The sequence below is a fragment of the Nicotiana tabacum genome, chromosome 11 (assembly GCF_000715075.1).
Source record: "Nicotiana tabacum cultivar K326 chromosome 11, ASM71507v2, whole genome shotgun sequence".
In the NCBI taxonomy this organism is placed as follows: Eukaryota; Viridiplantae; Streptophyta; class Magnoliopsida; order Solanales; family Solanaceae; genus Nicotiana; species Nicotiana tabacum.
The window spans coordinates 68816742-68888830 of NC_134090.1; the positions used below are offsets into that span (position 1 = coordinate 68816742).

The 72089-nt window shown below is 38.2% G+C and overlaps 1 protein-coding gene and 1 non-coding gene across 4 annotated transcripts; one reads left to right on the plus strand and one right to left on the minus strand.

Annotated features, from left to right (window-relative positions):
- Nucleotides 1-5690: 5690 nt before the first annotated feature.
- LOC107832518 (regulator of nonsense transcripts UPF2) lies at nucleotides 5691-35430 on the minus strand. Of its 3 annotated transcripts, none has more exons than XM_016660381.2 (18): nucleotides 35173-35430; nucleotides 26702-26796; nucleotides 26450-26537; nucleotides 25606-25808; nucleotides 23497-23841; nucleotides 22781-22885; nucleotides 22394-22521; nucleotides 17956-18132; nucleotides 17770-17851; nucleotides 16768-17064; nucleotides 16454-16651; nucleotides 16252-16353; nucleotides 15473-15724; nucleotides 15176-15394; nucleotides 12027-12197; nucleotides 11030-11215; nucleotides 6988-7452; nucleotides 5691-6685 (listed from the first exon to the last, which is right to left on the minus strand). In XM_016660381.2, exons 2-18 carry the CDS (start codon nucleotides 26762-26764, stop codon nucleotides 6191-6193), a joined length of 3576 nt encoding a protein of 1191 aa, XP_016515867.1. In that variant the 5' UTR covers nucleotides 26765-26796; nucleotides 35173-35430; the 3' UTR covers nucleotides 5691-6190. The 3 variants fall into 3 exon arrangements, with proteins under 3 accessions (XP_016515867.1, XP_016515866.1, XP_016515869.1); XM_016660380.2 differs by having other exon boundaries at nucleotides 26702-26816; nucleotides 35173-35421; XM_016660383.2 differs by having other exon boundaries at nucleotides 26702-26783; nucleotides 35173-35333.
- A 19808-nt stretch (nucleotides 35431-55238) lies between these two features.
- LOC142166621 (small nucleolar RNA R71) lies at nucleotides 55239-55350 on the plus strand. Its single transcript, XR_012697024.1, has one exon. It is a non-coding gene; the product is annotated as a small nucleolar RNA R71 (small nucleolar RNA).
- The last annotated feature ends 16739 nt before the right edge of the window (nucleotides 55351-72089 follow it).

Consider the following 72089-nt stretch of genomic DNA (forward strand, 5'->3'; position numbering starts at 1 on the left):
CCATTTATTTTATATTAGTGAGAATGTAGCAAGAGAGATTATTAATCATAAATCGCTTTGACAACCAAACATAATTCACGTCAACGAGGCAATTTTGTGAGGGTATATGTTGTTTATTTTTATGTCCCTTGTGTGTTTATATTAGTTTATTTTGATGATAACAACAAAAAGCTAAGGAATTGCTACCCTAATTGTTGTTCCTTTTGCTTTGTGCAATACAGGGGATATTAACTCCCACTCATCTTGCCATTGTTATGGAATATGCAGATGCAAGAAAACTGTTTGTGCACATATGCTATGCAGAAAAATTTGGTGAAATGAGGTAGATTTAAATATCTTTATTTTGTTAGTAGTCAATGTTCACATTGACTATCATTATGAACGATAATAAAATGGCAATGGAGGCCCTTTGTCATAATTCTATTATTTTAGAAGGCCAACTTTCTGTACTTTTAAAAGCATTGGTTCCCTATTAGCAATGCTTCTCTTATTTTGATTTTTTGTTGTTATCATTTCACACTAGAACCTTCTTCCAGCATTTTATTTTGGGAGTCCACTACTGTCACAACATGGTGAGAAACTTACATGAATCTACAAACAAACAAAAACAAATTGTGAATGTATGATTTTTTTTTTAGATATATCTTAGACATGGACTAATCTTTATAAATTTTATTCCAAATACCATCTTTTTAATTTAAGGGATCTTATTCTTCTTCAAACTTTAAGTGCATGTGCAGCAAAGATTTGAAATTGGACAATACACTTCTTGATGAAAGTGCACCTCCACACTTGAAGATATGTTATTTTGGACAATCAAAGGTTGATGATGTTATGCTTATTTGTATAGATTTATAGTAGCTTCTAATTTGATGATGTTATGCTTATTTGTATAGATTTATAGTAGCTTCTACTTTGTTATTGTAAACTATTGAGTATTGAAATTTTGATGATTAACAAAGTGTGAATAAATTCTCAAAGAATTGGGTCCTCGATGTAGTTGCTTAACTGTTGTGAAGATCAAGCTTCTCATGATTGATACTTGTACGCATGTACAAGACAATAACTTTATCTCAAAGTTATCCAGGTCTAAGTTTGGTGGAAGATGGCTGCTACAAGTGATAAGGGTCGTTGCTCAAGAAGATACAGATAATTCAGCCAGAGACAAAAGTCTAAAAACTTGTGGAATCCTTGGAACAGTAGGAGTCCTATCAAAGAGGAAGCTGACTATGAATAGGACTTCTAGAAGATCTCAAGTGGTGTTCTAACTAGGATCGATTTTCGACTTCTGAACTATCCTTTTACATATTAACTAAAGAGTCATAAGTTGTTTTACTTGTGGTGAGTGCTTGCTTTGTATTCTTTCTAAGTCAGTCTAGTGAATGTGTTTTAGGAAATTGAGTTGTAATTAAGTGTCAAAAATAATTAGTGAGTAGGAGTGATTATTTCGCTTTACAAGTTCAAGTAACTTGTGAATCAAATAGAAGTAGTAGGAGTACTAGAGAGTATTAAATTATACTCTTGTAATTGATACATTTTGTCTCGTTCTTCTAGTGGAGTTGGAGTTGAAAATCTTACGTGGTAGGTCATAATTTTTGTACCTTTTGAGCCAAGTGAATTTTCACGTAAAAATCGATGTATTCATTTTATTGTTGTTCACTTTATGCTTAAGGAACATGGTAAAGAACCAAGTTCTTTAGCAATCCATACGGGTACTCAAACTAACACATTGTATCAGAGCGGATTTTCTTATTTACATGGCCAACACCTAGAGAGATCTTGGAAGCAAGATGAGTTCTCCACCTGGAATTAATAGTGGACAATCAACTACCAGACCACCCCCGTTCAATGAAAAATATTATAGTTGTAGGAAAGCAATAACAGAATACTTCTTGACAGTTGAAGACTATGAACTATGGACCATAGTGAACCAAGGTCCTTTGATTCCTACTAAACAAAATGCACAGAGTGAAAAAGTTCCTAAGGACCCCTCCGAATTTGTGGCAGCAGATTTCAGAATGATGGAGAAGAATGCAAAGGCTAAGAAAATCATTATCTATGGACTTGGTCCTGATGAGTACAATAGAATTTATGTATGCTCTAATGCGAAGCAGATATGGAATGCACTCCAAACTTTTCATGAAGGAATAAATCAAGTAAAGAGATTAAGGATTGAACTACTCATGAGAAACTATGAGCTTTTTTCCATGAAGGATTCTGAGCCTATCCAGGATATGATGATTAGGTTCACTATAATAACCAATGAACTGAAATCACTTGGAAAGGTGTTTGCCTCAGTAGAGTTGGTTAGAAAAGTTTTAAGAATCCTTCTAGCTTCATGGGAATCAAAGTCACGGAAATACAGGAAGCCAAGGAATTGGATAAAATCTCACTTGATGAGTTGGTTGGAAACTTAAAAACTCATGAAATGAGAAAGATAGAACTGCACAAGGAAGAACCAAAGAAGGATAAGGCCTTGGTTCTTAAAGAGTCTGAGGATGATGAATCTGACTATGATGATCCTGATCTAGCAATGTTTGAAAAGTTCAAGAGGTTCATGAAGAATTACAAACTTGTGCTCTTATGGTCCATAAAATGTTGATTGTAAATGCAAGTTTCTTTTCGTGACGACTGCGCTCACACAAGCTTATATAGTCCATTTTGTTTATGCACTTTTACTTTTCAATTGCTTGAAGGTTCTACTAATCTTCTTTATTTTCCTTCCTTGAAAAGGTTTTTTCATATTTTGATATGTGGACTTCATGAATGTGTAGGAGTTTAATTTCATTCATCCACAAATTCATATTGTTTAGTATTCATTGGTAAATATTCTCTTACCTGAAAATATTGTGCAAGAGTTTGATCCTTCAGCAGCTTTAAATTCCTGAAAAATAGCACAAAGAAAGCCACAAGGATAGCTCATTAGAAGAAGATATTCAGAAGAATCTTAAAAGTTTCTGTGATGTTAACGTTGAAGGATCAGTACTTCACTACTTCAATCCTCTATATGATGCCTTTAACTTGATAATGCATCCTTCATGAATACTCAGTTTTCTCTTATGTAATGTACGTTTTTGCAGTTAATTGAGACAAAACATGTACCATTGAATGACTGTCATTAATGCTAATAGTTATTGTGAAGTAAACTAAAGTTTGCATCAAGAAGAGAGCATCCATAACTTTTAGTTATGAAATATGTGAAACTTCCATAAAAGAATGTTTTATTCTTCTGAGAATTTGGTTTTATCCATCGTGTAGAATATAAGCTAGAGACAACACCAAAAGATTGATGATGCGTGATTGTACACCTATTTACCTTGTGTAATTATATTGTATTTCACCTATTAGATGGTATTGCTAATTAAGTAGTTGCGTAATTTATGATGCAGCTAATTAAGATACTGCCTTCCACTAATTAAGTAGTTGTCTAATTTCAAATCCCTTGATTACAGAGATCTCATCGAGCAATCTTAAGTCTTATCAAACAATCTTAGGCAGACGCTATCTGTTGCCTATCTCAAATAGTGCTAATACATATGTCTTAGAATCTGAGTATGGCAAATAATCTAATGTTCTATTTTCTTCCTTAATATTTGTTTTGAATAATGAATAAGTGTGTTTTCTCATGATTTCAATTTATGAATATCTAGTGCATTTACATATTCAAAAAATAGTAGCATTTGCATGCTTCTTTGTATACAGTTTTTTTCTAATAATATTCTCTTGCAAAAATTTATATTTAATACTCTTAGTGAAACGCACGTATACAGATACTAGTATTATTAAAAGGAAGAAAATATAGCCTAGGATTATGACAAGTGGCGGCCTAGGAGAAAGACATGTGGTAGGTTAGGACAAAATTAGTTAGGTTAGTTAATAATTTATTTAATTACTTTTAAATTTAAATTCAAACTCAAATTCAGACTTTTAAATATCTATATTATTTTTAAGGAAATAATAATTTTTATATATTGGGATAAGTTAAAATATAAAATAAAATTTACTTTGATATTAAAATTTTGAAGACTTTATAAATTAAAAAAATTCAAGAGCAAAATAAGATCTTAAATAAAATACTTATATTATAGAGGCAATATGAGAGTATTTTAATAACTCTCAAAAATATTATTGATAAATTTAAATAATACCTAGATTTTTTAACAATAAAATCAAAGTGAATAAATAATTTTTTAGGAGTTGAAAAAATCTATATTATACATTTTTATATTTAATTTTTTAAGGAAGTAGTATTTGTATATATTGAAAATTACTTCTTATAAGTTTACTCACAAAAAAAAAACTAAAAACTTTTATTATAAAAATAGAGAGAAGATTTATTTGAATTTGAGATGAAAAGGTATCTTTTGAATTATGACGAGAAAACTCATACAATGGATTATATAACATACCTAAAATCATAATAGATAAAAATCAACATAAAAAATATAGAACACTGAAGAAGTGGCAAGCCGCTGGAGATACTGGCAAAGCTAAATGAGGTGGATGATTTTTCACTGGATGAAGAAATTTAACTTTTTGAGGTTAACTATTCTTCTCTAGGAATTAAATTATAGAGACAACTCGATAAAATTTATTTATTTATGGTTTATTTTTTTAAAAATGTGATCGCTAAATTTAGTATGCAATATACACATATTTTAATTAATTCTATCCGTTGTTTTTCATATTGAAATGATCCGCATACCGCGCAGGTATGTATACTAATTACGGTGAAAAAGAAAACTTTCTTGGGTGTGAAAAACTGCTAAGTCGGCAATATATCAACTACAAATTTGAATATTGGTACCATGACTTATTAAGTTATAACAAAAAAGACTATAATAGTATCAGGAGCTAACAAAGTTCAAAAAGTTGTGCAGGGGAACCAATAAGGGAGAGGTTATGCCAGCTATATAGATAGAAAAGATATCTAGCATTGAGGGAATGCTTTGGATTCTGGAGTTGATAAAAACCTTCAAAACATCATAATACAGTGATTTTGGACAAAAGAATTGTAAAATTTCGAGAAAAAAAGTGAATGAAAAAGAATTCAAGTGAAAATAATATTTGAAAATTAGAGTTATGTTTGGACATGAATACAAGTTGATGTTGTTTTTAAATTTGTGATTTGAAGTGAATTTTGAAAGAGTTTCAAATTTCCAAAAATTTCGAAATTCTTCTTATTTGAAATTTTCGTGGTCAAACACTGATCCCGAAAAAAAAGTAAAAACAATCGGGAAAAAAAATTATGGCCAAACGGACCCTAAATAAAAATTAAACTCCAAACTGGTAATGCACCAAATATACGAGTGCTTGATCTGACCAGACTATCTGCTTTATCTAAAAAAAATACTTACAGTGTTAAGAAAAAAAGATGAAATATAGCAACTTAAGCCGGACAAGGTTAAGGTGGGTCTATGCGGGATGGGGCGGGTTTATAACACAAAAAGTTGATATGCAGGATGGAACAGGGCGATTTAAATTCTTTGCCGGGTGACGCGTCACCTAACCTAACCCCCTACTAAAACTACAGATTCTTTGAAATCGAAATAACTTAGGTCAAATTACTAAAGGATTGAACCAGATATCTGTCACAAGCCAGCCAGCTATGAAGAAAGTGTAACTCATTCCCTTTCTTGAAAACCCAAAAAATGGGGGAGTGTAAAATGTTATTCCCCTAGACACAAGTATTCTGAGATGAACTTGCCATTAATCAATAAATAGAGGCCAGCCAAACTCCAAAATTAAGGCAACATTTCAAATGCCTAATCAGCAACAACTGTAAGGGCAGAGTCAGACATCATCTGCTTCAGAACAAGAGTCAGTGAAACTACGCAGGAAACATTCTTTCCTTCTGCCATAACATAAGATGATATTTCTTAATTACTCAAACAGTATATACACGTATAGCAAGTCATTTGCTAAGTTAGAATCTTGACACAGCGGAAGATGTAGCACCAACTCATATACGTACCATCCCCATACATAGATCTCTTTATAGGTACTGCAGTTCACAGGAGGCAATTTCCTGGACATGCTAATGCCAGCCCAAGATAAACCACCACCCTCAACTGGAAGTTCAGGTGGCATATGCAATAAACTGGAGCCACTTTTCCACTTCCAATAACAAATATGTACCAAACCAACTTGATAGAGCTAGCCATTACCATACTGTAACATGAGCTTGAATTCATCTTCTTCTGCCATAATAAAGCCCGCCACCTGAATGATACAGATAGCGATGACGTGACCCACTGCCCCTGCCAGGCGCATCCCATGTGTTGCCCCTATGAGCAACTCTGCTCCCACTGTTTTGTGTCCAGCTTGGTGGCTGATTCCCTAACCCATTAAGCTCTTCTTCCTCTCTATCATTGTACTCCAGAACCAGCCTCTTGATGTCTTGCTTTTCTTCAAGCTCAGCTGCTTCTTTCTGTTTTGTGCTCTGAATGAGTGAGCAATCACGAGGAATGAGCATTTTCTTTGTCTGCTGCTTACTACCTCGCTTCACAAGAACCTTCACTGGAACCTCCTTACTTCCTCCAGCTCCTTCATCCAACGTTTCATCACCACTCTCTCCTTCAACCCCGCGATGGTCCTTGGATGGCCCCTCAAAGACATTCATTGGTATCATCATGTTTAGTGTAGGCCTTCCCCGTAATTCCAATTTTCTTGAATCCAAACTTTCCTGCAAACTCATGTAACAATAACCGTTAGTAGTATTGGGACAAATTCTCATGTGTAACTTATAAAGAAAGGAGTTACTATATTCCAATTGAATCTCCTAAGCATATTATCTCTTCAATCAGCATTTAATTCTTTGATATTTTATCAGAAAGATTCCCCGCCTCGTAATTTCTATGGAGGGTGGGAGCAACTTCAGCTGCCATATATCTACTTGCTTTTCTTGGCGTTACAATAAATTGAAAAGTTCAGTCATAAAGCAAAAAGTAAGAGACAACAATAAGCAGACCAGAGTCCTATACTTGCCTGCATCAGAGCCCGAAGCTCTCTCTCAAATTCTGCCTCCTCCAGAGGATCAGCCCCTGCAACCTTTGACCTGACATGTACTTCATCCTCCTCATCCGAACCAGGTCCATCACCATCATCAGATTCATCCTCAGTGTCACCCCTCTCATCCCGATTCCCATCATCTGTCTCTTCATCATCATCGTGACCCACATGCTCAATGGTGCCATTCTCGGAATCACTTTCAGTCTCCATGATCTCTTCATGCAATCCATTTTCTTCAATGCCATTCGCAAGGCTTTTACCATTTACAGACATTCCAGAGGTTGTCCTGCTGGGAATTTTCTCGCTGTCAGAATGCTTCTCATTGTTGGCTTTTTCCACATTAACTATGCGCTCATGCTCCTCAAGGTCAACTAAAGCAGCATTGACTTCTTCAATTGATGCATATCTCATCATGTTAGGACGTAATTCGGCAAATAAGTCCTGGAAAAAATTGTGACCTCAATTCCACAAAGATGGCAATGAATAAGAATAGTCAATTGTTGTGGAACAGAACCCACAGAACGGCCATCAGAAATTTAAGCAAAGACAACTAACAAAATCACACTCCACTGTCTATAGTGAAAGAACCACATTGGTCTACAGTAACAACTGACAAGGAATTTGTAGGAAGAAACCATAAAACTTAAGCCAATAATGCAAGCATCTTTGAAGCCACTTTGTATAGCCTGTTCCATCTGAAGAACATGGCCTGGTACAACTTCAATACAAATGATACAGTACCTCAGAAAGAAATTTGTTAGAACTACAAAATCCAAATGCAAAGACTAATGATACTGGGGATGATGTTAGTTTCCACTCAATTTAATGGTTCAACATTTGGGTGATGGAGACTGGGTATGCTGATTGCCTTTGTTAATAGTGATAAATCTGAGACTAATGATACTGGTAATGGGGAGAATATGCGCTATAAGGGACTTTTCATGAGTCTATTCCAGTGGACATTTCCACTTCTGTTCAGGTGCCTTCTGCTAGTGGATCTTGCAGGTTAGTTAAGGCATGGGACCTAATATTTTGTTGCCAGAATGTCCTTTTTCTTCAATGAATCTTTATTACAAACAGGTTGAGGCACATATTGTAGATCAGTGGACTGTGAATACAGCACCAGAAACACAATCAGAACTATTCACGGAGTGTAACACACCACAAGATGAATGTAAACTATTTACAGGTATGGTGTTTATAGTGGATGGAATGAGATTACAGGAGCACTCTGTGTGTGTGTGTGTGGGGGGGGGGGGGGGGAGAGAGATATCCAGAATGTAGAGCCCTTGTGAAGCCTTGCCAATTTCCGATGGCTTTCTCAGAGAAGGGCCCGACAGAAAACATAAAGTATTTGTGAAATAGGCAGTACAGTTTAATTGAAGAATCAAGTTGTGTAAAGATAGGAGATTATATTGAAAAGATGGGACAAGTAAGATATCATGTAAGTAATCTGATTTTTAAGGTGAAAGAACCAGTAGAAGTGAGCTTAACCTTATATCCATGTAAGGTAAAAGAAGAGGATAAAGTTTTATCACTTCATATTCTATTCTAGAGATGTCCCATTTCATGAGCATATTTTCCTTATGATAAAACTTCATCCTCTTCACTTTCATATTTTCCTATTACTACTGATTTTCTTGATACTTTCACACCTTCAGCTTCCCCTTCTACTACCATTAATTACATTCCTTCTCATTCCACATCATCCTTATCTCCTGATTCTATATTTGTGTTCGCTCATTGTGCAGATGTTTCGGGAAAATTCAAGCGTGCAACTGATATTGATGATGATGAGGGTACAAAGATCAAGAAAAAGGACTGGGATAAGCTTCATGTGCATATTGCTTCTCAGAATAATATTCTTGATGCGTCGGGCTTGGATTCCTCATCTGCTAGTATTGCTTGCCTAGGTATGATTGACAATAACTTAACTTGTGTATTCAGGTCTTTGTGACTCCTGACATTACGACTGCATGCATTTGCATAATGCTTATGAAGTATAAGGTGATTTACACATGTTGGGAACTGACCCAACTATGTGATTTAGCTTATTTTATGTTGCCTTAGTTCTGAGATGAGTGCAACTAATTGTGTCTCACTTATGCAGTTTTTTTGCTTGCTACATTGATGAATGTGCAAGACGATCGGAAGCGGCTTTCTGTCATAGCTAGGTAACTAGAAGAATACCTATATCCCTCGTCATAGAAGAAGATTAAAATAAGATTAGGTTACACCAAAAATTACACTAATTGATCTGTAATTCGCACACAGGCAAGCTTTGGGAAATGCTTGCCGAAGCTTGCACGGCGGCTTTGTTAAACGGGAAATGGGGAAGGAGCCAGATGCCAGTAACAGCATTGTTGTCCGGCTGTTCGATGAGCAGCACTGGCAGGAGCTTGGATAATAGTTGTTGTGGTATGTAAAGTATTATGAGGCTCAAGAAAGAGCATTCCGCTTTTCTTTCCTGCATACTGTTTCTAAAACTGTAAGTGCTACATTCAGGTCAACTCACCGCAGAAGGAAACAAGTAGCGCTTCAGAAATGATCAGAACTGTCGAAACCAGCAAACTTATACATTACAGAGCAACGGTACTCCTTTTTACTCTGCATTTGGATTTTGTAGTTTTAACAAATTTCTAATACTATATCATTTGTATTGAATATTACAGGAAGTTGTACCAGGTAGGGCTGTGCATTTGGATCAGATATCCAAGAATCCAAACCGATTCTATTCGGATTTTTGGATTTCGGATATTCGGATATGGCTTAGGATTTTTAAAAGTTCGGATAATCGGATCGGATTCGGATTGGTAAAATTTTAATCCAATCTGATCTGAAATCCGAATTATATGAACATGTATAAATATTAGTGTTAAGTCTTCTCATTTCATTCGCCTCTCTTTAGACTCTTCTTTTCTTAGTTTAGATCGAAATCTCTCTCCCTGACCTCTCTTTAACGACGCCTCTCCCTTATTAAGCATTTGTTTGGAATTTCAGTTTATTTTATTTTGCTATGAAACTTTTGTTTTGTCTATTGCTATGAAAGACATTTGTTGTCTTTCAACTTAGTAGAATGGTAAATAGCAATAGCCTTAAAAAGTGCAGTAGCCGATTAGATTGTTAGTAGCCTTAAAAGGCGTACAACCCGATCCGAAATATTTATCCGATCCGAAAATCCAAAATATTTACCCGATCCAAACTTTAAAATCTGATCCGGACCAATTTAATTCGGATTGTATTTTATAAAATCCGAAATTACAATCTGCTAAATCCAATCCGATCGATGCACAGCCCTAGTACCAGGCCATGTTCTCTAACCTTTCTTTTTGTTTTCCTTTTCTTTTTTTTTGGGGGGGGGGGGGGGGGTTTCGGAATGTGTGCATGTTGCAACTTTCAGGTCCTCCTGGCTCCTTATCTGTCAGACAAAGTGACTGTATTGCTTCACCCTAGAGCCACCTACAGTAATAGTCTGGACTAACCTCATAGGTCCTGAGCAAGCACGGACTTTAACAGAGCATTACATTGCCACTAAGAGATAAATTGTTTGTGCAATTAATAATAATGAAAATAATTCTAACCACCAGTTAGCTCAGGCGATATAACCTGACGCTTTCAAGTAGGACACTATAGATTAAATCCCCTTAACCCTAGATCATACAATTGCAAGTAAAAATAATACTAAAAATTGTAGAAAAAATGAAAGAAATGATTGAAGCAAAGAGCATAAATATGCCATCTAACCTTTGTGCACACAACAACAATTTTGTACGCAACATAAGAAGGAAGTGTTCATATTTTCAGCCAGGAATGGATATCTTTGCTTATAGTTCTCAACACTATAAAACTACCTAAATACATCTTTGGCTCACTGTTATAGGGAATAGCTTCTAAGGTACTTTCTATGATGTTTGTAGGGCACAGAAGCAGGTTATGTTTCTTCATTTGTAATGATGACTTGATGATTTATTGGCGCTACAGGCATGTATAGAGAAGGACAGAATACAAAGGAACCAACCTGCAAATCAAACTCTATATCCAGGGGGAGTACACCTTTGTTCAATATGTACCTCTGGAAATGTATTAGGAAGCGATCAAGTTTTCGCTTCGATGAACCTCGATCAAAGTAGTGCCCACAGGTTTCAAGTAGTGTAACAACCATCCTGATACGGAAACAATCCTCGGGAGGATCCAGCACATCTTGCTGTGGGGAAAAAGACTTGCATCAGATATCAGTAAATGGTTCTCTAGAATAAGAAATTAAACTAGGAACGAAAGGATTTGAATTTCATTTAAAAAGTACAGAGCTAGATCTATGTCGTCAAAAAGGCCACCAGTAACCAAGCAATGACAAGATATTACTAACTTAAATCAAATAAAAGTGGCATGAGCCAAAGTCCTGAATATTGAAGTTCTAAAATATATTTTAGGACAATAGACCCTTGTGGTCCAGCCCTTCCCCGGACCCCGCACATAGCGGGAGCTTAGTGCACCGGGCTGCCCTTTTAAAATAATATTTTAAGAGCATGAAGCCTATTCATTAAGCACACATATTAATAACAATGTGAAAGCATAATATAATTATATGCATTATTGCCAGATTTCCTTTCATAATGATAGCCACAGTAATGCCCCTTCAGGAATAACTTGTCAACCATTGAGGTTAGTAAAACTAATTATAATGCCAATGAAATAAGCTTATTAAAACCACAGTCGGAGAAACTTTATTTTTTATATTCAACTTATTATATTAGTTTTCCATAGTTTATAACCAGTTAGGAAGAGTTCTGTCACAGCTATCTTTCTCATCTTCAAGTTATGTCATTATCTCAAGGATTCTTCCAAATGAGATCAAGCTCCAAAGCCGGTCTTGCAGTGCAGAGCTAACATATTCAAGGAAAACAGGTCTCATAGTGCCACATTCTCCTGAACCGGCCATGTTAACAAAACTGTTTTCCCTATAAATAATACATAACATCAATGTAACTGAAGATTGGTTAAAAGCAGATCCATACCTCAGATGTTTCATGGCCAAAAACGAGAATCAAATAGAGCGTGTCAAATATAACAGAGGAATCAACAAGTTCATAGTTATATAATTCCCCTAGGAAACGCATGTGAGCAATACGTCTTTGCTGCATCCCAAAGTCATTCAACTCTAATCCCACCCTGATCTCCTCCAGAACCTATAGAATTCAAAATTCAAAGTTTAAATTGCAAATGCAGCATCAAGTGTATGATGCAATAAGATCATATATATCGGTCAATTAGAGCACAATGAACATAGAGGAACCATATAGCAGACCGCAAACAGTCTGGGATTGAGAGCTATCTATTGATCAATTGATATAGTGGTTAAGATGCACAGCCCTTTCAGCATTAGAAGAACAAAGTCACGAGGTTATTTTGTGGTTACTTGCAAAGCGTGACCCAAAAAAGAGAATAAACAAGGAAAATCAGTAAGATCTAAATTTGTTTATGCCACATAAATGTGGTTCAGATATCAAAAAGGCATAAGATGGAAAATTTTCTGTTCTTCATAGTTTCAAGCGCCTAAAAGTCCAATAAACTAAAGCTAGATTTTGCAACTGGTTGGGATGAAGTTGGAATCTCATTAAGATAGACATATATAATTTCTCTTTCACTATCTTGATATATCAAACTTCAAAAATATCTTTCCGAGTTTTGAGAAGTGGATCCAGTTCTCTTTATGGGGTCTGAGTGTGTGTCTTCCCTTGATAGAATCCGTGCTGCTATGGTTATTTTATATTTTGAGTGTTTTGGTATTTATTTTTCACATTCCTTTGTACTTAAATCAATTGTTAACATATATGGAAGAAAATTTTGTCACTTTACTTTCTAGCTATTGCGAAAATTTTCTCTTTTTATCTTTTGGGACAGGTAACTAGTGATTACATAAAATAAAAACAAACATCACTAAAATGGTTCCAGGGAAATACAATGCTGTCAGCCCCTCTATACAAAAACAAAAAGAAGGGGTTCCAGATAGCTGTACACTGTACATGATTCTAGATCTGAAATCAAGCAAGCTATTTTCATCTTTAACCTTGGGCGGGTTGGGTGAGTTATAATATTATGGGCTAAAATTGCCACACTAGTTATTTTATGTAACTCCATTAAAGCTTCAGCTTCCTCTGCCATTTTTAACTCAAACACGGCACTCTCTTCTGGAATATCATCCAGCGCCTATAACTTGCTTAACAGATTTACCTTCCTTTTTCTCTATGCTATCAAAGGCTAACCATTCTACTCCTTCAAATTATGTTCCAACAGCTTCAATTTTTAGCTGACACATAATTTGGTCTCCCACCGACTATGAAAGAGTCCAACCAAACTTTTACCATTTCAACAAACCCCTTGTATTCAAGACAGATGTTCTCGAATTAAAAAATCAGAACTTCCTCTCTTCAATTGACTGCAGTCAGTTCTATGAGGTTATGTCAGCAATGATTTTTGGTTAAATTGCTGGTCTGATATGAATATATCATTGCATTCATTATAAAATAAACTCCATCTGTCCTCAAGGTTGTAGTAACATTATCCCCCTTAGCCCATGCAATGTTTCCTCTGGACCACTGAGGGTCTATTAACTCCAGGTCAACTCCTTCATTGCTAAAGAGTAGGTATCCCAGTCTTCTCCTTCACCGCAGAAATCTGGTGACGTTAAAGTCAACAGTTAAGATCCCTGGAAGCTTGGGAAAGGTTGTTGAAGAATACAAGTCACTGCGCAACAATGGCTACTCAGATCAATGCCCTGACTCCAATTAAAGTCATTGACCTTGGAGTTGCAGAGGAAAGACTCCAGATCATATCTGGTTCGAAGTCATTGAGCTGAGAGTGTCAGAAGAAAGGCTGTTACTGGAGCATCCAGATCATTTATCTTGATCCGATCATTGACCTGGACTCTGGCGAGAGGGTTGCTGAATCCGAGCTTTTTCTTGGGAAATAAGTTTGTGAGTTTCCAGTTTTGCCCCCTGGGCATTATAAATAGTTTATTTCATTAGGTTTAGAAGTTTAATTTCGATTGTGGTGGAAGTCTTGTAGACTCGTTTGAGGTTTCGGAAAACTGAGGATTCTCATGGAACTCCATGAATTGCCATCAAGCTTGTGACCTTGTTCATCTTCTTGAAAGTTTATATCTCTGGTTCTTCTTGATATTCTATAGGAGGTGATTGGTTCATATACCAATTGTTGCCACAGTTATTAAATTAGGTCTTAGATCCTTTCTTTCTATACATTCTATCTATGTTTCTTTTCTGATATTAGCTATTCCGCTGACGAATATTGTCTTGGTTGTACTTTCATAAAGTTGACTGTTATTGTCCGCAACCAGGGATGACACTATAACCCCCTCACAGCTACTAGCTCTCCCCCCCCCCCCAATAGTTCCTTTTTATCTTCGCTCATATTAGGCCAATAAACACCCATTGAAGTCCAAGTGAAATTTTATAAGAGTTGAGGAAAAAGAGAATGGGAGCCACATTATCCAATTTTCTTCAAGCTAATAGATAATGAATCTTCCCTCATAGTAAGACCAAGAACGCACAAGAAAAAAGCAATCAATAAGTGAATGATACATTAATTAAAAAAAACTCCCATATTGTTGGTACAATTTAGATAATAGTACACATAGAAAAATAGTAAAAAGAAAATGAAGATACCTAATTTCTTTTTGAGGATAAAATTTGATATCATATATCAAAAAAAAAAAATATCACACAATAATTTATCTTCTTTTTAATAAATAAAAGGCGTTCGTTCAACTATAGGTCAGGACATATTTGTATTGTAAGTTTGTAACAAGCATTTAATGTTAACGCAAATTTTGTAGCTGAATATATTGCCTTTTGCCAATTCAATTCCATTCTACAACAGAAATGCAGAATTAAAATGAAAATATTCATTACAATTTTATGGAGAAAGTAGTAAGAGAGAGCTATTCTGATTACTGAACATACAACACTTTTTCATTTCTTTATCAGGTTGGTTTTATGTCTTTTTTCTTTTAAATTTTGTTTCTTGAGTTGTCCATCGCTGCAGTCAATGCAAGTTAAAGGAGCCCGGAGAAAGTTCAAAGGTCAAGGTATTGTATATGCTGAAGCTAGTGTAAGTGACAGACAGTTGTGCAATGAAAAGGACAAACCTCATCAACAACGGCAACAGCAAAATCATCATGATAGCGACTTAAACCAGCAGTAAGTGATGCAATCAAATGAATCTGACCATACTTGCCCCTGTGAACCTTCATGAAACACTTCAAGAGGTATGCCTCGCATTCACTCCAAGGAAGCTTACGAAGCTGTCTGAGCACATGCTCTATTGAAGACTTGTCAAGATCCGAAAAGAGCAATTTTCTTATGTACTGCATAATCCATGGCATAAAGTTTAAACTCTGCATTATTACAGCTAATAAACTACAGAAGCTGCAAATTACATGTACCTGATGCAAAGGAGGCCGAACTTTAGACACTCGAGCAGATCTTTCCGGTGGCTTGCATAAGTAATATGCATTCTCCACTAAGGTAATGTGGCGAGGATCCAAATTTTTAACATTCTTCAGACGCATTAATATCTCTAACATGTTTGCCATGCGTATTGCAGTTTCAGGAGATCGGTAAAGAAAACGCCCACATGTCTCGAGAAGATTGCAAGCAACATCAATATTGTGATGACTGAATTCATCCAAACAAGCCTGAGGAAAAAGGACGCAGCAGCATCAATCCAAATCTAATTCTTACTAACCCTAACAAGCATAACTTCTAATCCACAAACTTTACAACAAACAAAAAGCACTAAACACTTTTGAAGCCCTTAGCATGTGAAACTGTTAGTTATAGTTTGACAACCTATCTTCAGTAAGGACCTTTAGTCTTTTTATCAGCATAGGGATTGCTAGAGAGCAGATATCACTGCCCTGCCATAGTCATCAGTCTGTCTGTTATCATGAGTCACAACTATTTGTCATAATCGAGGGTGTTGCTGATGCATCCACAAACTTATTTTTTCTCTGGGTAGAGGAGAGAAACTTATTTTCTTGAATTGCTCAGCGACTTTTCAAGATAAGCATGGCAAGTCAAAAGTTTGCTAGCAACCATGTGATAGGGGACGGAATGCCAAACCAAATATTTTTCCCATGACTTCAAAATAGAAAAGGAAAAGGAAGCTAAGTCATCCCTCCTCAATTACACTAAGCATCTGTATTAAGCTTACCCTTCATACCTTTAGACAACTGAAGACAAGGCCAGGTGGTGCCATTCTAAATTTGCAGAGCTCTCCAATAAAACGAATATTCCTTATTTTTGTTTCTATATTCATTTGATCCTGCAAAGCAGACATAATTAAAATAAATAAACAATTTTTACTTCTTGTTGACGTATCCTTTTAAGTCAGTGCATCACTACATACTGAAGGCTACAATTACCTTTTTATTTATCAGAAAGCTGAACTCCTCTTCCAACAACTGTAAAAGCATGGACGACACGTCCTTCATGCAAGTTGACAGAGTGGCCACCATGCGTGAGTAGTATGGCAACAACTCTAGTGATGTCCTGGGGACATTGAACAATGCTCTAACAAGCTTTTTCCTATTGGACTTGGAATTCAGATAGCAAAACTCCACCTGTAAAATAAATATCAGGAACAAATGTATAAATTATATCTGAAGCCACAAATAATCAATTCTTAAATAGGGACCGGGATAACAAATATTTGAAGCTTTGAGTCATGTGCTATTACTGTCAACTGGTCAATCAAATCACGGCTAACACAACTGGGTAGCCGCTGAAGCAGACCATCTAGATTAGCTCCTTCGACACCTCTTGCTTTCTCCTTGTCACCTTCTCCTTTTCTTTCAGCTTCCTTTTCTTTTGCTTTTTCCTTATCAGTCTCTTTATCCTTGGTCTTCTCTTTATCCTTCTCATCTTTATCCCTGCCTTTATCATTTCTGTCCTCCTGCACAGCTCCAGCATCTACAACACCCTCTGCAGTCTCTACTGCAGCAGTCTGAGCTTCATCTGCTTCACTTGCTGAATCCTTCACCAGAAAGACGAAGACAAAAAGCACCATGTCAATAATACAACACTTCGCATAGTCACAAAGCCAAGAACGATCAGAGTGCCCTGCAAAATCAGCGGAATAGCAGAAGCACAAAATGAAGTTGTACTTTGTCTTAAAGATATCCAAAGGCTATCGACAGGCTCAAACACTTAATACCACAGGTACTGTTGAATAACATATTTGTGCCAAGAAAAACTGGAACATCCACCTTCATTGTCAAAATACAAGAAACATTGCAAAAACAAAAAAATCCAACTTTAGGAAGTTGCAGACTTCCCATCCTCTTAGACTCCTAATTCTGTGAACAACATTAAGAAAAGTACACAAGTAAATTACCACCAACCCTTGAATATTGGTAATCGAGAAAGTATAAAAATATTCAAGTGTCTATTCATTGCCGTAACCCATTCCTCCAACACTTCAGAAAATTTAAGCATACTTCCATGAAACATGGTACAAGAATGTTCTGGCTATGAGCACAAATATCACATAACACATTAAGTTGGGCTATTGCAGGAGCAAGCAGCTAAACAAGGATACCAGAATAAAATTGATAGACATATCCCATAAGTTAACCAGATAATTTCCTTGAGACTATAGTGATAATAGTTCCTCTTATAGCATAAGAAGCCAGAAGGGAAGTAAAAGTGATAAGGTACATGATAAAATCTAATTTCTTACAATCGAATGCTCTTGCGCCTTCAGAGGCTGTTCACTCGACTTTGGTTCTGCTTCTCCAAGTAATACAGCTGGAACAAATGCTCTGCAAAAGGGAAATTGTTCACTTATGCTACATGTTGCCATTACTAGACATCCCACTTCAGGAAACAACAAAAGAAACTTCAGAATATCCTGATGAAAGATAACCTGAGATCTGGGAGACACTCATAGAAAGCCCTTGTATCTTCATCATCCCACAGGGCTTCAAGGACAGAAGAATCTTTACTGGCACCAGGGGATGATGCATCGTCCCCTGATGTTACCCTGGTTGTATGACCATCCTCAGGCATCACCGGAGGTTGCATGTCAAGTGCTTCTGCCAGTCTAAAATATGAGAATGCAATAGATTAGTAATGTACAGAACAGAAAATATAAAGATTTTATGGAACTAACTAACGGTACAAAACTCAACAGGCAAAGAGACAGTTGAGAACTTTTAATTTTTTGATAATGACAGTTAAGAACTTTACAATACAGTCTTAGTTATTGCATTATCAGAACCTTTTCTATAAGGCTGATAAACTGGACAAATACAAAAGAATGCTGGGTTATGCAAATGCCTTCTCTAATGTTAATAGTCAGATATAGGTGTTCTGGGATGAAATAGTGGTATGTCAGGAGGTGCAGTCTGATGGGCAACAAGTTACATGTGAAGTGACAGTGGATGGAAGTTCTTTTTTGATGTCATTTGTTTATGCTAAACGCAAAGCAAGTGAGAGAGCAGTCCTATGGGATAGTCTTAGGCTTATAGCTGATACTTATAAGATACCCTGGATTGTGGCTGGGGACTTCAACTGTATTATTGATCCTGGGAAAAAAAAAGGGAGGAAATCCACACAGAAGGGCAAAAAGTATGCCATTTTTACAGTGTATCATGGATTGGGACCTGATGGATGCTAGGTACACTGGCCCTATTTTTACCTGGTGAAATGGATGGAGTCCTAGTAGGAGCGTTTAGAAGAGATTGGACAGAGTGCTGGTAAATCGGGAATGGATGAATCAATTTGCTACTACAAATGTCTCACGCTTAGTTAGACTGGTGCTGATCCTTCCCCTCTATTCAGTGAAGTGATCTCCAAGCGTAAGGAACCTATTAAATACTTTAAATTCCTGGACTTTAGGGTTAGTGAACCAGACTTCATGGAGGTGGTGGAACAAGCATGGAATGAGGAGGTTAATGGCTCCCCTATGTGGAGATTTCATTTGAAACTAAAGAACACTGCAAAGAGGTTATCTATATATGTTGCTAATAATTCTGAATACAATAGAACTACAGTCAATCATGTTAATGCAGAACTGATTAGAGCAGTAAAGAAAGAGGAGAATTACTGGAAACAGAAAGCTGGGATCAATTTCGTTCGATTTTATTAGAAGGTACCAAGATGGTACAAAATTACAAACATCTAACAACTAACACAACAAGGCAACTATATTCCTCCTATGTCCTCAAGAAAATCCATATATTGCTTCCATATTTTCCATGACATGTCTTTATCACCAGAAATACAAGTTTAATAAGCATCTGTTTTTTATCCTAGATACATGCTGCCTTTCGCCTTCAAAGAAAATCATGTTCCTTTCCAACCATATTGTCCAGAACACACATAAAGGACTTGTTCTCCATACTATCTGTTGACTTTTTGCCACTTCTTTTTGGTGTTGCCGTGTCTCCAACAAACTCTTTACATTGGAAGGCATTGCCCACTTGACACCATGTATACTTAGGAAGAGCTCCCAGCATTGTTTTGCCACTCTGCAATGGATGAGTAGATGATTGTTTGTTTCTGCCTCTTCTTCACACATGTAACACCTGTTGCATAGAACAAAACCTCTCTTCTGCAAGTTCTCCTGAGTTAGAAAAGCTTCCTTTGCTGCAATCCAACCAAAACAGGCTACTTTAACAGGTGCTATTGATTTCCATATTACTTTCCATGGCCAATTTGATTGATAAAGCCCTTGTTGTTTTTGTAACATGCTATAAGAACTGCTGACTGTGAAAATATCATCATTGCTTACTGCCCAAATTAAGGAGAGATCTCTCCTGTTTTCCTTCAATCTAACATTGTCCAACGACTGCATCAATTGAGAGGATTCATCAACCTCCCAGTCATTGAGACCTCTCCTGAAGATTAGCTGCCAACCAGTGCTTGAGTAGAAGTCTAACAGTCTTCCATTTTTTGTTAGTAGAGCAACTATATAGAAAAGGAAACTTTGATCTAAGGCTTTAATTACCCCACCATATTTAAGACCAAAACTTGGTATTATTACCATTCCCCCGTTTCAATTTCACAAACTGACTATATTCATTCGAAAGATTACTAATTGTGCTCCAAACTCCCCCATTTGAAGAAGATTGAATTGAGCAAGTAGCCCACATGTCCTTACTACCATACTTGGCATCTATCACCTTTTTCCATAATCCGTTTATATCATCATTATATCTCCAAACTCCAAAGCCATTTAAATAAAAGACTTTTGTTATTCAGCTTTAGATTCCACCCTCCTAATCCCCCTCCTTTCTTTTCTTTCATCACCTCCTGCCATTTGACCACATGAAACTTCTTGTTATCATCATTACCTTCCTAAAAATTAGTTCCTCATAGAATTCAGTTTTTTCTCCAATAATGTTGTCATTTTAAAGAGAGATATCAAATAACTAGGGATACCATCAATCACACCATTGACCAGTGTAAGTCTACAATCAAGAAATAAATATTGCCATTTTCATGGCACCAGTTTACTGATATATCTATCCAAGACACTGCACCACATATTTGCATTATTCTTTTGGCTCCAAGTGGTAGGCCTAGATAGGTGGTTGGTAGCCGCTCCACCTTAAAACCCATAACATCTGCCAGATCATTAATACAAAGCTCAGCAATATACTAAACACATTACTCTTCGCCAACTTCACTTTCAAGCCTGACACAGCCTCAAAAGCTAGTAGTACTCCTCTGAGGTGTAAGAGTTGATCTTTTCCAGCTTCACATAATATCAAGGTCTCATGTGCATCGAGTATGTATGAGACATTCAGTTCTTCCCCTCATTAGTAGCAATACGGCTTAAGCTAAGCCAATTCTACTAGGGTTGCATATTTGTATTGATAGAGCTTTTCATAAGATTATTGTTGAATCTAATTTATGTTGGTTAATATAGTCAATAAGAAAGTTAGACCTCCATGGCAAATTCACAGCATCATGGCACAGATAAGGAATTTGATACAGAAGGGATCCTTCTAGGGATGGCAAACAATGCGGTGCGGTACGGTGTGGCGCGGGTTTTGTTTTAATCCGCAAAATTTCAAACTGCGCGGCTCCACATAGCATTAGCACCCGCGTCCACCCTCCCCGCTCCACCACGCCCTAACCCGCCTCACCCCACAAAATCCTTTTTTTCAGTTTGTCGTATTTTTATTTTTATTTATTTTTTACTTTTCAATTATAGTTATATATGTCATTGCCAATCTAACAGTGAAAGTGCGATTCATGTTCAAGTAAAAGTGCTCTTAACCATTATTTCTTTTGATCAGGTGTAAAAGTACCCTTAACCACTATTCCATATCTTTCAAAAAAAGATGGAAAACATTACGAGGGTGGTTCAGAATACACCGTTAATGAATTGTCTACCTGTCCCTTACTTATTTTCTACTTTATCATCCCGGCCTTTAAAAATTTGTCCATGTCATTATCAATATTACAGAACTTGGAATTAGTTACTGATAAGTTTTTTGATAACCGAGAAATTCCACGAGGCCTGTCAGTTTTTTTTTTTTTTTTGGGGGAGGGGGGGGGGGGGGATAAGGTAAATTTTATTAAATAAAAAAGGTACCAAGATGGTACCAATACAATAGGCCAGCAACTAACACAAAACAGATATCCTAGGCCCCTTAATTTATCGGCCATCAGTTACTCATAATTATATCAGCCAATCTGTCATTCTGGTCTAAGTAGTCAAAACCTAGCCCCTCCACCATAGGCCCCCTAATTATTATCATGTCTCCAACAAGAGTTGCAAATCCACCTCTATCAAACTCGTATGCAAACTCTTGTCGTAAGCTGTTTGAGATAGATAACTAGGACAATGGAACCTATGCAATATGCAGTCAAGCTTTCTCTACATGAAAGATCTTTTCTATAGTTTGCTGAATAGTAAGGGGTTAAAACAGTGAAACAGAGCTGACAGTCTGTGGTTCAGGCACAGCCAACATTTAAGCTTGCATGAGAGAGTTGTGTTAGCCTCTTACTTAAAACAACAACAACAACAACAACAACCAACCCAGTATAATCCCACATAGTGGGGTCTGGGAAGGGTAGTGTGTACGCAGTCTTACCCCTACCTTGTGGAGATAGATAAGCTATTTCTAACAACTAATATGAAATATCAATTAGGAGGTTAATACCTATGACTAAGAGGTTGGTTTAGAGTCGGGGGATCCGTAAATTATGGTGCTCCACTGATACAAACTATTTCTTGCAAGCATGGAGATGAGAATCTGAACATTCATGAAAGTCAATAAGGAGGAAGCACTTGAAATTCATCTCCCGTGGCATCTCACATTATATCAATAGACATATAGAACACTTACCCTGAGATGCCACGATACAGCTGGTCATAAGCTTTCCGCTGCTTTTCATATGCAAAAGCATTCTCCTCATTCAGTTCACCTTTGGCAGATAAAGTCTTTGCATTTTCATGCTCCATTTGCCGAAGTGACTCCAATTTGGTTAAAAGAAGAAAATTATCATCAGTAATCACAATTATCAGACAATTGGTGTGGATTTAGAAGTTTTCAGGAAAGCAGCATAGCGGAAGAAGATTCGGAGCACAAAACAGTTTTAAAAACAGCTCAAGTATGGTATAGTTATTAAAGGCACCAAAAAGTGAGGAAGAGGAGACTAGATCACACTACTTATCTAGTACCCTCCCTGCTAGACTCAAAATCTTCCAAATCAAAAGAGGAAAGAGCCCTTACAGCATGCTCTGACTGAAGAAGTTCTACGGCTGCGTCATAATATGTTTGGAACACCTTCCTAAAGAACCTTTTCTGATCAGTTGTCACATTAAGGGCCTTGAAAAACTGTAGCAGTCAGCAACATCAGAGGAATTAAGAACATGGAGAAACATTAGCAGACTGTAATGAAGTATCAAATGAAGAAACACATTAATGACGTCAAATTACAACTCATCAGAAACTTTTATTCTTTAGTCAAATATGTAATTCTGAAACAAAATGGCTTAAAAGAAAGAAAGGAAAAGTCAGCAAGCCAACCAAGACCCACGTCATTGACTGGCAACCCATCTTCTTCAACAACCTTTACCACCTTCCACAGACAACAATCAAGCCATCTAAAAACGGTCTCTACACTACAAAATGGCATATATCCCAGGGAAGCTATTCAACCACCAGTCTTTGGCAGCAGATAAAGACTTCATAAGGACAAAATGGTAAAATCAACCCATCATGCGATCGCAGAACTAAAACAAGATAAGGGTTTATGAAACCATAAGTTGAGTAATAGACAACAGAGAGAAATTTTGGAACACAGTACTTTCCCTAAGTTAAGAATCAAAGAGATAAAATACTGAAGTGAAATAAGTAGCAGAGAGTGGGCTAGTTCTACTGCTAACTTTTCAACATTACAAATTTTGCTCGGGAAGGGGGGAATAAAGGAAATGGAGGTGTTGTACCTCTTCAAGAATATCTTGGCCAGACAATGGAAGCCCAAGCAGGTATCTTCCTTGCCGAGCAAAGCTAGCAAGGAGTGACAAATTAGTCTGAGTTGCATCACGATCCTTCAGATGTTCAACATTGGTGAGGTCCTTAACAATATTCATAAAGATGCCAGTATCGTCAACAACTCCGACAAAGTAAAGTTCCAAAAGAAGTTTTAAAGTGCTACGCTTTTTCATAGCCCTCGCATTCTTGTCTACATCTACATCCTCTGTAGCTTTTCCAGGAAAGAAAACTTTCACAAGGCCTTGAACAAGAGTTGGTGAAAAGTCCTTGTACCGCTGATGAAGCAGAGAACAGATCTGGGCCAGGAAGAAGATACATTAATAGAAATAGTAAACAGCGTATGTCCGAATGAGAAACACAAAGCTTCATTTAAATTAGAAGCCTCGGTGTTTTGCAAAAATATTAGAACTAGGGGTGGCAAACGGGCGGATCGGGTCGGATATGGGCGGGTCGAAAACGGGTAATATAAAAACGGATTAATTATCCGATCCGACCCATATTTAATACGGATTAACCGGCGGATAATATGGATATCCATATTATCCATGACTTCTTGAATATGATCACTTTTGGGAGAATTCGTAGTCGCCCAATTTGAGGCTTCACAAATGTAAAAGTTAAACACACTAGTTATCCATTGATTATCCATTGGTTATCCATTTTCTAAGTGGATAACATGGTTCTTATTTGTGTTTGACCCGTTTTTAAAAAGTTCATTATCCAACCCATTTTTTTAATGAATAATATGAGTGGATAACTGTTTTCTTTTAACCATTTTGCCGCCACTAATAAGAACTCCTTATCTTACAAGATTCTAAAGAGAGAATATGTGTAAATTAAGAACCTCTCAGCCAAATACACATGTCTTCTGATGCGTATATCACTTCTAAGTTGACAGCCGACATGGGATACAATTTAGAGTAAGTCAGCTAAGAAGCTTCTCTAATATGACTTTCTACTGCCAGACACATGATGGGATAAGGTGTGTGTATTCTTATTCGTTCTTAGTACACAGGTAAACACAAGATACCTTCAGGCCTTTTCCGTTAGGATTCTCTACAAGTGATCATTGTGGTTCATATCCATGCAAAATGAGTTATACAAGAATGTTAGGTATGTCTATTATATGATATTTACCATACCAAAGGCTAGCATTCATGGTTATACGTCTGGTGTATCGGTAAATGTAGTTGTTAGTATGATATAGTATTGGTACAGGAAATACTGAGTAATGTTTCAGATTTTTCACCACAAATAATATAAAGGCAGTGGTAATAAAGGCAACCTAGAGTAGGGTAAATATCATGAACTGAACAATAAAACAAAACTAGATTCTCAAGAATGAAGATGCCAAGTACAAAAAAGAAAGATGGTCTGAAGACTGGGTAAAAAAGCTCAATTCGTCGTCAGTTATAGGGAGCACGTCACTACAGACAAGAAGCTGAGTCTCACCAAAGAAAAATTGCAGAAGTTAATGGAGAGAGGAAACTCCTGGTTTCGCCTCTGGACAGAATTAACAGCATAAAGCAAAGGTGAAGTTTGAGGGTCCAATCATCTGTCTTTCGAGTTATTCTCATTAAATCCCGAGTTCTCTATGAAGATTTAATTAATCCTAATCTTCACTTTGACAAAGTTCTCCTTCAATTCTTGTCAAAATTTTCCTTCTCAAAATAAATTCCTCAAAAAAGATCTAGTCAGACTTTTGACAAATTTCAGCACCGTAATACGTACACTCAACAACTTCCTTTTGGCCAAGAAGTCCGTTCTCAGCCAAATACCATCATCCGCAGGGGACAGCAGGATTTTGGAACAACACAGTTTTTTTTTATAAGGTATTGGAACAACACAGTATACACCCTTAAAGCTATTATCATTTGTACCGACCAGTACCGTATGAAGTTTAAAAGGTATGGCTTTTGTAAGCAACTACCTAAAAATTCCAGAAGAGAATCTTGCACGGTATCTTAAATCCAGGCTAGCAAACACAAGGCACAAGCAAAATTGTTAGAAAAAATATACTGTTGACATTAAAACAAAGCAGAGATCAAGCAAGTAACTACCTGCACTGCAGCTTGTATGTCTGTGGACCGAAGCTTTGCATCACATATAGCAGTCACTGCTTCACTTACAAACTTGCTTAAGTTGACACCGCGCAACTCTTCCATCAAACCTTCTCGCTGCTCTTCATTAATCTGTTTTAGCTTTTTAATAACTGCAGTATTGCGCTTAATACTAGAATCCAACGTCCTGAGAAAACCAGTGTCTGAAACAAAAAATCAGTAGGTCAGCCTCAACCAAACTGTACCCATATGTTTAAAGTTGAAAAAAAAAGTCCAAATCAAGCCAAGTTCACAAACTTCCAAGTAGATATACATGTGCTAGCAAGCGCTAGTATAGGAGTAGAGAATATATATTCATTGACCACAAGAAAGAATCACCTCTTAGAAATCAACTAGAGAAAAATAAAATTGAATATGCACAAGTCACTAAAACAACTTTATCCTTGTTGCCACTTATTACCAGGAAAGAAAAACATATAGAACATGAATGAACGGAAGTGTATTCTTAAAATGTTGAGTCCACAAACTATTCAATTCTGGGATCAAAGTTCTGAGGCTACTAACAAAGTATCATAGAAAATCAAGTTGTAATTTACTATTTCCACTTGGCATGCAATTTCTCACAAGGATAAAAAAATGTATCGGCATTTGAATATTCAAAAATTACCTTATCGTTACATGTCAATTCTCATGTTTACTGCTTACAAGTTCATGGAAAGTATAAAGAAGGAAAAGGGAATGAGGAATGTGAGGAAGAAAATAATTAAATATATGGAGAAAAAAACTGGAATAAGGAAAATAATTGAATAACTAAGTTCATAAATAATACAAAACTCAGAGTAACCTGGCCTTTCTGGATTCAAATTAATCTGCCTCAGAGCCATCTTTGCCTCAACAGATTTTTTGTATTCCTCGTGACGAGCCACAGCCTCCTGCATGAAATATCGGCACAAACAATTGCAATAAAACAACTTAACTACAGTAAGAAAAGGACGGCCATAACACTATAAATTTTGTTGGAACTTCATCAAAGCTGTTGATTAACTATTTTACCAATGAAAATTAAGAAATCATTTCTTAAAGATAATGGCATTACCTCATCTTCATGTTTCTCCGGGTGTTCCACTCCAACACGACGTTCATCCTCAGGATGTTCCATCTTTTGTTTATATGACTGGCTGCAATCTTTAGCTATTCAAGAAGACATGAAACTAGTACAGTAAACGAAATTATTAATTAGCAGGAGTATTGATGATCACGTTCTCTTTATTTATAACAATCATGGTAGGTTAAAAAAAAATATTACAGATATTGAACATCTTCTGTATTTAACATGATGGACTTTGAAGAGCCCTACAGGACAGACTTTTACGATTAAAGAACTGCAAATAAAATCAACATGGAAACTTAAGATAGTTAGGACTTAGAACTGAATCCATTATTTGGTTAATAAAAAGGATTTACAAATGCTTTGGAAATTATGATTTACTTGACACTTGAGAATTCAGATGACGAATAATTATTTTATTGGCTGTCTTTTCTTTTGTTTTTTAAAGACCTTGTCGCCGTGTAAGTTTGATAATTAAATAGTAGTAAATAACCCTAATCCCATATGTATTAGGAGTAGGACATGTATTATATATATATAGGGCTCATTGTATCATTGTCAATATTAAGCAATAATATTTTTCTCTCGTGCATTCTCACATGGTATTAGAGCAATAGTGAGAAATTTATCGTTGTGCATCATTCCAGCGACTTCCGGGAAGAAAGACCTTGTCGCCGTGCAATTCTCCGGCGACTTAGGAGGTTGTCCGCAACAAAATCATTTTTCCTTAGTGTTGTGCAAAATCCAACACCACCAAAAGGTCCCTAAGACAGAGGCGACCAAACCCCAGAAAAAATCTCCGGGAAACGCCCTCCCACGCGCCGGTTAGAGGAGGGGTTCCGCCGGCGCGTGTGCCTGTTTCCGGCCATTTTCTGGCCGACCTTCTTCAGGACAGCCTTATCGCGAGGCTTTTCCGAGCCTACCCATCAAGTTTACATCAGATTCTGACGACTTTTTTATTTTCCGACGAGCTACAGTATTTCTGGTGTACAGTAACAGTGAAACAGTGATTTCCAAACAATTTTCTGACTTTTCCCGGCAGTGAACATTATAATGTCATTCTTATTAGAAGCCTTAGACTCACAATTTGTTGGATCCAATGCATTGAATCCAATCCAGATGGTTTCTTTACCGGATTATATTTAGTTCCTTCAGTACAAAGCACGTTTTCCAACAAATAGTAGCATGACTTGTGTCTCCCAATCTTCACCTTCTGAGTCTTGGGTCATTGATTCAAGTGCATCTGATCATATTTCTAGTAACAAATCTCTTTTCACTAGTATCTCATATTCTCAATTTCTTCCAACAGTCACAATGGCCAATGGGTCTCAAGCCATGGCAACTGCAATAGGTCAAGCAAGTCCACTTTCATCCTTACTTTTAGACTCAGTTCTTTATGTTCCTGGTAGTTCTTTTAATCTCATAGCCATTAGTCGCTTAGCCAAATCACGTAAATCTGCTGTTTTATTTCTTGATGACCTTGTTTTTATACAGGAACGCAGTACAGGGCGGATCATTAGTATCCGGATGTGAATCGGATGTACTTTATTACCTTATCCTTGCAAAATCACATGGACTCGCATCTTGTCTTCCTCCAATAACTTATCCCGTTACTGATTCACCAGATTTATTACATAAACGGTTAGGACATCTCAGTTTGTCAAAACTTCAGAAAATAGTATCTGGCTTATCTCACTTGTCCACTCTAGAGTGTGAGTCGTGTCAGCTCGGTAAGCATACTCGCTCCCATTTCCCGCGGCGTCTTGATAATCGAGCAGTCACCTTTTACTTTAGTCCATTCAAATGTTTGGGGTCCTAGTCGGGTCAGTTTTACCTTGGGATTCCGCTACTTTGTCAGTTTCATTGATGATTATTCCAGGTGCACTGGGATATTTTGATGAAAAATCGATCTGAGTTGTCTATTTTCCAGGCCTTCCACACTGAAATTCAAAATCAATTTGGGGTTTCTATCCGCACATTTCGTAGTGATAATGCCCTAGAGTATTTGTCTTCCCCATTTCAGCAGTTTATGAACTCCCATGGAATTATTCATCAAACATCTTGTCCGTACACATCCCAACAAAGTGGGGTAGCTGAAAGAAAGAATAGACATCTTATTGAAATTGCTCGTACCCTACTCATACAATCTCATGTTCCGCTGCGTTTTTGGGGGATGCAGTTCTTACATTTTGTTATCTTATTAATCGTATGACATCTTCAGCTATCCAAAATCAAGTTCCATTCTCTGTCATGTTTCCCCACTTACCTTTGTTCTCTCTTCCACCCGTGTCTTTGGGAGTACGTGCTTTGTTCATGACCTTACTCCAGGAAAAGATAAGTTAGCTCCTCGTGCTCTTAAGTGCATATTTCTGGGTTACTCGAGAACGCAAAAGGGATATCAATGTTATTCTCCTAACCTTCAGCGATATCTTATGTCTGCTGATGTTACCTTCTTTTAAACCCAATCATACTTCACAGGTCCAGTTAATCACTTAGATATTTCTGAGGTGCTACCAGTTCCTTCTTTTGGAGATTCAGTCTCATTCTCCCATTCATCTTCCTCCATAGCTCCACCACCTACAGTTCCAGTTGCAGCTCCACCACCTATAGCTCCAATGCTACCACCGAGTCCAGTGCCACCACCTAGTCTAGTCCCACCACCTATAGCTCCAATGCCACCAACTATAGCTCCAATGCCACCAACTATAGCTCCAAAGCCACCACCTAGTCCAATTCAACCTTCTACAGCTCCACCACTCCTAACTTATCATCGTCGTCTGCGCCCAACATCAGGCCCAGCTAATTCACGTCCTGCACCTGACCCTGCTAATACTGCGGACTTGTCTCCTCTTAATCAACCGATTGCACTATGAAAAGGTATACGATCCACACTTAATCCTAATCCTCATTATGTCGGTTTAAGTTACCATCATCTCTCATCATCCCATTGTGCATTTGTGTCATCTTTATCCTTTGTTTCCATCCCTAAGTCTACAGGTGAAGCATTGTCTCATCCCGGATGGCGAAAGGCTATGATTGACGAGATGTCTGCTTTACATACGAGTGGTACTTCGGAGCTTGTTCCTCTTCCTTCGGGTAAATCGACTATTGGTTGTCGTTGGGTGTATGCAATCAAAGTTGGTCCAGATGGCCAGGTTGATCGACTTAAGGCTCGTCTTGTTGCCAAAGGATATACTCAGATATTTGGACTCGATTACAGTGATACTTTCTCTCCCGTGGCTAAAATTGCATCAGTCCACCTTTTTCTATCCATAGCTGTTGTTCGCCATTGGCCTCTCTATCAGTTGGACATTAAGAATGTTTTTCTTCACGGTGACCTTGAGGATGAGGTTTATATGGAGCAACCACCTGATTTTGTTGCTCAGGGAGAGTCTAGTGGCCTTGTATGTCGATTGCGCCAGTCCCTCTATGGTCTAAAGCAATCTCCTCGAGCCTGGTTTGTTAAGTTCAGCACAGTTATTCAGGAGTTTGGCATGACTCGTAGTGAAGCTGATCACTCTGTATTTTATCATCATTCTGCTTCAAATCTCTGTATTTATCTGGTCGTTTATGTTGACGATATTGTTATTACCGGCAATGATCAGGATGGTATTAGTAAGTTGAAGCAACATCTCTTTCAGCACTTTCAGACTAAGGATCTGGGCAGATTAAAGTATTTTCTAGGTATTGAGGTTGCTCAGTCTAGCTCAGGTATTGTGATCTCACAACGGAAGTATGCCTTAGATATTCTTGAGGAGACAGGAATGACAGGTTGTAGACCTGTTGACACTCCGATGGATCCGAATTCTAAACTTCTGACAGGACAAGGGGAGCCTCTTAACGATCCTGCAAGATATAGATGGTTGGTTGGTAAATTAAATTACCTCACAGTGACTAGACCTGACATTTCCTTTCCTATGAGTGTTATGAGTCAGTTTATGGATTCTCCCTGTGATAGTCATTGGGATGCAATTATCCGCATTCTTCGGTATATAAAATCAGCTCCAGGAAAAGGCTTATTGTTTGAGGATCGAGACCATGAGCAGATCGTTGGATACTCAGATGCTGATTGGGCAAGATCACCTTCTGATAGACGTTCTACGTCTGGATATTGTATCTTAGTAGGAGGAAATTTGGTGTCTTGGAAGAGCAAGAAACAGAATGTGGTTGCTCGGTCTAGTGCAGACGCAGAATATCGAGCAATGGCTATGGCGACATGTGAGCTAATTTGGATCAAACAGTTGCTAAGGAGTTGAAATTTGGTGAGATTAGTCAGATGGGACTTGTGTGTGATAATCAAGTTGCTCTTCATATTGCGTCAAATCCAGTGTTCCATGAGAGAACTAAATACATCGAGCTTGACTGTCACTTTGTTAGAGAAAAGTTACTCTCTGGAGATATTGCTACAAAATTTGTGAAGTCGAATGATCAACTTGCTAATATTTTCACCAAGTCCCTCACAGGTCCTCATATTAGTTATATATGTAACAAGCTGGGTACATATGATTTATATGCACCAACTTGAGGGGGAGTGTTAGTTTGATAGTTAAATAGTAGTAAATAACCATAATCCCATATGTATTAGGAGTAGGATATGTATTTTATATATATAGGGCTCATTGTATCATTGTCAATATTAAGCAATAATATTTTTCTCCCGTGCATTCTCACACTTTTCACCTTTGAAAATTTCCAAAAAAAAAAATAATTTCACAAACGCAAAAGGGAGATTTACACCCCATGACAAAGTTGAAACCACTATCTCATGGAGAAGCACATAAGTAAAAATTCACTATAAAAAAGGAGAAAAAAGATACTTGAGTATACTCAAGTATTTGTGTACAACTTCCTTTATGCACAAGAGCAAACACAAAGCATTTGTTTTTGCTACTCAGTTCACAATTCCAAATGAGCGAATATGGTAGAAAAAAGGGCTTAGGTTTTTTTATCTGAAACAGGAACAGGAAAGCTTGAGACTCCATTTCGCTACAGAAGAATGGACATTGACGAGTACGAAAGGAGCAATATCAGTCATTTTCATTGGAAAAAAAATAAATGAAAATTCGACTAGTCATACCTACTTCGGCGACAGATGAAATTAGCCAGCCAATTTCCCGATGGAAATCATATCAGAATTAGGGCACGAAACAAATTAATCGTAAATTCAGAGTGGTTATCCAACGAGGATCAAGACAAATGAGTTGAATATAGAAAAATTAAGAAATTATATGTTACGAGTAACGATGTGATTAAGAAATTATATGTTACGAGTAACGTTTGATTTATACACAAGCAAATTGATTTGATCCAAAAATGATAAAGAGATACGATTAAAATTAAGATTTATTTGATAGGATTAAAATTAAGATTCATTTTTGGATCAAATAGCAACTTGGACAAAGAGTCAAAGTATGTGTTATCATTATTCACTTCCTTTTCCTAATTCCTTCTTTTATTTTTTTCTAAAAATATTTCGGTTTTAGTTTTTCATATGTAGTTTATTTGTTAGTGTCATAACTTTATATATTTAGGATGCTAATGTTTTGGTTTAGTTGGAGTAGCTAACTGATTATACAGATACTATTGATAGTTTGTGTCCACAAAGCAAAAATCACCATCTCAATTAATAGAGGACATAGAAGAAAAACATCATTATAATGTTTTCTAAGTCGAGATCGGAATCTCAAATTTCAAACATCTCTTTAAACATAAATAACAAATACTTATATTTATAGGTATATATAACTGTATCAAACATGTTCATGGGCTTCAGCTTTTAACAAAGATGATAAAAGAAATTTCAAGTTCCTTTTTAATATTTCAAAATTTTTAGTTTGTGAACATTTTGACAAGAAAAAATTTATGAAGAATAAAAATTAATTACCCAATTATTACACCGTCCAACATTTCTATCATTAGTGAAATAGAAAAGAAGAGGAGATAGGTAATTACTTCTATTTAAGTGAGTCAAATATTTCACTAATAATTTCGTAACAATAATTTTGACTTTATCCAATTTTTAAATTTTTTCTTAACTTGGAAACTATTGCGACATCACTAATGATAATTGAGATTTGCTCGCCGAAAATTCACAATTCTGCATTGTTTAGGTAAAACTTAGTCTGAAGCTTCAAATTTTATGAAACTGCACGTCAGGATATATGACATTCTTATCCTATAATTTAGTAATAAAAATTAAGTTCTAGAATCTGTCCAAGTTGATGTATGAAGCTTTGTGGTTGTTGAATAGTAATTATATTCCGAATCAAAATATCAACCCCCCAAGATTTCAAAATCCTACCACAAACGCCAAACAACTATATAGACTGTTTTTGGTAATATCAACACTTGCTTGAACCTTTTCTAAAAAATCAAGTAACACTTTCTTGAACCATAGCAAGTTAGCAACCCCCTTTTATAATCTTAAACGAACTTTCACCTAGAACAAAATTCACAAGTTCCAGAATCCAGGAGCCTATCCAATCAAATCGAGACGTGAAAAAGATAACCTTGGCAATTCCTATCACATTGATATGTTTTACACTAGAATTGAAGTTCATTGTGAACAAAACAAGATAAAGAAAAAATGGCAGGACATGGCCATGGGACGTGTGAGGACGTCGCAGGGCGTGGCCATGGCACGTGTCAGGACACGTCAAGACGTCGCAGGACATGGCCATGGCACGTGTCAGGACGTCGCAGGGCGTGGCCATGGCACGTGTCAGGACGTGTCAGGAAGTCGCAGGACATGGCAGGGTGTGCCCATGGCACGACGTCGCACCAAGCCGCACCGCGTCGCTCCACGTCGCACCACGTCTAGTGCTAGCCAATGCTTAGCAACATGCCAAGCGCAATGATGTTGGTGGTTGTTGGTGGCGGTGGTGGAAAGTCACGGTGATTCGAGCGGTAGCGACCGGCGACGGTTGGTCGATGCTTGGTGGTTGGCGGCGGTGGTTTCACATCGGAATCACTTGTTGTGGTTGCGACAATGGAGGTGCCTCGTGCTTATTGGTGGTTGGTCATCTATATGCTTTTATAATAATATTATGTATTTTACCCATTTTTTATCTATTTTTTATTACTTTTTATGCATTTTTTGTAATTTTAAATAGTTTTTATGTCACTTTTTTATAAAAATATTTCATCTTTTATGTGTTATATTATTACAAGATGTATTGGATTTCTCCATTGTTTTTTCTATATTTATAATAATTTTCATATTTTTTAGTATTTTATTAAGTATTTTTCGTTTTTTAATAAAAATATTTCAAAAGAATATTATTTTTTATAAAAAATATCGTTTACAATGTTTAAAAGTCATTTGTGAATATATTAGCTAAGTTGTACTTTGGTTTGTGCTATTTGGTGTTGTACATGTCTTTACCTTTGCTACCTACCTTTACTTCAAATAGTCGTCAGCAGATTCTTGTAGATGGATACGAATCCATTGGGTTTTGGGCACCCACAAATGCCAGAGAGCTTGCTGCTTATATTCAGTTTGAATATAATTTGGAAATTGCTCCTAATATAATCTCATTTTCATACCTTAATTATGGGTTGTCAAGTCTTTGTTTCCTATTCTCAAATTTGTGAAGTCGAATGATCAACTTGTTAATATTTTCACCAAGTCTCTCACTGGTCCTCATATTAGTTATATATATATAACAAGCTCGGTACATATGATTTATATGCACCACCTTGAGGGGAAGTGTTAGTTTGATAGTTAAATAGTAGTAAATAACCATAATCCCATATGTATTAGGAGTAGGACATGTATTATATATATATATATAGGGCTCATTGTATCATTGTCAATATTAAGCAATAATATTTTTCTCCCGTGCATTCTCACACTTTTCAACTTTGAAAATTTCCAAAAAAAATAATAATTTCACAAACGCAAAAGGGAGATTTACACCCTATGACAAAGTTGAAACCACTATCTCGTGGAGAAGCACATAAGTACAAATTCACTATAAAAAAAGGAGAAAAAAGATACTTGAGTATACTCAAGTATTTGTGTACAACTTCCTTTATGCACAAGAGCAAACACAAAGCATTTGTTTTTGCTACTCAGTTCACAATTCCAAATGAGAGAATATGGTAGAAAAAAGGGCTTAGGTTTTTTTATCTGAAACAGAAACAGGAAAGCTTGAGACTCCATTTCGCTACAGAAGAATGGACATTAACGAGTACGACAGGAGCAATATCAGTCATTTTCATTGGAAAAAAAATAAATGAAAATTCGACTAGTCATACCCACTTCGGCGACAGATGAAATTAGCCAGCCAATTTCCCGATGGAAATCATATCAGAATTAGGGCACGAAACAAATTAACCGTAAATTCAGAGTGGTTATCCAACGAGGATCAAGACAAATGAGTTGAATATAGAAAAATTAAGAAATTATATGTTACGAGTAACGATGTGATTTATACCGGAGACTTTTTGGGGCTTACCGTTTGATGATCGGAGATACCGTCGACGAAGAAAATAGTTGGAGCTGGAGAATCACCAAAAGGTGTAGTAGCAGTAGCAGTAGCAGTAGTTTAGTCGAATGGAGGATTCGCTGATTTTCTACTCTTGTATCTGCAAACCCCGGAACAGGGACAAGATTACAAGACCTGGATGTATGTTTATTTGAGCTCTTATAAATGATCCTCAACAATAGACTTGGAATTGTTTTTCATTTTTTCGGCTTTTCTGCAGTAATTTGTTTTCTATTTTTGCCCTTTTCTACTATTATATTTTCATTTTAGACTTTTCTTTTCAATGAATTGCCCGTAAATGGTTCAACGCCAATTCCAAAACGGACTTTATTTTCGTTCTTGATGATGCAAGAGAAAAATAGTTTCAGTTTGGCATAACCAGTGGCATATTTAGAATTTTTGGAATATGGATGCACAACTAAAATAGTAGAAAAAATTTATTAAGTGGGAATCGATTCATATTTCGAATAATTCAATATTCAAGCAAGTGCATCATTAGTATTTTTGGAGCATTAGTACCAATACATAATATTAGATAAATTCTAGAAAATATGTGCATAAAATATCTAGTTTGGCGAAAAGACCATGAATTCATGTACCCTATGATTTAGGCTATACATCCGCCCCTGGACATAACTTAATACTAAGGAAAAGTATATTATATCTTACTTTGGTGAAAGTAAACCTTCAAATATTTTAATATAGTAGTATTTAGTATATGTAATATAACAAACTTAACTAAATTATTTGCATTACATGTTTAGAGGATATTTAATTATTTTGAATTTTATTTTGCGTCAATGTAATAAATGAATGTTGCATTTACTTTAACGTCCATTGCTATTTTATATAATTAATTCTTCTTATACGTAAGCTTTAGTTTGGTTATATATATATATATGCAATACACAACTCTAAAACTTGTATATTAAAATATTTGAAGGTTTAGTTAAGCTTTAGTATACTAATTTTAGAGTTGTGTATTGCATATATATATATATATATATAACCAATTAACTAAAGCTTACGTATAAGAAGAATTAATTATATAAAATAGCAATGGACGTTAAAGTAAATGCAACATTCATTTATTACATTGACGCAAAATAAAATTCAAAATAATTAAATATCCTCTAAACATGTAATGCAAATAATTTAGTTAAGTTTGTTATATTACATATACTAAATACTACTAAAATATCAAGTATGTCTACAAAGGATATTTAAAAATAAATACATATAAACTATAAACAATATTAAATTCATAGGAGCAAAATGTTGTTTGTACATTTAACGTTAGATTAATCAATAAAATATAAAGTAGTCACTAGAGATTGTTTGATTGGTGCATTGTGCTTCCTTTTCAAAAGAAAAAATTAACTGACTGAATACTTAAGCAGTTTTTACATTACACATCAGTCCAAAATACTAGGGGCGTTAATAGTTCGGTTCGACAGATTATTTTATAAAAATTATAGCATATCAATTTTATGATTACTTTATTTTGTATAATCAAAATTGAATTTTTCAAGACTGTCTCAATCATTTCAGTTTCTTTTCAATGTCGGTACAATTCGGTTAATTTTTTATATTTCTTTCAAATATTATGTAAGAGTCACTAGTAGAAGTTAGAACGCAATAACATAAGTACTTGATGGGACTTTGGAAAACTATCCAGATACGTTTATTGTTTAAAAGACAATGAATCAAAGGAATATGAAAAATGATTAGAGCAGAGACACATCCCACTATTAATTCTACAACAGCTTCACACAAGTGAAAAGATATTAATCAAGTCAAGATTTAAGAATAGAGTATATGAAAAGATTAAGTATCCAACAAGAGAAATCTAAATCATATGAGAAAAAATATTATTTACCCCTAAAACGGTATATTTAAATTTGTTATGTAGGTTATACACAAGCAAATTGATTTGATCCAAAAATAATAAAGTGATAGGATTAAAATTAAGATTTAACAATTGAAATTAAAGAAGATAACAATCTTTGCTTTGATATCAGCGTTTCCGAGAGCTAAAGTGAAAATAATGATATAGTGAAAAGAAAGCCGTTAAATTGAGAGAAAAATAATAAAATATAGTTTTTTTTGTAGAATGTTTCATGTCTCTTACAATGGCTGTTAATCCTGCTATTAAAAGCTCTACTTAGGAAAACAAGATCCTAGGATCAAACTCCTCTTAAATGAGAATAAAAGTGTCAATGATAAATACATAATGACAGGTCTTGAATGCAAATACTCTCTACAACGACTGCTCATTTAATGCTAGGAAATATTTCCTCATTGAATGATATCTGATGGCCAACCTTTGAACTTCTATAACCGGCCATGTTCCTTTTAGAATCCGTCTGGTACCGATCACACACATTGCATCCGGCATTAGTCTTTTCTCGATTCATCTTTTGATTATCCTCAGTTTTACGTGTCATTTTACTATTCGGCCACCTGGCATCAACTGATTTTACTCCATACAAATAGTCCCCCTACTTTTTTGTGACACAACTTAGTGTTACCAAAAAGTAGGTGAAGATTCCTTTCTTGACGAGAAAGTTCTTGAGCAGTTTCTGACACTTAAAAGGATGCACGTCTTCTCGCATTTAATACCCCAAACACGTATTGCCCCGTGATTCAGTAAATATTTTTGCCGGTTCTTTAGGTAATCATTGCCATGATTTTGCTGTCTATAACTTCTCTTTTACTCATCATTTTTTACGTCTTCACTTTACAACTTTCATAAGCCTTCCCTTTTCTCTATATTTACTTAGAAACCTTTTACTACCTTCAACTTTCTCCGCAAGAACCTTTATTTCACAAACCTCTTACCACCATGTCTTCATACACTGCTTCCTTCGCTAATGCTGGTCTTTTTTTCGGCGGAGGCCCGAAGAAAAACAAAATCAAGGAGGTCAACGTTGAGTCTGATCCTCTAACTGTTAGAACCATCATACCTCTTCAACTCAACACTGCAAACGACCTTCAAGAAAAACCTCATTCTGCAACTTCTCAAAGCAACCGGTCTTGGCCAGTTCGTAGGTATCCCTCCTCCTTTCACCTTTCTAGTATCCCAACTGTGAAGGAGGATTGAAACTATCCCAATATTGAAATCCTCGTCCCAAATATGGTAGAGCAAGTTACATACTCCAAGGAGGGTTCACATATGTTTATACGTATCTCTTTACCTTGGGTATGTTCTCTTTAGGGTCGAGTGAAGGGCTCGATCCAAAAAAATTGGAGTTTTGCCACCGATATCAGGTCTGCTTAGCACAAGTAGACCTATCTATATGAGGGACGGTGGACTGCCTTCGTCAATTGTGCACAAAGATCGGGGAAACCCTAACTGTTGCACACATTTGGAATTGTTACTTTCCTAAAATTTTCTGTAGGGGAGTAATAAACATCAGCAGCATGGTCACCACGCTCTCCTTACCAGCGTAGATGACATCAATGACCATGGATGGATGGAACGGCTCGTCACTAATGCTACCAGTAATATCATCCCGACGATAACTCCACCCTTTCCCGAGTCGCAGAATATTTTTCGTAAGTTTTCGGTTACCTGCTTCCTTCATCCGTGAAAAGATCATTTCCCGCTTTTGCTGATTTTTTGCTTCCCTCGTTTTAGCTACCCGATGGGAACACCCACAGGTTCAAGGTCAGAACTAGTGGGTTCAGAAAATTTTGGATATATTGACTCCCAAAAAAAGTCGGTGGAAGGATATGGCTCCCAAGTATGGGTGAAAGTCAAAGATTCTTGGTAAGCCAAGTCCTTCTTTCTTTTGTCTTCATTTGAACATAAGAAATATCGTAAATAAATTTCTAACTCCATTTTTGTCTTATACAGGGATTTCGAGGGGTTCCGTCACCCACCCCTAAGTCGGCGCCTTAGATGACCCCAATGAGGCTAAATGGGTGTTATGCCCTTTACCGGAGTAGAGCTCGTGGATATTTTCGAGCCTCAGGTGATGGTGTCTCTTCTCAGAGTCCCAGTCCGAGAGCAAGAAACCTAAGAGAAAACACCCCTCCTCGACCAGGGCTTAAGAGAATATGGTAAAGAAAACACCAGTCGAGCCGACCACAGTGCCTACAATGGTCATCGATGACGAATGAGAAGCCAGTGATGAAGAGGCTTCCCTTCAAAGGAGAAAATGATCTTCATCGGCTCAACCAGTCGCTTAACCGGGGGAGCTCCAAAACCCAACATCAGGTGAAGTTGAGGCACTTTGGGGTGAGATGGGCTTAGTTAAGAATTGATGGGTTTTCAATGTCTTAGCCTTATGCTTCTTATGTTTTGATGATCTAACAAACTTGTCGTGAAGAACCAAATAGAGAACCTGGATATACATTTCATATGACCTGGTCGAAGTCTGAAGAAATCAGCAAATGGATGAACGACCACAGGGAGGAACACAATAGGGACCTGGTGATCTGGTTCCTTAGGGTTCTCCGACACAAGCACAAGTCAGTGACTATACGCAATCAACATAAAGAGAAACACAACAGGGACCTGCTCCCTTAGGGTTCTCTGACAGAAGTACAAGTCAAATACACAGCTGGAACGTAGCAGAAGAAAGTGACCATCTAGCAATTATCACAGAAGAGTAACACAACTAGAACATGGTCCATTGGTATGTCCTAACAGAAGTACATAGTCTACTATCCAGTTGGAACGCAACTGCCCAGAAGTGGTTGTACAGTCAGTACAACAGTCACTTCTCATTGGGAAGAAGCGTACACCAAGAGTTGACATCACTATCCATTGTGCTATCTTTTGTGATAAAACAACCTGGTGCAAGACACACCATTCTTTGTGCATTCAGTGATATTCTCTCAAGAAACAAAGTATTCATCCGGCATTGAAGTCACTGGTGAGTCAAGAACAAGAAGACAACTCCACTAAGGATCAGTTTCTTAATGAGTTTATGTACATCCGTAGTTGAGTTGTAATCTTGTTATTTGTTTGCCATTGTAATTCCTAGTTTGCTTTCTTAGAAGCGTTATCTTAGGAACAAATCAAAATTCGTAAACTTCTGAGTTTATGTTGTGACTAGGGATATTCATAAGTTTAAAGCCTTTGTAACTAGGATATTTATAGAGTGGCTTGTAGTGGTTGCATCACAAGTTAGTTTGAAGTCTTTGCAATAGGGTTTTTGCAAAGTGGCTTGTAATAGGGAGATTGCAAGTTAGTAGAGTTAAAAGCCTATAAGAGTAGGTCGTGGTTTTTTGATCCCCTTGTATGGGATTTTTCCACGTAGAAAATCTCCTGCCTTCTTTACTTTCAGTCTAATTCTAAGCATCACCTCATAGAGGACCAGGTACTCTATAGTTTGGTGGACTCATATAAACTAACAAGAATGTTTATTCTCGCTTCCCAGCCCTCATCGTTGTCTCCGGCTAAAAGAATTTGAACCCCGAGCCCTTTATACCTCCATCTACTGAGCAAGCAACAATCATCATTCCTTCTGCCAAAACTGCCTCTTCTCCTTCTACTCCAATAAATTCATGCCCACCAACACCAGCGCTCTTTCGCCACCAGCACCAACTGTATCTCATCTACCGGCATCAGCTGATGAGGAAAGGAATGCTTCTCCTCCTCATTCTCTTTATCACATGAACTTGGGTAGTACCTATGATATGCCTTCTCAAGATCCCCAAGGAAGGCAAAACGCCACTCTCTCAATCTCGAAGGAGTTCCATGTCCTCTCCAAGCCGGTGGAGATTTCCAATTACATAAAGCCAAGTGAAGGATTGGAAGAAAATGGGCTCCCTTTTTAGGGAGTGTTTGATAAGCAATAGCATGCACAGTGCGGCGCATGTATCATACTAGTTTCCTCCTATCTTATTTTCTACTTATATGTTGCAATAGTTATCCTAACATTAGCTTTCTCTTTATAGTCCAACCATCTCGCTTTTGAAGGCTTACAAAGGTTGATTCTTGACAAATAAGGACTTGCTTCCGATTGGGATCAACTTTTAGCTGAAAAGAACTAGCTTGATGTGCCTCCTAGTGCTGGAGGAAAAGTGCAGAGATGGGCGAGCTCGAGGCTCAGTAACAGCTGAACGAAGAAGATAAAATGGCCCACGGACAAGAATCTGCCTAATTACATGAAAAGCTTCAAGAAGCTAAGGCTGTTGCTGTCGTCGCTGCCGAGCGCCTGTCTTCGAGGAGAAAATCAATAATTTGAAGGCCAAATTATGATCCAAAACTGAGGAGGCCAATGTTGCTGAGGAGAAGAGGCCCCTAATGAAAGAGAGGCTGAAAAGGACCATAAAGCAAAACCAACTTCACTCAACTACCAATGTTGAGCTTGACTCCCGCCTCAATGCCATGAAAGCTGAAAGAGAAGGGCTACAGGCCGAAATTGATAAACTCCAAGCAAAACTCCAGGTCCAAGAGGATTCCCTCGTCTTCGAGAAGACTTATGTTATATATCATATGAGGAGGAAAACCTTGAAGGAGGCCAAATCGGGCATTATCGATATTGATGATTGTATTGCCAAGGCCCGATAACTAGAGTTAATTGCTCACGAAAATCTTCCCACTCGGCCCACTGCAACTGACTCCTTGAATACTAGTTTCGAGTATTCAGGAATTGAAGGGGAGACTAAAGAAGATGAGTGCCCTGAACCGGTAGTGGATCCGCCTTCTTCTACCGAGGGAAACGTAGATCCTTCTCTTCTTTCTAGTTCTGACGGCAATGATGTATAAGTTTTCTCTCTCTTTTTATTTTTATTTTTTTATTTTGTAATTATGCCAAACCTTTCATCGAGTTTGGCCCTTGATAAATAAATAAAGAATATTTTGCTTAAGTATTGTGCATAAAAATCCCTTTTATGTTTAGTCAATTGAAGCTTCAGGTATATTTTCATCTAATAGCTTTTGATTCCGGGCATAAACTTGTCACGCTGGGGCGAGACCGGCACCTGGTGCCTCACCTAGCCTTGCGTACCAACTTGTGACTAGGAGACTCTGAACATATAATGTCATACTTTGGCCATGGGGCTACATTGCAAGACATTGCGAAGCAAAATATAAAACTGAACGGAAACTAATGCTGACTAAACATCAATATAAAGCTGGGTCGATAAGGCTGTAATAACTACTACATCTGACAAACCAACAAAATATACATATAAGGCCTATAAGTCCCAACATACTGCATTAACTGACATGATATGTCTACAAGCCTTTACTAATGGATGTACTGTGATCGGAACAGGGCCCCAACCTACCCATAACATATATATATATATATACATAAGATGTACACAAAACTCTAGACCCGACAACTTCGAAGGACGTGGAGTTTACCGATCAGGCTGAACTTGGGCCACACCTACTGAGGAGGTCTACCCGTCTGTCTGTCTGAACCTGCACGCATGAAATGCATCGCCCCCAGAAAAGGGACGTTAGTACGAAATAATGTACCGAGTATATAAGGCAATAAAATAATTGAAAGCTGAAACTGAACATATAACATAATAACTGAAAGTAACTGGGAGTCAAAGATGATTTGGAGATATACTTACCTGTTGATACTGACTCAACTCTCTCAATATAGTAAGTAAAATAAATGTCCGGCCCTATAAGGCTTGGAACATGTAACTGCTCTGCCGTAGTAGGCTCGCTCATAGGTGCTCGGTCATACTAGACTCTGTATCTCGGCCATTCTGGGCTCACTCATAGGCGCTCAGTCACAGTAGGCTCGGTATATAACTTACCATCTGATCAGAGGTTGCCCAATAGGGGTCTGGCCATCGATTATAGCTCGATGGTGGTGAAAATACTGTAATAATGTATATATATAGAGACCCTCTGCTCTTTTGACTGGAATAAAACAATACTCAATTGAATATAAAGCTCCGATAAGGGAGAATAGTGTAACTTATGAGACTAGGATAATGTATATAAATTCGGGAGTATGAACTTCTCTTGATGCCTCGCCATCAAACACATGTAGTTACGAGATCATGCCAAAATGAAGGAAGGGCTTAGCCTTAACATACCTTATCACAATCTTTCCAATCACCAAGTTGAAATCACCTCTTCGCACCTTAATCTACAACAACGATAATAATAATATCATTAAGTTGCGAAAGGTACAACTATCGCACAATGAACGACAAGCTTATTTTGTATAAAAACGGGCAGCATCTTCCCTATAATCCTTACTTCCTCTAAATTCAAGATAACACCAATAACACAAGAACACAACAACAACAACAACATATATACATTAATTTCCAGCCTTATATACACCATAGAATACTACAAAACAGCCCAACACACCGCAATCTCTTTATACACAAAACGACCACTGTAGTAGTGTCAAACAACTCGGAAATGTTACGACAAACGACCAGCCCACTACCCTACATCTATATGGTGTTTCTACACACTCTTTCTCCTCCAAAACTCCACAACATAGTAGTAAAACATCCATCCCAAATGCAACACAAAACAGTCCATAAAACAGTCCATTATAAGTGAATAACTCGAGCTCACGGCTTCCAATCACCGTCCTGTGAGTTCTTACAAGTATAGAACGACTTACCATGAATTTACAGCAGAAAAAATTGATGAAAGAGAGCAGTAATGTTACCTTCTTTGTTGGATAACTCAACCCTTATCTTGGTTTCAACTCTAGGTTTTACCCCCAATTAGAACTTGAAAGGGAGAGAAATTCAATTAGGGTTTGTGAGTAATTTTGGGAGGAAGTTTGCAGAGGTTTAGGTCTGTTTATTTTTGATATATAATGAGGTTTATATTTCAGGAGATAAGCCCTTAAATGGGCTCTTTGGCTGACCCGAAATTGCCTCTTTTTGGGCTCTCATTTAACCAAGTAGGTGACACACCTACTTGTCACCTAGCAGCCTGCGCAGTCTTGCAAAAATGCATATATCTATCTACTTTGATGTCGTATTGATAAACGGTTTAATGAGTTAGAAAATAGACTCATATAGCTTCAATTTGATGAACACCCCATAACTCTAAGTATATTGGGAGAAAATCGCAGTTACATTTGACCCAAAGTATCAGTAAAACTTATGAATGTAACTTGCAATGACTTTCATCGACTTTTGTTCCACAACTCGCTTGACTTCAAAACATAACACACGACCATCATACGACTAACCTAATTCATAACATAACCTCCTTATCATGTTAAGCACCGTAGTCTCACCCCAAAAGTACATGTTATAACATTCTCATCTTGTCGACTTTCGACGAAACATTATTTTCTTTCATTCCTTTAGCTTCTGAACCTTCCAACCCTCTTTGTACTTGTTGTTCATGATCTTCAATATTTTTAACCTCCGAGGTAACATGATTAACTTACTTTATATATTTTCAAATATTATCTCATTTTTAGTCCTACATTAGTTTGCTTACGACACACTTTTACGTATGCAAATATAGGGTGTAACAAAACTCTTCCGAAATCTACCCTTTACTATGAGGGTTTCATAAGAGAGGGATTGTATATTTACGGTGTTCTTTAAGAGGACATATCATGTTCATTCTGGCATAAGCATTTTAATCTATCTTTAAAAGTACATAAACATTCATTTGCTTAAATAAATAAAACTGCCAATACATATGGCTATCTTAAACAACTTATTTCCACGGGCTGATCATGCAGTCCCCTGCCCTGATGAGATATTATTGATCCTGGTTCTAAAAGTCCATAATTTTGGTGGCATTCTTGGTGTCGTATCATATATTATTCCCCCAGTGTTCGAATGCAAAGCATGCAAATTCGAACGCTAGAAGTTTTGTACTGGTATTGCTGATTCACCAGTGGAAACAACTTGTGGACGGTTAAATAATCCTTTTTTTAATAATGTAAAGAAAGCTTGTCATCAAACCAAAGATTATTTAACCATCCATATAGTCATTTACCATCGATGTGAAAATTTCAGTTCCTTGATATTAAAAGGTCTTGCCTTTGCTGATGACGCTTTCTTCGTAGTATGCTTTCTGTTACTGGCTCATTAAAACCTTGCCGGAAATACCCGATTGGGACAAAAATTGGTTGAAGGGAAAAAGAGTACAGTACATATGATCACGCCCAACTATGTCTTATAAAAAGGACAAAGCGGTAGCTGCAAATATATTCCTGTTAACAAGTCCGGAGTCGAATCCCGCAAGGAATTAACCTATCAATCACAGCTATTGGACTAACAAAAATTCACGTATTCAATCTTCAGAGATATTTGAATAACAAAGTTGGTGTTTATAAACTAAATATTATGTAATAAAAATGCAGTAGTTAAGAACTAGTTATGAACTGTTTGTAAGCAAGAATGAGGATGGTCTAAGGTTCTGATTTCCCCTCTTATCGGAATCCTTTCAGCTATGTTTTCTATAAATTTGCCTAAGGTTTCTCTATCGATCATGAGCACTCTGACTGTCGTAACTCTCTCCCAAATAATTACAACAATATACTAGACATATTCTCCCGAATTATGCTAGCTGGCCTTGGTTACAACTCACTTAGATCGCACCCAAGGTTTCGTTATCCCTAATCCCACCTTTAAGCCCTTCGTATTGATCCTGCATATACGTTAGGAGTGTTGTTGTTCAACAACTACATAAATATGCACTCTCTCCCAAGTAATGCATACTAAATATGCACAACCGATTGAGGGCCCTTCAATCAACAGCAATCACAATATAGTTGAACAAACAGAGAAAATATTAAGGCATATCTATATTACCATATCAAGAAATCCATCCTCCAAGAGGTTCCATTAAAACCCTAGATTAAGAGTTTAGCTACGCATAATTGTGTTCACAATCATAACAATAGAATTCATAATTAGTGCTAGAAACAAGAGAAAGAAAGGTAAAACTCTATGCCGAATCTTCCGCCTTGCCTCTTGCCTGTTCTTGCCTTCAACAATCTTTCAAAAACCTTGATACCTTCTTTTTGGGCGAGCTGCGCTTCTCATAGGTTAAGGAGAGTCGCCCCCGAACTTACGAATTTATCCCTGAAATAAAATTCCTCGGAGTGACGAGCGCGGCCGCGATTGGACCGCGCATAATGCATTCTTTTCTACCTGTTGACCGCGGCCTGAGTGCGGCCGCGGTTGGCCCGCGGTTGGCCCGCACTCCTGGAGCTCAGTTGTCTTCCATTTTTTTCTTCTTCTTTCGTGTGCACTCACCTCAGATTGGCCTTCCTTGCTCCAAATTAACTCCAAACACTCTTTAATGTCCTCATATTCAAGACTTACTCCGACAAAGTACAAAATTCATAATTAGAGTGATTTGTTGTCATTTAACCTTCATATAGCAATAAAGTATAGCTAAGTTGGGGCGTAAATGGTCGCTAAACTACATAAATATAGCCTGTTATCAACACCCCACACTTAAACCATTGCTCGTCCCTGAGCAATCAACCACACTCTACAGTGGTTCCTTCGCTAAGCAACTTCTCTAACTCATCGCACCAAGAATATATCACAAAGATTGAGTCCAGTAGTGTTACATTTTTGCCTCAAGAGTTGACTCTCACATGCCACACAATATTCCTAACTTACTCACTTACTCTACACGGAGGTCAAGATTTACCTTTCCTTCATAAATCAAGTGCCCTCACATCACAAACGAGAGTAGTTCCACAAGCAATAAAAATTAAGAACAATTAGGAACTCGAATAGACAAAATTCACTCACTCTCAGAAAGAACATTCATATGCCACAAAAGATATACCATAGGTTTGCCCGTAGTGTACTACTCTACTAATTGAGCTCATTCAGTCTAGGATCAAGTAGGACTTTATTTGGTTGTAATGTAGGCTAAGGGATAGTTAGGATGCATTTAGAGATAATAGTGACTATACCTCTCTAAGCACTTTAATACATATACTTTACATTTAGAACCCCACACTTACAATATATATTAACTCCATGCTTCTTTAGGCACACTTAATCAAGAGCCACTACTTATCAAAGAATATTTTTCACAACAATACAACTATTTTTTCCCCATCAAGTGGCTCTTACTTATTCAAAACTGTGCACCTTTCTCTTGATTTCATTAGTTCCACTCAAAAGCCAAACCAACCACCCCACACTTTAACTTTTACAAGTTCATCACAATTCAAGTGATCATGGGAGGTGAAAAGGTTCAAACAGATAGTTCATTCAAACAATTGGGTGAGGCTTGTAATGTGGTTGCCAAGGAAACAGGATTCAACAAAGAAACGCCTATATCACTTCCAAGACTGAACAAAACTATTATTTCGCTTTGCAAACACACATGGAAAGTTTTTGGCATCAAATGCAATGCACAGAATAAAACAAATCTCACACACACATGGAACATGACTCACTCCAGATTGGATCATCGAAACACTCTCGTCTGAGTACTTAAGCCAAGTTAAGAACATACAATTTAAGGCACTCTAACAAGAATCAACAACTGAGACTAAGCGTCACACTAAAGTATCTACTCTATTCAAGGTGTACCAACATTAAGAGATCCTCTTTCCATCTCAGCCCATAGCCTATAAGTACCTAAAAAATAAAAAATTAACTATACCCGGTTCAAACAAAACCCTTGGAAAAGAACCGCGGTCCAAAGAAAAAGAATTGATACACTACCTACAAAAGAAAATCTTTTCTTCTCTTTTTCTTCTTTTTTATCGACTTAGACCCTTAAGAAACTTGTCGAGTGATATCCATTGTCGGGACAAGTCGAATCACACATTTAGACCACTAGCTAAAGACCAAAATCAAGTTATGTTCCTTTATATATACAATATACAAACGAAGTATCCCCCACCCCACACTTAAAAAGATGTCATGTCCCCATGTCATACAAAATAAAGAAATGCGAGGTAAAGGAACTTCCCTGACAGATCAGTCTTGATCGGAGATAGTGCTAGGGTCAAGGTGACATGCCCGCCCCAACGCATGCAGCCAGCCCATGATTTTCTTCTCTGATTTAGCATTTTGGGTGGCCAAGGCATCAGCTCTAATCCCTAAGTCTGTAATAGTGGTACGCAGCCTTGCCATTTCCTACTCTATGGCTGCTAACCAAGTAACCCAACCGACCTCATACGGTCCTGCGGCTTCCGCAACATGCTCATGGGTGGGGCGACTCAGCTCCCACTTCCTCCTGCTCGTCATCTCCCTCCTTAGGTGTATTAGAGTCATCACTATTAGCACCTCCAAGTGCCACAGGGTCCTTCCCAATAGTCACCTTATCTGCTCTAAACTTTGCCTCTTTCTGCACTTTCCATCCACGCTCAAGTTCTCCAGCACCCGAGCTACCCGACATAACCTAGTGACTAGGGAAGGGAAGAAGAAACCATACCACTTCACCAGACAATGAGTGAACATCTTTTCGTGAATAATCTTAGCCACATCAAAATCGTGTCCCTTCATGAAACACCAAATCAATGCAGATCGAGGACCATTCATTTCAGTGGTGTTGGAAGACGGGATCATACGGCTATTGATGACATACAGCCAACACTTCCCTTCAAAGGTTAGTGCCGCCGAATAAAACTTATGCCCATGTATAATCCACATAACTTCCTTTTCGGGCACACATATTGTTTCAAAGAACAAATCCCGTGTGGTGAATCGTCTGCCATGGGCTTCATAGTAGTCCTCCGCCCCACGTGCAAGCAGCCGGTATGCTCTCCGAATGGACTCAACAGAGGTGTCCACATTCTTCTTGCGCACTATGCACACACTATTCACATGTTCTTTAATGTTTGCATAAAATTCCCGCACAACCATCAAATTAGCTTCATCCGGTTCTTCAAAGAAAATATCTAGCCTCGCCGGACTAACTCATTGTACATGTTGGGACAGTCATATTGGAGAGACCCTATATCAATACCCCTCTCCGGTATAGGCTTCTTGGATGCCTTGTCACCAAAACGGTCCTGAGATGCACTGGAGACAAACTTGTGACTATCATAAGGACGAGCAGGAGTTGAAGCGTGTGCTCTAGAGGATCCAGCTTGGCTGCTGGAGGAAGCACTGGTGGTCCGGTGTTTCTTGAAGGGCCATACTACCTGAAATAAATAACATCAGTAGCAAAACACAAGAGATGTGAACTAAAGGCGGTTACTCAGACTTCATCCGCACAATTGGTCACAATTTACATTAACAACTCACTGTGGCATTTTAACAAACACTTTATATGCACCATTCACTAGAGTCCCCAATTAACAAGGTGATAAGCCAAACTTAACCATAATTACCTCAATGTCAACCACACATGTCAAGAGACACATCTACAACAACCTCAACAAACCCACTAGCGTACAAGAGCACAATACTAAAGAAATCTACTAAAGAAAAAGAAAATTACTACATAACCAGAAACTCAAATATCCCAAAAATAATTGAAACAAATGACCTTACCTGGTAGAGTTGTAGTTAAGTTATGTAAGGGGAAACTATTAGAAGAGAGATGAGGGTGGAGTGGGGGTAGGTTGATCGGTAATGTGGGAGTATGAGGATTGGGGTTCTTTAGGAAGAAGGAGAAGGGTTTCTGTGTTTTGATTTGTAAGGGAAGGTTTAGGGTGTTAGGCGTGAATAAGAGTTAAGGGAGAGGGGTAGGGGATATCAAGTTTGGGGGGAGGGGGGGTAATAAGAATTAGAATATTATAATTAAAAGAAAAAAATAAAAAAAATATTTTTAACTAAGGTTGCAGGCGGAGCTACGTGTGCGGTCTGACCGCGGTCCGAGCGCGGCCGCGCACGTGAGGCAGAATGTTTGGCGATTTGTGTGGTCTGACCACGGTCCAACCACGGCCACACACGATGTGGCAGTCCTGAGGCAAAATGTTTGGCGATTTGCACGGTCCCACCGCAGCCACGCACTTGCGCTTCGGAATTTCTCAACTTTTTTTACCTATCCCTTCAGCGCCTGGTAGACTTATCACTCGCCCAAGCTCACCTGCACTTGTTAGTACTTACAAAAATAAAAATAACAAATTATAACTACACTAAAAATCACTACGCATTGGGTTGCCTCCCAACAAGTGCCTTAGTTAATGTCGTGGCATGGCGAATACAACAAATCAATGGGTTGCCTCCCATGAAGTGCCTGATTTAACGTCGCGGCACGATGCAGATAAGCGTATTTAAGGTGCGCTCAACTTTGGAGGCTCGATCAAATGGGTCACTGACACTTCCTTTGCTTCCTCCATGCCCACATAATATTTTAATCTATGCCCATTGACTCTAAATGTGCAAGAGTCATTACTTGCACTAATCTCTACAGCACCCGTGGGGTGAATTTCAACCACACAAAAGGCCCTGACCATCGTGATTTCAATTTGCCCGGAAACAACCTCAGACGTGAGTTGTATAGCAATACTGCATCTCCAGGTTTAAAATTCCGCTCAATAGTATTCTTATCATGTATCATCTTTATTCTCTACTTGTATAATCTTGTGCTGTCAAAAGCGTGATATCTAAACTCATCCAGCTCGTGCAATTCTGTTACTTCACTTGTTCATGCTACTTCACTATCAAGATTCAACTGTCTCAATGCCCACAGCTTTATGCTCCAACTCTAATGGTAAATGACATGCCTTCCCAAACACCAACTTGTATGGCGACATGCCAATTGGAGTTTTGAAAGCGGTTCGATACGCCGAAAGTGTATCATTTAACTTCCTCGCCCAATTTGTTCTAGTAGCATTCACAGTCTTAGTCAGCACACTCTTCATTTCTCTATTCAAGACTTCCATTTGCCTGCTTGTTTGTGGATGATATGGGGTGGCCACCTTATAGCTTACACCATACTTCTCCAATAACTTTGCAAAGGCTCGATTACAAAAGTGAGTGCCTCCGTCACTGATTATTGCCCTTGGAGTGCCAAATCGGGTGAAAATATTCTTTCTCAGAAAACCAATTACCCCATTTGCATCATTTGTAGGGAGTGTTGCAGCTCTACCCATTTGGACACGTAGTCCACAGCGACGAGTAGTACTTGTTGCCATATGAGCTGACAAAAGCCCCATAAAGTCGATCCCCCATATATCAAACACTTTTACCTCTTGAATTGGGTTCATAGGTATCTCATGTCTGCGGGAAATGTTCCCCGTTCGTTGGCATTCGTCACACCCCTTTATCCATAAATGTGCATCTTTGAACAGTATTGGCCAATAGAACCCCGATTCCAAGACTTTCGCAACTGTCTTTACTCCCCTGAAGTGCCCACCATATGGTGATGCGTGACATGCCTGCAAAATAGAAGACTAGTCTATCTCGAGGATACATCTTCGAATCATGTTATCAACACAAATCCTGAATAGATAAGGCTCATCCCAATAGTACATGCGACAATCACGAAAGAACTTTTCTTTTGAGCAAATGAAAGGTCATAAGGAACAATACCGCTCACCAGGTAGTTTGCAATGTCTGCATACCATGGTGCTTCCTCGAGACTCATGGCTAGCAGTTGTTCATCTGGAAATGTTTCTAGAATTTCTTCTTCCTCAACCTTCTTTTCAGCTCCTTCAAGCTTGGATAAATGGTCAGCTACTTGGTTCTCCGTTCCCTTTCGGTCACGGATCTCCAAATCAAATTCTTGCAGCAGTAGCACCCATCAAATCAATCGTGGTTTTGACTCCTTCTTCTCAATTAAGTACCTGAGAGCAACATGGTCAGTATAAATAATTACCTTCGAGCTAATTAGGTATAACCGGAACTTGTCAAATGCGAACACCACTGCCAACATCTCCTTCTCGGTCATAGTATAACTTAGCTAGGCTCCACTCAGCGTTCTACTTGCGTAGTATATTGGATGCATGATCTTATCCTTTCGCTGCCCAAGAATCTCCCCCACAACATAATCACTCGCATCACACATTAGCTCAAATGGTTGCTCCCAGTCGGTGGCAACGATGATAGGTGTTGTTACCAGTCTCTTCTTTAATTCCTCAAAAGCTATCCTGCAGTCATCAGAAAACACAAAAGGGTGATCTTTTTCAAGAAATTTACACAAGGAGTTAGCAATTTTGGAAAAATCTTTTATAAATCTCCTATATAACTCGGCGTGCCCAAGAAAACTTCTGATTGCTTTGACGGAGGTGGGTGGTGGAAGCTTTTCTATCACGTCAAGCTTTGTTCGATCCACCTCAATACCTTTATTTGACACTAAGTGCCCCATGACTATCCTTCCTGTACCATTGAATGACACTTTTTCCAATTGAGTACCAAATTAGTCTCGATACACCTTTTCAAAACTCTTCTCAAGTTCATAAGGCAATCATCAAATGAGTTCCCCACCACCGATAAGTCATCCATCAAAACCTCCATTATCTCCTCTACCATATCTGTAAAGATGGCCATCATGCACGTTTGGAATATGGCGGGTGTGTTGCATAGGCCAAAAGGTATTCACCGAAAAGCATAGATTCCATAAGGGCAGGTGAACGACGTTTTCTCTCTATCCTCCGGGGCAATCGAAATCTGATTGTGCCCCGAGTTCCCTTCCAAAAATCAAAAGTGAGACCTCCCTGCCAATCTATCTAGAATATGATCATTGAATGGCAGTGGGAAGTGGTCCTTCCTGGTAGCCAAGTTCAACTTCCTGTAATCCATACAGATTCGCCAACCTGTGACTATTCGTGTAGAGATCAATTTGTTCTTCTCATTTTTCACTACTGTCATGCCTCCCTTTTTTGGTACACATTGAACTGGGCTAACCTAGTTTCTATCAGAGATGGGGAATATGATCCCCGCATCTAACCACTTGATCACTTCTTTCTTCACTATTTTTTTCATGTTGGGGTTCAGCCTTCTTTGATGTTCTCTAGAAGGTTTGTGCCCATCTTCCAGTAGAATCTTATGCATATATAAGGCCGGACTGATCCCCTTAATGTCTGCAATGGTCCACTCAATTGCAGTCTTGCACTTAGTTAGTACTTGCAAAAGCTGTTCTGCCTGCACATCTAACAAACTAGATTAGATAATAACAGGTAGAGTTGAGTTAGGTCCTAAGAATGCATACCTGAGATGAGATGGCAGTGGTTTGAGTTCCAACTTTGGTGGCTCTTCTATTGATGGCTTTGCTGGAGGAGTTTCTCTTTCCTCTAAGTGCAAAGGCTCAAATTCGAGCTCCCTTTTCCAAAAACCTTGGCCTTCAAGAGCAAGTACCCACTCAACCAACTCTTCTATATTAGCTTTATCTAAGTTCATGAGAAAAGCTACTAGAGGGTCTTTCATATTCAGTGCCTCATCGTCCTCCTCTAAAACTACATCCACCATATCTATCAGAGAGCAATTAGCAAATTCACTTGGTCTCTACATAGATTTCTGCACATTGAATGTTATCTCTTCATCGTTTAATCTCATCTTGGGCTCTCCAGTTTCACAATCAATTCAAGCTCTCCTAGTGGCCAAGAATGGTCTTCCCAAAATTATGGGAATTTCCTCGTCAACCCGACAGTCAAGGATGACGAAATATGTTAGGAACACAAATTTTCCAACCTGTACCAATACATTATTTAGAATCCCAGAGGGCCTCTTCACTGTTGGATCAGCCAGCTATAGTAGCATAGACGTGGGTCTAGCTCTTCCAATGCCTAGCCTTTTATAGATAGCCAGAGGCATAAAGTTTATGCTTGCTCCCAGATCACACACTGCCTTAGCAAATGCAAAGTTGCCTATTGTGCAAGGAATTGTGAAACTCCCTGGGCCAGACAGCTTCTTAGCTATGGGTCTCGTTACAACAACACTACAAGTCTGAGTCAGTGTAACTGTGGACAGGTCTTGAAAGTCGAACTTGCAGGACATCAAGTCCTTCATCATTTTCGCATAACCAGGCATCTCCTTTAAAGCATCAATCACTAAAATGTTTACCTGAATTTGTTTCAACATCTCCAAGAATTTCTTGTACTGCTCATCTTTCTGATACTTGGCCAATCTCTATAGGAATGGTGCTGGAGGTCGCTTCTTCCCTGTGATCTGATTTTTTTCTTGTTCGGGAACTGCTTCCATTGTTGGCTCTGGTGCAACCTCCGTCTCTTTCACAACTTCCTCTGCTTTGTTGGTGTTCTCTTGTGCCTGCTATACCGTCACCTCAGTTAACCCTGTTAAATTGTCTAGCTCAACGGGTACTGGCACCAATGTCTCTGTCGGTCTGCTTTCACAAGCAATTTCTTGTTCCAGATCTAAGTTTCTACCATTTTGGAGACTTACTGCCATTAGCTGCTTTTGACCCTGCTCTTTTGGATTGATTTGGGTGTTTGCAGGTAACATCCCATGAGGATGATTATTTAGGGCCATGGAAATCTGTCCTAACTGGATCGCAATATTCTTTATTGCTTACTCATGTGAGTCTACTCTGTCAGCTAGTTTTCCAGTGGACCCAATCACTTGTTGCATCATTCCCTCGAGTTTAGCAAACTCATCTTCATGTCTCACAATCTGTTGTTGTGGGGGTTGTTGATAAGCCTGTTGCTGATTTTGCTGGTTGTACCCTTGTTGCCTTTGGTAAGGCACCATTTGCCCCTGTGGTCACATAGCCATTATTGTTGTTATTATACTGTTGCTGAGCTGTTCTATATTGTTGATTCTATTGACCCCAATTATGACCACCTAGTCTCAGTCCCCCGTAATTGACCACATAATTCATGTTTTCCTGATATTGTTTATTATAACCTTCAGCACTCCACGAGCAGACATATGGTTGATTAATGCATGATGTACATAGACCCCCATTAGTTGCATTGACTATGTGTACCTGCTGCTTCTGGTTTGATTCTTCAACTTTTTTGGTGAGGATGCTCATTTATGATAGTAGAGTGGCCATATTTTCAACCATGGAGTTAGCCGGGTCTAGAGCCACTGAGTGAACCACAGGAGTGATTGGAGCGTTTCTTGTTGTCTATCCTGAGTTTTGTGCCATCTTGTCAAGTAGGATTTTGCTCTCCCTGAATGTTTTGCTCAAAAATGCTCCACCTGCTAAAGCATCAACATTGGCTTTCAAAGTATCTGCTAAACTCATGTAAAATCTCTACCCCAATATCTGCTCTAGAATACCATGATGTGGACACGTAACTAGCAGACCCTTGAATCTCTCCCACGTTTCGTGTAGCGTCTCAGTTGGTTTCTGTCTAAACCTCAATATCTCATCAATTTGCTGAGCATTCTTGTTGGGTGGATAAAATTTGTTCAAATATTGCTTGACTAATTCCTCCCAAGTAGTGATGGAGTTGATGAGGAGTGAATTAAGCCAAGTCTGAGCAACTCCTGTCACTAAGAATGGGAACAACAACAAACGTATTGCTTCCGGTGTCACGTTGTGTTGCCTCTGCATGGCACAAATTGACAAGAAATTCTTTAGATGCTGCTGAGGATCTTCAACGTATGACCCAGAGAATAGTCCCTTATTCTGTAATAGATGTAGCATGTTATTTGTGACGTGGAATGAATCTGCTTGTATCTAAGGGACTACAATGGTAGTTGCTAAGTTGTCAGCGGTGGGTTGTGCCCAAGCATATATTGATGCTTCCGGCACAAGCGGTGCTACACCTTGATCATTTCGGTCATCCACTGTGTTTCTATTGTTTGGGTCATTCACGTTGTCTCTGTTGTTTAGATTATCGTCTTCCATGTCTGGTTCAAGTTTTTCGGTTGAGTTATGTTGTTGTTTGCCTTTCCTGTTTGCACGTTTAATGCCTTGAATACCTTCTTAGGATCTGATAATGCTTCGAACAATTCACCAGTTCTTGAGGAGTTTCTAGGCATGCACCTGTAACAACCATAACTACAAACGTTAGAATTTCAATGGTTAGTTTAAATAGAAGAAAATTGATTGCACTAAGAATTTTTGCACTTCTTTTTAATTGCAATCAATAACACCGTTAGTTCCCTAGCAACGACACCAAAATTTGATCACACCCGACTATGTCTTATAAAAAGTACAAAGTGGTCGCTGCAAATATATTTCGGTTAACAAGTCCGGAATCGAATCCCACAGGGAATTAACCTATCAATCATAGCTATTGGACTAACAGAAATTCACGTATTCAATCTTCAGAGATATTTGAATAACAAAGTTGGTGTTTATTAACTAAATATTATGTAATAAAAATGCAGTAATTAAGAACTAGCTATGAACTATTTGTAAGCAAGAATGAGGATTGGCTAAGGTTATGATTTCCCCTCTTGTCGGAATCCTTTCAACTACGTTTGCTATAAATTTGCCTAAGTTTTCTCTATCGATCATGAGCACTCTAACTGTCGTAACTCTCTCCCGAATAATTACAATAATATACTATATATATTCTCCCGAATTACGCTAGCTAGCCTTGGTTACAACTCACTTAGATCGCACCCAAGGTTTCGTTATCCCTAATCCCACCCTTAAACCCTTCGTATTGATCCCTCATATACGTTAGGAGTTGTGTTGTTTAACAACTACCTAAATATGCACTATCTCCCGAGTAATGCATACTAAATAGGCACAGCCGATTGAGGGCCCTTCAATCAACAACAATCACAATATAGTTGAACAAACAGAGAAAATATTAGGGCAAATCTATATTAACATATCAAGAAATTCATCCTCCAAGAGGTTCCATCAAAACCCTAGATTAGGAGTTTAGCTACGCATAATCGTTTTCACAATCATAACAATAGAATTCATAATCAGTGCTAGAAACAAGAGGAAGAAAGGTAAAACTCTATGCCGAATCTTCGGCCTTGTCTCTTGCATGTTCTTGCCTTCAACAATCCTTCAAAAACCTTGATACCTTCTTTTTGGGTGAGCTGGGCTTCTTATAGGTTAAGGAGAGTCGCCCTCGAACTTACGAATTTATCCCTGAAATAAAATTCCTCGGAGTGACGTGCGCGGCCGCGGTTGGACCGCGCATAATGCATTCTTTTCTACCTATTGAGCGCAGCCTGAGTGCGGCCGCAGTTGGCCCACGCTCCTGGAGCTCAATTGTCTTCCTTTTTTTTTCTTCTTTCGCGCACAAAATTCATAATTAGAGCCATTTGTTGTCATTTACCCTTCATATAGAAATAAAGTATAGCTAAGTTGGGGCATAAATGGTCGCTAAACTACATAAATATAGCTTATCAACATACTTTCAGTATTGGCAGGAACCATAAGCAATAATACTTTTTGAGGTGAGTCACGTTCCAATTGCTAGGTAATTTGACTCCATATTGATTTTCCAACTCGTATGATCCTTTACTGATGATAGCTGAAACCCGATAAAGACCTTCTTATGTTGGTCCCAGCTTCCCGGCATTGGCTTCCCGAGTGCTCTGAGTCACCTTTTTCAAAACAAAGTCTCCTACCTTGAAGTAACAGAGATTGGCCCTGCGATTATAATATCTTTCCATCCTTTACTTTTGAACCACCATAGTCACATATGCCAAGTCCCGGTGTTCATCGAGCAAGTCCACCTTTACTAGTAACGCTTCATTGTTTACTTCTTCCTTTGATCGAGAAAACCTCAAAGTCAACTCCCCTACCTCCACGGGTACCAGAGCCTCCACGTCGTACACGAGAGAGAAAGGTGTTTCTCCCGTGCTTAACTTTGCCATTGTCCGATATGCCCATAGCATTCCTAGTAGCTCATCGGGTCACTTGCCCTTAGCATCTTCTAACTTCTTCTAAATATTCTGAATAATTACCTTGTTGGTCGATTATGCCTGTCCATTAGCACTTGGATGGTACGGTGAAGACATAATTCTCTTGATCTTAAATCCTTCCAAAAATTTTGTGACTTTTGATGTTATGAACTGCGACACGTTGTCACAAGCAATTTCCTTTGGTATTCCAAATCGACAAATTATGTGGTCCCATATGAAGTCGACCTTCACGTTCACTGATCTTTTGTTAATGACCTGCTTTAACCCATTTAGTGAACTAATCTGTTCGAACTAAAAGAAATCTCACCTTTCCGGGACCCGGTGGTAGAGGACCAACTATGTACATCCCTCAAGTCATGGCCACGGGAACAACACCAAATGCAAGAGTTCTGCTGGTTGGTGCACCAATTGTGCATGACGTTGACATTTCCACACTTTTGACAAATGCCTTTGCGTCTTGTTCCATTCAGGGTCAATAGTAACCTGCCCTGATCTACTTTAGAACTAACGAGTATGCACCAAAATGATTCCCGCAAACTAGTTGTGGACTTCTCTCATCACGTAGTCTGCCTCCGAGGTCCCCAGACATCGGTCCAATGGTCCTTGGGATGACCTTATGTGTAACTGCCCATCTATGAGGCAATAACGAGTTACTTTAGTTCGTAGTGCCCGGGACGCCTCACGTTTTTCAGGTAGTTTACCATGCCAGCGATACTCGACGAACTCGTTCCTCTAGTCCCAGACTAAGTTGGTTGAATTGACTTTACAGTATCAGTCCATGTCCAATACCGAATATAGAAGTTGGACGACAATACCGAAATCAGATCCTTTCATCTCTGTGGATGACCCCAAATTAACCAAGCATCTGCTTTCACATTTTCTTCCATTGGAATGTGGATGATTGACCATTGTTTGAATCATGTAAGAAACGCCTGAACCTTGTTTAAATACTGCTGCATGTGTTCTTCCTTTGTGTCAAAATCTCGTACACTTGGTTTACTACCAGCTGGGAATTGCATTTTATTTCGATGACCTCAGAGTCTAGTCCCCGATCTAGTTCGAGTCTTGCAACCAAAGCCTCATACTATGCTTCATTGCTAGTTAACATAACAGTTTTAATGGCATTCCTTAAGGTTTCCTCCCAGGGTGTGATCAGAACAACCACAAGACCGGACCCTTTTACAATGGAAGCTCTATCAGTAAACAAAGTCCAAACTCATGATGACGTTTTCGACATTAGCATTTATTCCTTAGTAGCCAAGGTCATTAACCCGAGACTGAAGTCGACCAAAAAATTGTCCAAAACTTGCGACTTGATTGCAATCCTGTGTTTGTACTCAATGTCAAATTCGCTAATTTTGATTGCCCATTTAACCAAATGTCCTGACAATTCAGGTTTGTGAAGGACATTCCTCAAAGGAAAGTTTGTCACAACGGCTATCAAGTGGCACTGAAAATAAGGCCTAAGATTTCGAGAGGCAACTACAAAAGCTAAGGCCAGCATTTCGAGGTGTGAATACCGAGTTTCCGCTTCTGACAATATTTTACTAACTAGTAAACAGAAAATTACGTGCCTTCTTCCTTTCAGACCAAAATGACACGTACCGCTACTTCCAAGACTACTAGATATATTAATAACTGCTCGCCTTCCCCTGATTTTGACAATAATAAGGAGATGGACAAGTACCTTTTTAGGTCTTTCAACGCCTGTTGGCATTCCGGGGTCCATTCGAAATTGTTCTTCTTTTCAGGAGTTAAAGAAATGATGACACTTTTCTGAGTATCTTGAGATAAACCTGCTTAGAGCCGCCAACCTTTCGGTCAGTCTCTGTACTTCTTTCACACTTGTCAATTGGTCCGAAATCTCCTCGATAGCTTTGAATTTATCGGGATTTACCTCGATCCCTCTTTGCTAGACCAGGAACCCCAAGAACTTACCGGAAACAACCCCGAATGTGATTTCTCCGGGTTGAGTTTCATGTTATCCCTCCTCAGAACTTCAAAAGTTTCTTGAAGATGTTTTAAATGATATCCTACATTCAAAGACTTGACTAGCGTGTCATCAATGTATACTTGCATTATTTTTCCAATCTGATTCTCAAAATTTTTAGTAACGAGCCTCTGATAAGTGGTTCCGGCGTTCTTGAGCCCAAAAGGCGTCACATTACACCGATATGTGTCAAAGCTCGTTATGAAAGAAGTTTTTTCCTGATCCTCCAAGTTTATCTTGATCTGATTGCCCGGAGTAAACATCAAGGAAACTAATTAGGTTGTGCCCAGTCGTAACATCAATCATTTGATCAATGTTCGGTTATGGGAATAAGTCTTTAGGGCATACCTTATTCAAATCCTTGTAGTCTAAGTACCTCCTAAACTTGTTATTCTTTTTAGGTACTATAACTATATTGGCTAACCATTACAAATATTTTACCTCCCGAATCGATCTAATATTGAGTAATTGAGTTACCTCTTCTTTAACAAACATGTTCCTGACCTCTGCTATCGGGCATTTCTTTTGCCTTACTGGTGGGAAATTTGGATCCACACAAATCTTGTGAACTGCAACCTCTAATGGGATACCTGTCATATTTGAGTGCGACCATGCAAAGCAGTCAACATTATCTTTAAGAAAATTTATAAATTCTAACCAGAGCTCGGGATTTAACTATGTTCCCAAATGAAACTTCCTTTTTCAAAAACTCTTCAAACAAGACCACTTGTCGAGTTCTTCCGCGGTCGACTTGGTCGCATCCGTCTCCTCTTGTACCTGGAAATATCCCGAAACCTGATGTGATTCCGATGACTCATTGCCTTTATCGTCTTCATTCAAAAAAGGAGAAGGCATCGACTTTATTTTGTGTATCCACGACATTATGAGGATTACATTGTAACCTATATCGTCATCTACTACTTCGAATAGAGTGGTTTTTGTTATTCCTTCAACATGTGTGGATACCAAAATCTTTCCTCGGGTTGTCATGCTTGTCAAGTTGAAGCCAACTAAGAGTTCTTTCGCTGGAATAATGTTCCCGGTCAACTTTGCTTGCTCCAGAACTCTCCATTGGACAATGTAGGCTGAACTTCCTAGATTAACCAAAACACGCTTAATTTTGAAATTTAAAACATTGAGAAAGATTACCAAAGCGTCATTATATGGCAGAAGAAGTCCGTATGCGTCCTCCTCCGTGAAGGTGATATCATCTTCTGCTACTTCCCAGAGTCTCTTGTTGTGAGTCACTGACATCTTTGTTTTCTTTGCCACTGAAAAGTTTACACCATTGACTTTGTTTCCTTCAAAGATCATGTTGATAGTCATCCTAGGTGACCCTCCAGCTACCTTCGAAGGCTCCATGTTGTCCCAGCTTCGGCCATTAAAAACTCCCTAAGATGGCCATTTTTCAACAATGTTGCCACCTCTTCATGAAGATGTTGGCAGTCCCCGGTTCTATGGTCGTGAGTCCCATGGTATTCACACCATAATCTAGGATCTCTTTGGCTAGGATCTGATCGGATCGGCTTTGGGAACCGTGTTTCTTTGATATTTCTCATTGCTAATACTAACTCTACCAAGCTGATATTAAAGTTGTAATTTAATAAGCTGGGATTTGCGGAGTCTCGGGCCCTTGGCACCTCCTTTTTCTGTAATGACCGAATGTTCCGGCCGCGATTGTCTCTTCTATGAGGAGCAAACCTATCCGATGACTGAAAACCTTTGTTGCTATGCCTGTTGGTCCTCTCATACGGTAGAGAATGGACTCTATATGACCGTCGATTTGCATAAAGTCGCTCTTAAACTTATCTTGGTTTTTGTCTCAACCCCGCACCTTGATCGATACTGAAGACCCAAGCTGATCGTCTTCTATCCTTATTTCTGACTCATAACGATTATGGACATTGCCTGAAACTCGAGCATGCTTTCCTTCGTTTTTTGGGAGGCATCAGAACTTAGTAGATTTAGACTCTTTGCGAATGTCTCCGCTGCCCACTCATCTAGAACCGCCGATAGTAGCATCCTTTCTTTCTGGAACTGAATCACAAATTCTTGCAGTAGCTCGGATTCACCCTTTATAATCCTGAATATGTATACCTTTCCGGCCTGAACCTTTCTTACTCCGGCATAGGCCTTAACGAACGAGTCTGCAAGCATTTCAAAAGAATCAATTCAATGCTCAGGTAATAGGGAGTACCATGTAAGGGCCCCCTTTGTGAGGGTTTCACCAAACTTTTTCAACAGAACCGATTCGATCTCATGTTGAGCCAAATCGCTTCCTTCCACTGCCATGGTGTAAGTTGTGATATGCTCCCGCGGATATGAAGTCCCATCGTATTTTGGTATATCCGGCATCTTGAATCTCTTCGCAATTAGTTCTGGTGCTTCACTTGGCTTAAACGACAACTGTGTGTATTTTTTTGAATCTGGACCTTAAACGACAACTGTGTGTGTGTATATATATATATATATATATTCGGTAAATTTTGGTATTTTTTTGAGTTTTTTTCATAAAATTAAAATAATACCTTAATGTTTCTGTACGATTATAGATTCATACAAAGACCTACATTAATTTTTATGATAAAAGTCCTAATAAGCAGTTCAGTACGATTCGGTTCAATCGATTCTTAAAAATTCATTATGATCCCTATATAATACATATAAACATAGAATAAGTTCATTCTTATTTTATTATTCATATTTCACAATTAGCACCCATAATTTATTATTTTTAGCCAGAACCCTAAACCCTTTTAGCTAAGATCGTTTCCTCATCTGGGTGTAAGAAAAGATCTCTCCTAAAGGAAATAGAGAAAATTATTGGAAGAAATATTGTTATGGGAACCTGGGAATCAATAAATCTACCTAGCATATGCTTCATCCGAAATCTCTATTGAAGCCCGCTAAATTTTTTAGGGCTATTTAGTATGAACAAAAATTTAAGGTTAAGCGGTTGTAATCAACAACAACAGATGGTTATTCATTTTTTTTTCTTTCAAAAATCGGAAAAGGGTTCAAAATGCCCCTAAACTATTGGAAAAGATTTAAAAATACCCTTTATCTACCTATTAGGCTAAAAATACCCCTTCATCCACCTTTTTGGTTCACTTATGCCCTTTGACCGTTAGGTCAATGCTAAATTAAAAATAATTATTATTCTTTTTGTAAAGCTTAAAAATAATATTTTGCAAAATATTTTCATTTTTTAAAACTAATGCACCAATAGTCCACTAATTTAGTAAAGTCTTCTTATTTTTTTTTTCAGTTTTTACAAAAAAATATTTTTTTTTAATTTTTTACAGTTTTTTAAAGTATTTTTTTTGTAAAAACTGAAAAACAATTTTGTAAAAACAGAAAAAAATGGTTTTAACAAAATATTTTAGTTTTTTAAAAACTGAAAAAAATATTTTCAACAAAATATTTTCGTTTTTGAAAAATATTTTTTTCAATTTTTTTTCAGTTTTTTTAAAAAAACAAAAATATTATTTCTTTAAAAAAAACTGAAAAACGAAAATAAAACGAAATGCTTTAAAAAAACTGAAAAAAATGAAAACGAAAATATTTTGTTGAAAATATTTTTTTCAGTTTTTAAAAAACGATAATATTTTATTAAAAACATTTTTTTCTTCTATTTTTACAATTTTTTCAGTTTTCACAAAAAAATGCTTTAAAAAAAGTTAAAAAAATAAATAAAAAATATTTTTTGTAAAAACTGAGAAAAAAGAGAAGACTTTACTAAATTAGTGGATTATTGATGCATTAGTTTAAAAAAACAAAAAATATTTTTTTAAGTTTTACAAAAAAAAAATTATTTTTAATTTAGCATTGATCTAACGGTCAAATGACATAAGTGAACCAAAAAAGTGGATGAAACGATATTTTTAGCCGAATAGATGGATGAAGAGTATTTTAAACCTTTTCTAATAGTTTAAAGGCATTTTAAACCCTTTTCCGTTCAAAATTAATGGTAAAAAGGTGACTGTTGCATTCTTGGACGCTATTGAATGCAACCTCAAACTCCTTGTGCACTGACAAGAAATGAGGACAAAAACACTTGTAAAGTAAGCCAAGTATGAAATTCTTCTAAACACGGAATATAAAACAAAACGACATTATTCAAAGTGATACCTTTAATTTTTAAAGTTCAAAATATTTCAAAGCTTATCAAGAAGTTCATGCAAAATTAAACTTTACTGAATGAAATATCTTAAATGGCAACAACTTCACTTAATTATTGCTATATAATAAAACTTTATTTTTATCACTTGTCCTATTACAATTTTTCCTTCTTTCGATATAAATATTATTTGTGTGATAATGTTTATAATGCAAATCTAGTTTAGTCTAGTGTTATTCTTTCAATTATTATTTGTTTCTTTTCCGGGCACGGTTTCAAATATTGTCATTTCTATTCATAGAAATGTTTGCCCAATACTGTAAAATAGGGAAATTTCAAGAGTATATACATAGATCACGTGAGCCTATTAAAAGAAGGATATTTGAGAGTGAGATGAATTTTACATGTTTAGTTTGACCAAACAAAAAAAGAGGGAAAAAAAGAAGTAAACAGATAATATGACATTATTCTAATGCGACATAATATTGTTACATTGAGTGAACTTTGGTGTATGAATGAGTTTTGTTGGGAGATACTAGCGTTGTTTGAGGTTTTCACGTGAGTTGTTGGAAAATATAGATTACTAAGAACAGATTTTTAAAAAAGAAGGTGGTAAAAACAGGATTTGGTAATCTATGGATGAGATGTAAATTATTATATTTGAAAATAGCAAGCTGGACCAGCTCCCCTCCATTTCCTAGTCTCTCAATTTAGCAAGTTTCTACTTGGATGGGAGACACTAATCATGGTTAAAAATAAATGGATGAGATTTAATTGAATAAATAAAGCCCTAACCATAATTAAAATATTTAATTCCTTCCTTTATTTATTCTCAAATAATATCTTTTGCAATCCTACAATTATGCTACACATTTTCTGAGATTCCATCTCTTCTTGTAGTAATTTTCTTTCTATGAGTTAATTTTTTTTTCAATTCTACAAAATCTTCCATTCTCATTAAAAAATAAGAAATATTAGAAGTAAGTTCCAATCTTTGATATAATTAAACAACGGTACAAACATTAGAAGCAAGTTCAAATCTTGCACCCATTGTAGAGCTACTTTTTTGAACATTAGCCGTGTAAAAGCATTAACATTGCCAAAGAACCGGCTCATCTCGTTTTGTACCCTATTAATGGAATTTCTCCATCTAGGAAGCAATTCAATGGCTATAAAATGGTAACTTCCCTTCCTCCGGTCCTTTCGATTTTGAAACTGTCCAAATCAATTTGGAATATCCTTAGCCCCTTATCTTTTTGTCTACTTTCTATTTTAAAGTGAAAACGTTACTTAATTGGTCAAATACAAATACAGCCTATCGAACTTGGCATCATTTTTCATTTTAGCACTCTATCTCTATCTTGTTCCATTTTGGCCCTCTAATTTTTTTTATAAATTTCATTTTGACCCTTCAACTCTATTTTCTATGTTCCACTTTAATACAAAAGCTGAAACCAGTGCAAAAAATATAGCCCGTTAAATCTGAGGTATAATAAATATCCAATTAAATGTTGCCACTTGATTTTCTCATCCATGTCAAACAGGTCAATATTAAAATACCTGAACCAGATCGTATATTTTTATCCACTATTGCCCCATCTTCATTCTGTAAGTTCCAAAGCTTTCATCTGTTGATTTCATACCTAGCCCGTTTAGATGAAATAAACCCACAAAAAATACTGTCGGGTTCAGGTATTTTACTATTGACCCATTTGACATGGATAAAAAAATCAGGTGGTAACATTTAATTGGATATTTATTACACCTTATATTTAACGGGCTATATTTTTTGGCCTAGTTTCAGCTTTTGTGTTAAAGTGGAACATAAGAAATAGAGTTGGAGGGGCCAAATGGAACATATAAAATAGAGTTTGAGGATCAAAATGGAACAAGGTAGAGATAGAATGTCAAAATGAAAAATGATGCCAAGTTGGATGAGTTGTATATGTATTTGGCCTACTTAATTCAAGTAAATTCACAGTGAGTATCGTCGATGACATACAAATTAAAATTAAAAAAGGCAGTCTAAGCAAGACGTATACTCTGTCTGTTCCAAATTAACAGTTTCTTTAGCTCAAGATTAGATTTATTATGTTTTCAACTATACCCTTAATATTACATATTGTTGGGGTTTTTAAGCTTATATTAACTTAAAAGAGGGTGAATGAGAAATTGAGAAAAAAAGAAATATTTGAGTTTTCCTTCTTGACAAAGGGACATTGTCCCATATTGGAGGAGGAAAAGATTTTTGTTGGGTATATATATAATTGCTCTTCTTCTAGCTCTTAAAGAGTTATAAAAAGAAAATAAGTCTCGCGCCATCGTCGTCGCTCAGCTCGGATTTGGATTTGATCAAATGATTGATTGATTAATTTTTTGAACCAAATTTAGTTGTTAATATTAAAGTTTAACGTAATATTATTTAATCCAAATTATCCGTTTTTTAACGGAAAATTAATTTCCTCTGTGTTTTGAATTTTCGTTTTACTTTGCGTAAATAGTCATTTACATTATGGCCGTTTTACGTGAACAATCATGACAGACTTTCTGAAGAGTTGCACCTCTTCGTTTAAACTCAACATGTTGGCTATAGCACACTATTCCCTCAGATTTTCCATACGAAATTTCTGAGTTCCCCTCTTCCTTTTTGCATTGTTTTCTTACAAAACAAACAATGTAAGTGTGATTTGCTGCCGCCATTTATGTTCGTTGAAACACTAGGGTTTGAAGTACCGCTACACCAGTGTGTAATCCGTTATATCCTGGGAGGAAATAATCCACAACCTCGGGTACAAGGAGAGGATTAAGTTCCTTAAGGAAATACTGTGAATTCAGTGGGCTCGGATTAAATTCTGTTTCTTCTACATTTCTATTTATACGTTATTTTTCTTCTCCAGAATTATTTTACAAATACAGTATACTAACACATATGTAGTAGTAATTCTTTTTAATACTACTATTTATGGATAACTTAGTAAACTAGACCTTTTGTTTATTATTATTTTAATCTGCATGCAAAGAGTTAAAACGACAGTTAAAATGGGACGAAGGGGTACAAGAGACTACTAATTATGCTCAAACGTTTATTCATCATACCTGTATACGGTAAAATCAGAGAGATCTATTTCTCGCCACTAAGGTGCATTCGGGGAGTCATATCGGTATCTCGAGGCTGTAGGACGACGATCGAGCTCCCTCCCCCGAGGTTCGCCCACGACCTAACAAAGATTCCAAGGGTGGGGAACTCCCGAGGCGAGCAACTAGCATCAGCAGAGTCTAGTATCGTGCCTAGCCGTCCCATCCCCGTGTCTTTATATTTAATGCATTCTGTACTATATTGTATTCCCTCTCCTATGTAAAGGGAATCCACACTACTTTGTAAGGGGCTGCTGTTGCTCCAACTATTCTACACAAGATCAATAATATCTCTCTCTCTCTTTCTTCTCTCTAACTTATTCGCTCTTACTCACTCGAGGCTACCCTTTGCATTTATTGCTTTCATACTTGTTCTTCGTTTATTGCTTGGCATTGGCCATAAAGAGCCTTCTTTGATCATATTTTAACTGTTATCCCTTTCCTAGTTACTCCCGACAGCTCGAGCTTGAGCCAGGTATCGACCTCGAGTCCTTCATCGACCCGTCCGAAGCCCGGGCAGCAAGCACCTTGGTTTGATTACTGCCCCGTTTTTGCTCGTATCTCATCATTAAAACTTCATACTTTTAGCATCAACTACTCTAACAACTAGCATAAAAATAGATCACGTATTTTTAGAGTCCTATTTATAAATTTAATTATTGTTACCATTTTCACGGTAAATAGTTTGACGCCCACCATAGGGCTAAAAATAATAGTAATTATTTTCTTGCTGGTTTTACTCACAAACGCAAGTTATCTTTCACACTTTTTCTTGTCCAAGATCTCTTGATTTCAGGTCGAAATGTCTGGCTCGGTAAACGAGGTTGAGAACGACTACCTCAAAAATCACAGAGAAAACGGTGTGGCTGTTCCAGTCGTTGGCGCACCACCGCAGAACCCCAATAACGTGCCTAGACCGATTCTAGCAGACGCAGGTTCGCAAGACACGCAGCAGGTCGACGAAACCTCACACATCGACGGAAGCATACAACATGGCGACCAACTGGAAGCCCAAAAGACCCCGGATCGGGAAGCACATGAAGTTAGTCTTTACGATATTTTTGAAATGTTGCAGGCACAACAGTTGGCTATTGTTCAGTTGCAAAGCCACCCGAAGACTCCCAGCACAGTAGCGCCGGAGACTACTCCCCCAGCCGAACGGGTTCCGGAGAGGTCAAGCAACGACGGATCAGTAGCTGATCCTGCCATCATGAGAATGCTGGAGGACCTCACCAAAAGGATCGAGTCAGGCGAGAAAATGATAGCAGCCAACGATAAGAAGGTTGAAACTTATAACTTCAGAGTCGACCAAATCCCGGGCGCGCCCTCGGTCTTGAAAGATATAGATTCGAGAAGTTCGTGCAACGGCCGTTCCCAGAGGAAGTGGCTCCGAAACCCATTCAAAGAAGTTCAGAATGCCATAACTCCCAAAATACAACGGGACCTCGGATCCCAATGAACACATCACTGCCTATACATGCGCGGTGAAAGGCAATGACATAAAGAACGATGAGATCAAGTCTGTCCTACTGAAGAAATTTGGAGAAACGCTCTCGAAAGGGGCCATGATGTGGTACCACAACCTCGCTCCAAACTCCATAGCTTCATTCGCCATGCTAGCAGACTCCTTCGTAAGGGTGCACGTTGGTGCCATCAAGGTAGCGACAGGGCAGTCCAACGTATTCAAGATTAAGCAGAGGGAGAACGAAATGCTGCGAGAATTCATGTATCGTTTTCAGACAGAATGAATGGAACTACCTCCGGTCTCCGATGACTGGGCAATGCAAGCCTTCACTCAAGGCCTGAATGAACGAAGCTCGGTGGCCTTGAGGCAACTGAAAGAGAATCTGATCGAGTATCCCGCCGTAACCTGGTCGGACGTTCACAACCAATGCCAGTCAAAGATCAGGGTCGAGGACGACTAGCTAGGAGCCCTTCGGGCTCAGTATACCCGAGCAGACTCTTGGCGAAGGAGCCAAGATCAAATAAAGAGAGGTATCAGCCGTACCCCGATGATAGGAGAAACGCTTCGAAACGCAATGAGCTACGTAACGACCGATTGGTAAATCGAGGACAGAACCCTCGGGGACCCCTAAACAGAGGTAGCTTCGACGGGTACATGGGGCCAACATGGGCACCCTGCCTATCAAAGTACAACTTCAACGTCGATGTATCAGACATCGTGTTTGCTATTAGCAAAATCAAGGATGCCAGATGGCCCAGACCAGTACACTCGGATCTTTCCCAAAGAAACTACAATTTGATTTGCGAGTTTCAACTCTCGCACGGGCACCGAACTAAGGATTACAGGCAGTTCCAAGAGGAAGTGGCCTGACTGGTCGATAACGGGCACCTTCGGGAAATTCTCAGCAACCAGGCTAAAAACCAATCCTGAGAAAGAGAAACAACCAAAAGGAACAAAGCAAATGAGCCCTAGCACGTCGTCCACATGATTTTTTGATGCTCGCCCCAGATGTATTCACATAGAGGACTATATAGTAACCACCAGACGAACACGCCATCGCCACCAAGGTATAATCACCTCTCCCTTTTTCTATTACTTTACGATAACTCTTGCGTAGGCCAGCGACTAAGGCAATCGGGATGCTTCTACGGCCCGAGGGACCTGAGGTTTCAAAGCATCCGTTGCACTATTTTCCTTTGATCGATTTTCTACCCCAAAACGGGTTTTTGCCGGCAAGGTTTTTAATGAGGCAACGTCCGCGCACTTCTTGAGAAGTATTCAATGAGCCTACCGAACTTTCTTTGCATTCAGCCTCATCCCGGGAAATGACGAACAAGGTTCCAGTAGGAAATGATGTACCGAGCCAAACAGTCGAACAAACCGTGGCCGCATAAGTCGGGCTTACGGCAACCTAACGGCATGTATTCACATCAGGCAATCAAAGAATATATTTCACCAAAAGCGTCTCGTGCTCCATAATAAAAGTTCAGCATGCTCACGGCGGGGGTCCCTCTACCGAATACATCCCGAAAATACTCGGAGACTTAGCGTCAACAATTTGGCACCCACACGACCTCAGGGTCGGGACTTCGGGCTCATAAGGCCCCAACGAGGCAATTCCGAACTCTAGAGTAATGGTCTTCGGGCCTAAGCAAACTCGATGACTCGGAGACTGTCGTCAATCGCCATATACTGGAAACCCAAGGCCGTAAGACCCCGAGCGGCCAGACTCTGTCTAGCCAAATCTATTTACATAGAAACAAAAACTGTAAGACCTCAACAGGCATGACGAACTATAAGACCTCAATAGGCATGACGAACTGTAAGACCTCAACAGGCATGACAAACTGTAAGACCTCAACAAGCATGAAAATTTTGTAAGACCTTACTACATGCATAAAACTCAATCTCGAAGTTTAGGCTATATGTTGCATTTGTAAGAATCCCGAAAGGGAATACCCTCGATGTAGATGCCTAAACTATCACTTGGGATAAAAAATGGCTCTGGCCAAACACATATGACTATGGTCAAAACGGCTGCACCAGCCAAATTAACGCGACTCGGGGATGCCCGACCGTCGCTAACAAAATTGCAGGCTATTACTTCGAATCTACTTCAAAAAGAACCGGTTAAAACAAGCTACCCTCAACAGGAAAATGAGCTTTGACCATGTCAGCTCCAAATCACAAGGCTTCGAGCTACTCAGCCTACGAGATAAACCTTTCAAGGTGCTCGAACATTGCCGCTAACGACTTGAAATCGAGGTTCTTCCCGAACCGACGACGGGTTAGGCAAAATTATTTCAAAAATACATTAACGATAGGAAAACAAATCCTACAATATGCCCACGGGAAAAAGCATAAGAGCCATTGTCGCCAGCCAAACGAGCCTCAGGGCCGCACATTAAAAGGTCGCAACGACCAACAACGTAAGAGCCACTGTCGCCAGCTTGAAAATTGAAAACTTGAGGATTAAAATGAGCTAGAGTTGTAACCCGATTCTGAGACCGGATCCAAAATAGTTAACTACACATGCCTAAGGGCACAACATAAGTACCATCGTCACCAGCTCCGCAAACCTCAGGGCCACATACATAAAAGGTCGCTCCAACCCAAGGCATAAGAGCCATTGTCGCTAGCCCATGCAGACGTAAAACTTGAGGGTGAATTGAGCTTGAGTCGGAGCCCGACTCGGAGACTAAACCCAAAAATGGTTAAATCGCGTAAGCCCAAGGGCAAAAAATAAAAGCCGCTGTCGCTGGCCTAATGAACATCAGGGCCATATTATAGGTTCAGAGATTTCTATCAATCCAAAGGTTGATCGACCCGATTGAGATCCTGACGAATAAGAGTACAGAAGATACAAATTGCGGGGTTCCCCCTCTTATTTTTACATATTGGCGGTGAAGCACAATCTCAATCTACGACATATTATGAAAGCTATATACACAAAGAAGAAGGCAGGGAATAAACGTTCCCCCTTCGACAACTACGGCCTGGTAGCCCCCTGCTCACCGTCTTCAGCATCGGACGGAAGGAACTTGGCATAACATTCCTCCCCTTTGGCTTGCTCGATCTCTCCCAAGAGATTGAAGCCCCTGGTATGAATCTCCTAGAGGATTTCCCTCTAGGATCTGCACCTCGCATATTCCTTGCTATTGCTTGCACAATCAAGGGCCCTCTTCATCTCAACTTTAGCAACGACAACGCTCCTCGAATAGGCTGCCACTTTCTGTCCCGCCCTGGTATTGCTCATCACAACCTTGGCCTAGACATTCACCACCTCAGTTTTTGCCTTCGAAAGCTCGGATGAAAGCCTTGTGATCATTTTCGCCCGAGCAGAATCGTTCACACAAATAATCTGGATTTGCGCCTCAAGAGCAGAAGCCCCGGCCTGAGCCCTCTATTTGGCCACAAAATGGGCACTCGCATGCGCCTGCAGCTCGATGAATTTGCGTTTGACTCGGCCAACCTTGCCCTAGAATTGTCCCAGCTCATTCGCCTTGTCCTTCAACTGAAACATCAAAACATCAAGACACCAAGATAGAAAGGGAGTGCAAGCCAACATGAAA

Bases quoted from the DNA above. Each gene is read 5' to 3' on its own strand.
- LOC107832518 (XM_016660381.2), bottom strand. From the start codon at position 26,764: ATGGAACATCCTGAGGATGAACGTCGTGTTGGAGTGGAACACCCGGAG. The intron at 18,133-22,393 runs GTAAGTGTTCTA...CTCATATTTTAG, and splicing joins CTGTATCGTGGCATCTCAGG to ACTGGCAGAAGCACTTGACA. The intron at 16,652-16,767 runs GTAATAGCACAT...TTTATTTTACAG, and splicing joins ATTTGATTGACCAGTTGACA to GTGGAGTTTTGCTATCTGAA.